The sequence below is a fragment of the Eleutherodactylus coqui genome, chromosome 7 (genome assembly GCF_035609145.1).
Source record: "Eleutherodactylus coqui strain aEleCoq1 chromosome 7, aEleCoq1.hap1, whole genome shotgun sequence".
Classification (NCBI taxonomy): domain Eukaryota; kingdom Metazoa; phylum Chordata; class Amphibia; order Anura; family Eleutherodactylidae; genus Eleutherodactylus; species Eleutherodactylus coqui.
The window spans coordinates 25,449,900-25,521,988 of NC_089843.1; the positions used below are offsets into that span (position 1 = coordinate 25,449,900).

Sequence of the window (72,089 nt, forward strand, 5' to 3'; positions counted from 1 at the left end):
GAGGTGGTGCTGCGTGCCATCCGAGCCCTGTATTCTACGCCATCAGCCAGGACGTTGGTAGACGGAACATTATCTGAGCCCTTTAGGATAACTAACGGCACAAGACAGGGCTGTCCGCTGTCCCCCATTTTATACGTCCTTTCGATAGAACCACTGGCTGAAGCTATTAGGTCAGCGCTTGAAATAAAAGGGATCCCCCTAAATCTCCGCCAGCACAAAATTGGACTCTTTGCGGACGATGTAATTCTCACCTTGACACATCAGCTAAGTTCCTTAAGGGCAGCTCAACAAATCTTGCAAACTTTTAGTGGTGTCTCACAATATAAGCTCAACATAAACAAATCGATGATTCTGAGTTAAAGGGGTTGTCTCACGCCGAAACGGGTTTTTTTTTTTTTTCAATAGGCCCCCCGTTCGGTGCGAGACAAACTCAAGGGATGGGTTAAATATATATATATATATATATATATATATATATATATATATATATATATATATATATTACTTACCCGAATCCCCGCTCTGCGGTGACTTCTTTCTTCCCTTACCAAGATGGCTGCCGGGATCTTCACCCACAATGCACCGCGGGTCTTTTCCCATGGTGCACCGTGGGCTCTGTGCGGTCTATTGCCGATTCCAGTCTCCTTATGGGCTGGAATCGGCACACGTGACGGGGCGGAGCTACGATGACGACGCTGGACCAGCTCTCCGGCACGAGCAGCCCCATTCACCACGGAGAAGACCGCACAGCGCAAGCGCGTCTAAAAACGCCAGAAGACAGCGAAATTAGACGGATCCATGGCGACGGGGATGCTGGCAACAGAGCAGGTAAGTGAATAACTTCTGTATGGCTCATAATTAATGCACGATGTATATTACAAAGTGCATTAATATGACCATATAGAAGTGCTGAACCCCACTTGATTTCACGAGACAACCCCTTTAATGTCACTAATGACTTAAAAGAAGCAATAAAGAAAGAGTTCCCATTCGAATGGAGGGAAAGAGATCTACCATACCTAGGAATCCATATATCCCCTAGTACAAGTGACAGTGAGAGAATTAATTATTCCTTGTTGCTAGACACCACACAGAAAGAGATAGACCGATTGGTTGAGCTTAATCTTACATGGTACGGCAGAATCATGACTTATAAAATGAAACTCCTACCCAAAGTTCTGTATTTTTTTAGAGTCCTGCCAATTGACATTTCAAAAGCCACGTTGTCCAAATTGCAAAAAATACTATAGAACTATGTCTGGGGAGGTAAAAAACCACGCCTGGCACTGTCCATCTTAGCAATGCGCCAATCTAGAGGGGGTGCGGATATCCCTAACTTAGAGAAATACTATAAGGGTTCTCTCCTGAACCAAACCAGGAACTGGATCCTACAAAATGACAAGACGGGTTGGGTGGGCATGGGAGCAGTTTTGCGAAACTTTCCTCGTGTAGACCCCTCCTTCTCACGGCGTCCCTGGAAGCTGTGTCGTGTTGTTCAAACCTGAAAACAAATCTAAAAGTCGATACGAAGCTTCTCCCCCCTACTATGATTGCTTTACTCAGAGTCTGGAGAGACCTAACTGTAAAGGTGACCTTGGGCGACACTCTGGGGACCCCGCATATACCTCTTGAAACTGTGTTCTTTTGTACCAGATCTGGATTTGAGAGACTGGAAAAGAAAAGGAGTACTGAATGTGTCCGACTTGATGCTGGGTAATACTACTAAAACCTTTAACGAACTCAGCTCCTTATATAACTTACAACAACAAGATCTTTACAAATATTCTAGGATAAAACATTTTTTATCCAAATCCCAAGTCCACAAAATAAAGATACCACTTAGTATTATAGATAAGATCTACTCGAGTCCCTCCCTGGATAAATCCGAAACGAGGGCCTTCTACGATATATTGACAGGCAATAACAACCTAACTAAAAAAAGCCCATATGTTATATTGGGAAAAAGAATTGAGGTCAGATATCCCGATTGAATCCTGGAATAGCGCATTTAGATTGGCGGGAAAGGCTACCAAGGGGTTGGGAATTCTGGAGGTACAGGTAAAAATAAACATGAGATGTACTACACCCCTGCATTGCTATGTAATAGATTCCGGAGGGGGGATGGATCTTGCTGGAGGGAGTGTGGATGTAAAGGCTCTGTCACATATTTTGGTCTTGCCCAAAATTAAACAACTATTGGCACGAAATATTAAATCTTTTTGACAAAACTCTACACATCCACATACAAAGAGAAGCAAAGCCTTATCTTATTGCTGGCGGATCTAGAGGGCTCCCCCCCCAACTAGATACCTGGTAGGTCATGCTCTGATGACCGCAAAATCTTTAATTGCAAAGCATTGGAGGGGGCTTGAACTCCCACTCTTCCGAGAGTTTATAGATCGGATGGCTGAGCAGAAGGTGTTTGAGAGATGGCTGGCATTCAGGGATAATGCTATGGCAAAACATGAGGAGATGTGGAGCGCGTGGAGGGAACCTACATAACCTCGCAGCAGTTATGTGCTTTAAGAGGCCTAGTTCTTCTTTTACTGTTTCTTAGTTACCTGTTTAACCCGCGTAATCTATGTTGTCATTTCATAGTATAATCTCAAAAAAAAGGGACAATATAACAAGGAGATTGTGTACAATCCTTAACAATAAGAACAACAGACAAGTCCCCCTTTTGTTGTTGCAAAGATTTATTGAAAAAGAAATACGGAAAATACAGAGGAAGAAATTGTATTGTTTGCCATCTTCACTTCCAATTTGTTATGATCATGCGTTTTGTATTGCTCTCCACATTTGACTATGTAACAATTTCTCTTTTTCCTCAATAAAAAGACTCTATGATTTAAAAAAAAAACTCTCTTCTTGCCCGTTATAGTCAAGTTTCCTCCCTATACACTTGACAGAAACTACCCTAACAAAAGTGTCAAATGACCTCCTAATGGCTAAATCAAGGGGTGACTACTTTCTACTGATCCTCCTTGACCTCTCTACAGCATTTGACACTGTTCACCACAAACTCCTCCTCAAAATGCTTCACTCCATTGGTCTAAAGGACACTGCTCTTTCCTGGTTCTCCTCTTGCCTTTCTGACCACTCATTTAGCATATCCTTTGCAGGCTCTTTTCCCGTCCTTTTTCCCTTGCTGTTTGGGTCCCCCAGGACTTGGTCCTTGGCCCCCTCCTCTTCTCTATCTATACAACCAATATTGAACAAACCGTCAGGAGATTTGGCTATCAGTACCATCTCTATGCTGACCACACCCAGGTATACACCTCTTCCCATGACATCACAGCATCATTCCTTCAGAATGCTACTGACTGTCTGCCCACTGTCTCTAACACTATATCCTCTCTCTACTTTAAAACTGACCTACTAATGTTTCCACCCTCTGCTAACTGACCTAATCTTGACATCTTTATCTCAGTGTGTGACGCCATCAAAACTCCCAGACAGCATGCCCACTGTCTTGGGGTTATGTTCAACTCTGATCTCTCCTTTATTTCCTACAACCAATCTCTTGCCAGAACAGGTCACCTGCACCTCAAGAACATTGCAGGAATCTGCCCTTTTCTCACCGCGAGCACGATAAAAATACTCACTGATGACCTCATCCACTCTCGTCTCAATTATTGCAACTCGCTGCTGATTGGCCTCCCCCATGCCAAACTTTCCCCTCTCTAATCCATCCTGAATGCGGCAGCAGGTTAATTTTCCTGTCCAGCGGCTACACGGATGCCTCTGCCCTGTGCCAGTCACTGCACTGGCTGCCCTTCAAATACAGAATGCAATTCAATCTCACAACACTCATCTACAAAAATCTCCACAGCATTGTGCCGCCCTATACTGCAAAAAAAAAAAAGGGGGGTTGGTACAATGTTACCCAGTAGAGCAAAGCGTGATTGCCGTTAGTGAGAGAAACCAAGAAATCATGTATTTTTGTTATCCAATATAAGGTATCATATCTAGAAGAATACTTGGTTTCTCTCACTGAAAACAATCATACTTTGTCCTATATTGCTTCACTCATCTCAATCCAGCACCCAGCTTGCACCCTCTGCTATCTAACAAAATCAGATTAAGCACCCCTCTAACTTAAACCTCTCAATCCCACTCCAAGACTTCTCCAGAGCAGCACCAGTCCTCTGGAGCGCACTGCCCCAATCTATCCGGGCAATCCTTGACACACAAAACTTCAGGCATGATCTTAAAATGTACCTCTTCAGGAAGGCATACCATATCTCCTAAACCAAAACCCTCTTGATGCCACATGATAATATGCTCTCTGTCCTACTGATTGCAATCCCTGCCAGCCGCAATCAACTGCCCCCTGCAGTCATACTGATTCGGCCACTATGCGACTCAATTTGACCATTGTCTGTGTGTATAGCATCCCACACTCTCAACCTCACCATATCTTGCCCATTTCCAGCCTCTTTACCATCTGTATCACCACATTATTTGTAGTATGTAAGCTCATTGGAGCAAAACCCTCACTCCTACTGTTTCCATCAATTGATTACTAAATGTAACCGTGGTTTTGTTTCTGATCCCCCTGTTTTGTAAGCGCTGCGAAATATGTTGGTGTTATATAAATAAAGATTATCTTAGGCAGATATGCTAATGATTATAGTTCTGGCACAATTAGATAAACAGTCTTGCCAATTTAGGCTTTAAAAGTTTTACCTTTAGTCCGTAAAAAAGCTCTCAGAGGTACTTGTGTGCATTGGACCTCTTTTTCCACTCGTGGGCAGGGCACATCCACAGTTTTATACCAGATGGCATCACACAGAGTCCTCTATGCAACATCATGCTTAACCAGCAGTAATCTAGAAAGGGTGAAAAGGGATGACAGCATCCAAGGATATGGATAACACATTATGGGGATGAAATCAGTTTTGCTTTACAGTTTATCAACTTACCACACGGTTTCAAAAAACAGACTGCTGCAGAGCAGAAATATTACAATGTGGAATGATTAAAACAGATTTATTTACAAGGACGCTGTTATTCCCAGATGTAACATGCTGCACTTGGTACATAATACAACTCAAAGCCACAGTTAGGCCAAAAAAATATATGAATATTACATGATGTTTGCCTATAAATTATTGCCACTGAATCGCTCAAAGGAAAACATGTCTTATCATGCGTAGTTTCACGGGCTTCATATGCCTTTTGTATATAAAGCCCTGTATTGTTCAATAAAGACTTTAAAAAGTTTTTAATAGTGTTCTGTGTGAATTTTCATACTGCAGCTACTATAATAACAATTGAGGGTGGTGGAGAATATAGGGAAGGCTCCAGTGTGGGAAATGTATAAAGTGCCATTTAGACACAAGGATTATCACTCAAAATTCGCTCAAAAGCCATCTTTTGAGCGATAATCGTTGTATCTAGAGATGAGCGAGCGTACTCAGTAAGGACAGATGCTCGAGCGAGTATCGTTTTTACCGAGTACCTGCCTGCTCGCCCGCAAAGAATCCGGTACCGGCAGGGGTGAGCGCTGTGTTGCTGGAGTGAGCAGGAGGGAGCAGGGGGGGGGGGGGAGGGAGGTCTCCCTCCTGTTATTCCCCACCGGCACCAGAATCTTTGTGAGCGAGCAGGCAAGTACTCGGTAAGGGCGATACTCTCTGGAGTATCTGTCCTTACCAAGTACGCTCACTCATCTCTAGTTGTGTCTAAACACGCGGCAATCATGCAGTTTTTATTAACAATTCACTAATTGTTGTCTTTCAGCTAGCTAAAAGACAACGATGAGTCTTATCAAGACCGCGTGCCGAGTTCTCAGCGGGATACCGCTGTTACTATTGTTTCAGCTGGTATTCCGCTTGAAGAACACAGCAGGAGTATGCAGAAGACAGCACTCCAGCTGTCTTCTGCATATTCCGCTGTATACCAGCTGAAAGCTCCGAGAACACAGCAGGAGTATGCAGAAGACAGCACTCCAACTGTGTTCTGCAAATCCCGCTCAGAGCGCTCAGCGGTATACCAGCTGAGCGCTCTGAGAACACAGCAGCTGTATACAGAAGACAGCACTCCAGCTGTCTTCTGTATACTGAGGGAGCCTTCATTTACACAATAATAAGCTCATAAGTAGCTAATTAGCTACTTAAGAGCCTATGCAAAGTGAATGCTCAAGACTGTCAGGCAAACTGTCCTTTGAGAGAATTTTGAGCGATAATCATTGTGTCTAAATGAGCCTTAACTCCTCTGCCAGGAGAATCTTGATAAGTCAAGAGATGGGGGTGGATTGATGAGCTGTACTTAAGGGTGGGACCACCTGCACTACTACAGGGAAGGGGGAAGGTTGACAAGATATGATAAGTGGGTGGGCACCTGTTACTTTTCCAGAAGTGAGCAGTTTGAAGAGACATGTACATGCTGTATTACTATCTATTATCAGGGAGTACAATTTTGGAGTCATTCCTGCCTTTTCCCCAGCAGATCAGTTCTTCTATTCTTTTCAGATTTGAACAAAATGATAAAACATTTTGGGAGAAACACACAACCTAAAAGTCCAGCATTGGACACCATTACTGCAAATATCTCCACCACCACCATAGATTTCCCTCTGGTGCTCAGATAAGCCGGGATCATGGAGATCCAGACACTGCAGAACAGCAGCATGCTGAAGGTGATGTACTTGGCTTCATTAAAACTGTCCGGTAATGTCCTCACCATGAAAGCCAGAACAAAGCTCACCGCTGCCAGGAGCCCCATATAACCCAACATGGAGTAAAAGCAGATATCCGAGCCTTCATTACACTGAATGATGATTTTCCCAGGATAAGACTGAGTGTCCAGGTCCTGAAATGGGGGAGAAATAGACAACCAGATAATACAGATGACAACTTGCATAGATGAACACAACAGCACTATGGTATAGGGCAACTTCACATTCAACCATTTTCTCCAGGGACTTCCAGGCTTGGTGGACTTAAAAGCAACACAAACCATAACAGTCTTGGCGAGAAGTGAAGATACGGCAACTGAAAAAAAAATCCCAAAACTCGTTTCCCGTAATCTACAAGTTACGTTCTTGGGGCAACCAAGAAACAAGAAGACAGAGAGAAAGCTGAGGATGATGGAGACCAGGAGGAGATAACTCAGGTTTCGATTATTAGCTTTAACAATAGGAGTGTCCCGGTAGAAGATAAATATTCCAAATATGAAGCCAGTCAAAAGACATCCAAAGACTGAGACACTGGAAAATACAGAAGCCATTGTGTCATTCTGGTAAGAGATGAATTCCAGGACTTTGGGCAGGCATCGGTCTCTTTTCTCATTTGGCCATTCATCACTTTGGCATTTAATACAGTTCTCAGCATCTGTAGGAATATTTCATAACATATTTAATGTTACATCTATCTATCTATCTATCTATCTATCTATCTATCTACTGTATTGATCCATCTAACAGTGCTGGAACTACTACTGGGCAGGAGTACCACAGTTTTGGGGTGCTGACTCCTTTGGTGAGGGTCTGGACCCCATTAATACACTCAGAACTTGTTTCTGCCATTAGATGCCTGTCCTTGAGTAGAAGCAGGCAGCTGATCAGCAGTGACAAGGGGCACCGAGATATTCATGATACATACCAGGGGCATAGCTAAATACAGAGAGGGACAGATGACAAATTTCAGCTCAGGCCCCCTATCCTCCTGTACCCATACCTACCTGTTGCATATCGCTGCACAATAAATTTAAATGCATGATCTAATCCTTTGGCATAAGCTTTCCCTACATACTCATTTCCTGGGCAACGTGAAGAGTTATTTGTACCCCTTGAGGCTGTTTTCATGGTTTTTGTTGCATTTTTGAACCATAATTATAAAAACAAGTAAAAAAAACTGCATGCAGTATTCAAATACGACTTGCATTTTTATGCATCTTTTATGTGTTTTTTTTTAAATTGTATATAAAGGGTGACATCATATACAGGAGATACACGGGTTATACTAGCATGATCCATGATCCACTATATACAGGGAAATGCATAACTTATACCAACTGTGCATATATAATTATATACAGGAAATATCCAGGTTATACCATGGCCATCAATGAGTAATGACGGGGGCAGGACTGTGGAATCTGGAAGCCCCGAGCCACAGACTGGCACATGGGCAGTGGATATGGATTCAGTCATTCTATCTCAGGGACTGGGGCATCTAAGCAGTTTCCAGCTGTATCTACAACTGAGCAGCCTTATTTAGGACCCACTCTTCTCACCCCACATGGAGAGGGAGCTAGAAAAGGTGCCCTCAGCAAAATCTATCTCTTTTTTCCCTGACAGAACTACTGCATCCAGAGGGGTTACCAACTTGCAGTCAAAAAATAAAAGTGAACGATAGGGGGTCATGTCATGGATGGCCATGGGAGCAAAAGCAGAGGACTGGGCTCTGCTGAAAGAGACCTCAGCAAGCAACAAACAAGCAAAGAGAAAAGAAGAATTTGGACATACCAGAGAGAAGAGGAGAAGGTGCCAAGGAAGAGAGCGATGAAGAAGGGACCGCGGAGTCTAACTGAGTTCTTCCTGGCGCAAGATGCAGGAGGAGAGATGCAGGTTCCGGCCCCAGGTACAGAGCAGCTGGAGATCGCAGAAGCGGCGGGTTCGGGGAATTCCCAGTGGTAAGAGCAAGGTAAGCGGGCTTCCCCAATCCCTTGCCTCCTGCACAAGCATGAAGCTGGGGAAGTGAAGAAAAGAAGAGGGACAGGGAGCCTCAGGCCCAGATCCCCATAAAGAAAATGGCGCCTGCAGCACTGCAATGGGGAGGGGCAATAGCTGGCAGCCACAAAGAGGGAGAAGAGTGAGGAAATAAAAAAGCAGCAACACAAGGCCCCTCACATGAAGGTGTGCATAACATACAGAGAGAGGAGGAACAGAGAAAAGATGGGAGAATAAAAGGCAAGATAGAGAGAGAGGTGCAGCCACTCACACACAAAGCCCCTCTGAGGATATTACACCAAGAACACTACAAAGAGGGAGAGAGGAAGCTAGCAACAGTGAGAGCAATAACATGGGGAGAGGCAGAGATGATACTACAGTCTCCCAGGCCCGGATAGATGAAAAGGTGTCCACTGCATAAAAAGAAGGAGGGGACACAGCTCTCCATAGAGAACTGCACAGAAGAGAAAATTATTCAGATGGCCCCCACAATGAGGAGGATGGAAGAGCAAGGGAGATAGAAAGAGATAGAGATCCAATATTGAATATCAACTGCTTAACTAAGGCCGCATCAGAATGTTTTATAAGAGTGATGATCCTAGCATTAAAAGGATCCCTAGAAAAAGAACTGAGAGCTATGCATGCACCCATTAACACATCAATAGAAGAAATGAGAGGAAGAGTAAATTCTCTGGAAAACAAAATGAGTGAAATAACCAACTCACATAATGACCTGATAGATGACCACTCTAGGCTAGTGGAGGGACTCAAGGTAGTAAATATTAAATCGCAGATTTAGAGGATTGTAACCACCGCAATAAAATTAAAAAAAAGGAATAGCAGAGATGGTGGAACTAGCAGCAGTTGGAGATTATTACTACAAGACCTAATTAAAACTTTACTCCCTGAAACTTCGCAGGGAGAATGTGTTGTGGATAGAGAGTATAGGCTCCCATTCCCAAAGATGATTGCTGAAAACCGGCCCAGAGACATGATTGTATGCGTCCACTTTTACCACATAGAGGACAAATAAATGTATACAGCCAGGAAATTAAAAGCCCTCCTGTATCCTTATGAAAACATGAAACTCTTTGCTGAATTGCCTCAAGTCCACGAGAACAACATATTGTACAAGTGGGGGTTCACGATCAAATTGATTATCTCTAAAGCTGGGGAAAACCATGCAATCACTAAGCCAGAAGAAGGGTTGAAAATAGTCCAAAATTGGCTTACAGAACCATAGACGACTAAGTCCATCTCAAATCAGTCAGGGTTGGCAAAGCAGATCCAAGCCAGCTCCGGAAGCAGCTAACAACAAAGTCCCCCTCGCTAAAGCACCAAATAACGTTTGAAAATATGAAGTAAAAGTCCAAATTCTTGAGCTACAAAGGAAGAGGTCATCATTAGAGATGAGTGAGCACCAAAATGCTCGGGTGCACGTTGCTCGAGTCAAACTTTCCGCGATGCTCGAGGGTTCGCTTTGAGTAACGAACCCCATTGAAGTCAATGGGCGACTCGAGCATTTGGAAATGACACAGAAACGGATAGGGCAGGCGAGGGGCAACATGCTGGGCTGCATTTCAGGTTCCCAGGTCCCACTATTCAGCCACAATAGCGGCAAGAGTGCCCCCCCCCCTACCAATTTTTACTTCGGAATAACCCTCATTAGCAAGGCACACCTTAGCTAAGCACCACACTACCTCCAACAAAGCACAAGCACTGCCTGCGGGACACACCCCTGCCCCTTCTCCTGGGTTACATGCTGCCCAACCCACCGCCCCCCCCCCCCCCCGCACGACCCAGTGTCCACAGCGCACACCAAAGTGTCCCTGCGCAGCCTTCAGCTGCCCTCATGCCACATGCTGGCCTCACAGCCACACCACCCTCATGTCTATTTCTAAGTGCGTCAGGCATGAGGAGGAACCGAAGGCACACACTGCAGAGGGTTGGCAGGGCCAGGCAGCGACCCTCTTTAAAAGGGGCAGGGCGATAGCCCACAATGCTGTACAGAAGCAATGAGACATCCAATCCTGTGCCACCTCCATCAGGAGCTGCAAACATGGGCATAGCAATGGGGAATCCGTGTGCCACACAGTATTCATTCTGTCAAGGTGTCACATAGCTCAATCCACACTGCAAGAGGAAAGCCGTCAGCGCTCTGCCCTCTACCCAAGACAGTCAGTGTCTTTGTGCCAAACAGGTCAAACACCGCGATGGGAACTAAGTTCTCACCAACAGCATAGGGGGGTCCTAGGAAGCCCAAGACATGAACAAAAAATTTATCTGAGCGGCCAAACATGGCAGACTTGCACCGCGCCCACGACATAGCCTCGGCCCACAGCTTCAGCAATCCTAGGCAGGAAGCGGACTTTCACTGCACCAAGGACATAGGCCTCTGCACAAACCCTCAGCAATCGTGGGTCTACAGCGGGCTCCTATGCTAGCATAGCTGTGCACGTCTCATTAGCGCTGTATTGCTCCTGTAGTTTGTCCCAATGCAGTGCCCCGGATAGTAGAGCTAACGTCAGATTAAATACAGGTGGGCTTCGGCCCACACTGCATGCCCCAGTCAGACCGGGGATTTTTATAAATAGTCACAGGCAGGTACAACTCCGCAATGGGAATTCCGTGTGCACCCACAGCATGGGTGGCTCCCTGGAACCCACCAGCGGTTCATAAATATATCCCATTGCAGTGCCCTGGACAGCAGAGCTAACGTCAGATTAAATGCAGGTGGGCTTCGGCCCACACTGCATGCCCCAGTCAGACTGTTTTTTTTTTTTATAAGTAGACACAAGCAGATACAACTCCCTATTGTGAAGTCCGTGTGAACCGACAGCATGGGAGGGTCCCAGGAAGCCACCGGCGGTACATAAATAAATCCCATTGCATTGCCCAGCACAGCTGAGGTAACGTCAGATTAAATGCAGGCGGGCTTCGGCCCACACTGCATACCCAACCTGACCGGGGTTCCTAATATGTAGACACAGGCAGGTACAAATCCCCTATGAGAAGTCCCTGTGGACCGACAGCATGGGTGGCTCCCTGGAACCCACCGGCGGTACATAAAGATATACCATTGCAGTGCCCAGCACAGCTGAGGTAACGTCAGATTTAATACAGGTGGGCTTCGGCCCACACTGCATTCCCCAGTCAGACCGGGGTTTTTAATATATAGACACAGGCAGGTACAACTCACTAATGTGAAGTCTGTGTGGACCGACAGCATGGGTGGCTCCCTGGAACCCACCAGCAGTACATAAATATATCCCATTGCAGTGCCCAGCACAGCTGAGGCAACCTCAGATTTAATGCAGGTGGGCTTCGGCCCACACTGCATGCCCCAGTCAGACTGGGGTTCTTTATAAGTAGACACATGCAGTTACAACTCCGTGTGGACCGACAGCATGGGTGGGTCCCAGGAAGCCACGGGCGGTACATAAATATATCCTATTGCAGTGCCCTGGACAGCAGAGCTAACGTCAGATTAAATGTAGGGGGTAGAGATGAGCGAACGTACTCGTCCGAGCTTGATATTCGTGCGAATATTAGGGTGTTCGGGATGCTCGTTACTCGTAAAGAGTACCACGCGGTGTTCCGGTTACTTTCAGTTTCCTCTCTGAGACGTTAGCGCGCTTTTCTGGCCAATTGAAAGACAGGGAAGGCATTACAACTTCCCCCTGTGACGTTCAAGCCCTATACCACCCCCCTGCTGTGAGTGGCTGGGGCGATCAGATGTCACCCGAGTATAAAAATCGGCCCCTCCCGCGGCTCGGCTCAGATGCCTTGTGAGTTAGCTGAGGGACAGTGGTATCGTGCTGGAGCTGCTGTAGGGAGAGCGTTAGGAGTTAGTGTAGGCTTCAAGAACCCCAACGGTCCTTCTCAGGGCCACATCTAATAGTGTGCAGTACTGTGTTAGCACTGTATTTTTTATTTTTTTTTTCAAAATTGGATCTGCAGAGCATTGCGCCCTGCAATAGGGACAGAAGTGGTGGTTAGGCAGGGAGAGTGTTAGCAGTGAGTGTAGGCTTCAAGAACCCCAACGGTCCTTTCTAGGGCCACATCTATCCGTGTGCAGTACTGTCCAGGCTGCTGTTAGCAGTGTTGCATATTTTTTTTTTTCTCAAAATCGGCTGTGCAGACCATTGCACCCGGCATTAATACTACAGGGATAGAATTGTGTAGGCAGGGCCAGAAGACATACATTATTCATTGAATAGACGCAGTGTGGCTTGTCCTTTGAAAAACAAGGGAAAAAATTCTATTTCGCCTGCCTCTGACAGTCCTCAGGGCTCTGGGTACGTGTGTGCTGCGTGCAGAACGTTAAAAAAAATCAGACGCAGCCAGCTACGTTTTACTGCAGGCTTGCGCCAATTTTTTTCCTGCATGGGAAATCCCTGATCTGCTGGAGCCAATAACTTTGCATCACTGCAGTTCTCTGACACATTTGCAGGGCCACAACACAGTTATTAAACTTAGTAGTATTCATTCAATACACGCAGTGTGGCTTGTCCTTTGAAAAACAAGGGAAAAAATTCTATTTCGCCTGCCTCTGACAGTCCTCAGGGCTCTGGGTACGTGTGTGCTGCGTGCAGAACGTTAAAAAAAAAATCAGACGCAGCCAGCTACGTTTTACTGCAGGCTTGCGCCAATTTTTTTCCTGCATGGGAAATCCCTGATCTGCTGTAGCCAATAACTTTGCATCACTGCAGTTCTCTGACACATTTGCAGGGCCACAACACAGTTATTAAACTTAGTAGTATTCATTGAATACACGCAGTGTGGCTTGTCCTTTGAAAAACAAGGGAAAAAATTCTATTTCGCCTGCCTCTGACAGTCCTCAGGGCTCTGGGTACGTGTGTGCTGCGTGCAGAACGTTAAAAAAAATCAGACGCAGCCAGCTACGTTTTACTGCAGGCTTGCGCCAATTTTTTTCCTGCATGGGAAATCCCTGATCTGCTGGAGCCAATAACTTTGCATCACTGCAGTTTTCTGACACATTTGCAGGGCCACAACACAGTTATTAAACTTAGTAGTATTCATTGAATACACGCAGTGTGGCTTGTCCTTTGAAAAACTAGGGAAAAAATTCTATTTTGGCTGCAGGCTTGCGCCAATTTCTTTCCTGGCTTGGAAATCACTGGTAATACAGCATGCTGAGGGGTAGGGGTAGGCCGAGAGGACGTGGACACGGGCGAGGACGCGGAGGCCCAAGTCAGGGTGTGGGCACAGGCCGAGCTCCTGATCCAGGTGTGTCGCAGCCGACTGCTGCGCGATTAGGAGAGAGGCACGTTTCTGGCGTCTCCACATTCATCGCCCAATTAATGGGTCCACGCGGGAGACCTTTATTAGAAAATGAGCAGTGTGAGCAGGTCCTGTCGTGGATGGCAGAAAGTGCTTCGAGCAAGCTATCATCCACCCAGAGTTCTGCGCCGTCCAGTGCTGCAAATCCGAATCCTCTGTCTGCTGCTCCTCCTTCCTCCCAGCCTCCTCACTCCACTACAATGACACATGCTCAGTAGCGGGAAGACTCCCAGGAACTGTTCTCGGGCCCCTGCTCAGATTGGGCAGCAGTGGTTCCTCTCCCACCAGATGAGTTTATCGTCACTGATGCACAACCATTGGAAAGTTCCCGGGGTCCGGGGGATGAGGCTGGGAACTTCCGGCAACTGTCTCAAGACCTTTCAGTGGGTGAGGAGGACGATGACGATGAGACACAGTTGTCTTGCAGTGAGGTAGTAGTAAGGGCAGTAAGTCTGAGGGAGGAGCGCACAGAGGATTCGGAGGAAGAGCAGCAGGACGATGAGGTGACTGACCCCACCTGGTGTGCAACGCCTACACAGGACAGGTCTTCAGAGGGGGAGGCACGGGCAGCAGCAGGGCAGGTTGCAAGAGGCAGTGTGGTGTCCAGGGGTAGAGGCAGGGCCAGACCGAATAATCCACCAACTGTTTCCCAAAGCGCCCCCTCGCGCCATGCCACCCTGCAGAGGCCGAGGTGCTCTAAGGTCTGGCAGTTTTTCACAGAGACGCCTGACGACCTTTGTCGCGCCAAGATCAGCCGGGGAGCCACCACCAACAGCCTCACCACCACCAGCATGCGCAGACATATGATGGCCAAGCACCCCACAAGGTGGGACGAAGGCCGTTCACCGCCTCCGGTTTGCACCGCTGCCTCTCCCCCTGTGCCCCAACCTGCCACTGAGATCCAACCCCCCTCTCAGGACACAGGCACTACCGTCTCATGGCCTGCACCCACACCCTCACCTCGGCTGTCCTCGGCCCCATCCACCAATGTCTCGCACCGCACAGTCCAGCCGTCGCTAGCGCAAGTGTTGGAGCGCAAGCGCAAGTACGCCGCCATGCACCCGCACGCTCAATCGTTAACCGTCCACATAGCCAAATTTATCAGCCTTGAGATCCTGCCGTATAGGGTTGTGGAAACGGAGGCTTTCAAAGCTATGATGGCGGCGGCGGCCCCGCGCTACTCAGTTCCCAGTCGCCACTACTTTTCCCGACGTGCCGTCCCAGCCCTGCACAACCACGTCTCCCGCAACATTGTACGCGCCCTCACCAATGCGGTTAGTGGCAAGGTCCACTTAACTACGGACACGTGGACAAGCACAGGCGGGCAGGGCCACTACATCTCCCTGACGGCACATTGGGTGAATTTAGTGGAGGCTGGGACAGAGTCAGAGCCTGGGACCGCTCACGTCCTACCCACCCCCAGAATTGCGGGCCCCAGCTCGGTGGTGGTATGTTCGGTGGTGTATGCTTCCTCCACTAAAGCACCCTCCTCCTCCTCCTCCTCCTCCGCAACCTCTGTCTCGCAATCTAGATGTGTCAGCAGCAGCAGGACGTCGCCAGCAGTCGGTGTCGCGCGGCGTGGCAGCACAGCGGTGGGCAAGCGTCAGCAGGCCGTGCTGAAACTACTCAGCTTAGGAGATAGGAGGCACACGGCCCACGAACTGCTGCAGGGTCTGACAGAGCAGACCGACCGTTGGCTTGCGCCGCTGAGCCTCCAACCGGGCATGGTCGTGTGTGACAACGGCCGTAACCTGGTGGCGGCTCTGCAGCTCGGCAGCCTCACGCACGTGCCATGCCTGGCCCACGTCTTTAATTTGGTGGTTCAGCGCTTTCTGAATAGCTACCCACGCTTGTCAGACCTGCTCGTAAAGGTGCGCCGGCTCTGCGCACATTTCCGCAAGTCCCACACGGACGCTGCCACCCTGCGCACCCTGCAACATCGGTTTAATCTGCCAGTGCACCGACTGCTGTGCGACGTGCCCACACGGTGGAACTCTACGCTCCACATGTTGGCTAGGCTCTATGAGCAGCGTAGAGCTATAGTGGAATACCAACTCCAACATGGGCGGCGCAGTGGGAGTCAGCCTCCTCAATTCTTTCTAGAAGAGTGGGCCTGGTTGGCAGACATCTGCCAGGTCCTTCGAAACTTTGAGCAGTCTACCCAGGTGGTGAGCGGCGATGCTGCAATCATTAGCGTCACCATTCCTCTGCTATGCATCTTGAGAAGTTCCCTGCAAACCATAAAGGCAGCCGCTTTGCGCTCGGAAACAGAGCCGGGGGAAGACAGTATGTCGCTGAATAGTCAGAGCACCCTCCTGTCTATATCTCAGCGCGTTCAGGAGGAGGAGGAGGAGGAGCATGAGGAGGATGAGGAGGAGGGGGAAGAGACAGCTTGGCCCACTGCTGACGGTACCCATGCTGCTTGCCTGTCATCATTTCAGCGTGTATGGCCTGAGGAGGAGGAGGAGAAGAAGGAGGTGGAGGAGGAGGAGGAGGATCCTGAAAGTGATCTTCCTAGTGCGGACAGCCATGTGTTGCGTACAGGTACCCTGGCACACATGGCTGACTTCATGTTAGGATGCCTTTCTCGTGACCCTCGCGTTACACGCATTCTAGCCACTACGGATTACTAGGTGTACACACTGCTCGACCCACGCTATAAGGAGAACCTTCCCACTCTCATTCCCGAAGAGGAAAGGGGTTCGAGAGTGTTGCTATACCACAGGACCCTGGCGGACAAGCTGATGGTAAAATTCCCATCCGACAGCGCTAGTGGCAGAAGGCTCAGTTCCGAGGGCCAGGTAGCAGGGGAGGTGCGTAGATCGAGCAGCATGTACAGCCCAGGCAGTGCAACAGTCTTTAAGGGCCTGGACAGCTTTATGGCTCCCCAGCAAGACTGTGTCACCGCTCCCCAGTCAAGGCTGAGTCGGCGGGAGCACTGTAAAAGGATGGTGAGGGAGTACGTAGCCGATCGCACGACCGTCCTCCGTGACGCCTCTGCCACCTACAACTACTGGGTGTCGAAGCTGGACACGTGGCCTGAACTAGCGCTGTATGCCCTGGAGGTGCTTGCTTGTCCTGCGGCTAGCGTCTTGTCGGAAAGGGTGTTTAGTGCGGCTGGGGGAATCATCACGGATAAGCGTACCCGCCTGTCAACCGACAGTGCCGACAGGCTAACACTCATCAAGATGAACAAAGCCTGGATTTCCCCAGACTTCTCTTCTCCACCAGCGGACAGCAGCGATACGTAAGCAATACGTAGGCTGCACCCGCGGATGGAAGCTACGTTCTCTCTCACCATTCAAAACGGGGACATTTCTGCTTCATCAATCTGTGTCTAATATTCCTCCTCCTCCTCCTGCTCCTCCTCCTGAAACCTCACGTAATCACGCTGAACGGGCAATTTTTCTTAGGGCCACAAGGCTCACTCATATAATTTTTCTAAAAATTTTTTATACGTTTCAATGCTCTTAAAAGTGTTGGAACTTTAACTTGAACCAATTTTTCGTTAAACTGGGCTGCCTCCAGGCCTAGTTACCACTTAAGCCACATTAACCAAAGCGATTAATGGGTTTCACCTGCCATCTTGGTTGGGCATGGCCAATTTTTACTGAGGTACATTAGTACTGTTGGTACACCAATGTTTTGGGGCCCTTACCTACAGTGTAATCATAGCAATTTGTATGTTCTTCGCCTGCACTCATGGTGCAGAAGTGTGTGTGGGGTTGGCCTACACTTTAGCTACATAAATGTAACTTGGGCCTTTGCTATACTGCAGCTACTGAAATGGAACTAAGACTGCGCTCCCACTATACTACTGCTTCGGAATTGTTCCTGGGCCCTGTGTAGGCTGCTACAATGACTTAAATGGAACTAAGACTATGCTCCTCCTATACTGCTGCTTCGGAATTGTTCCTGGGGCCTGTGTAGGCTGCTACAATGACTTAAATGGAACTAAGACTATCCTCCTATTATACTGCTGCTTCGGAATTGTTCCTGGGGCCTGTGTAGGCTGCTAATATTACTGAAATGGAACGAAGACTGCGCTCCCACTATACTGCTGCTTCGGAATTGTTACTGGGGCCTGTGTAGGCTGCTACTATTACTGAAATGGAACTAACACTGTGCTCCCCCTATAATGCTGCTAGTGATATGTTAGTGGGGCCTGTCGCTAATGCTACGGCTGAAATGTTACTAATTCTGGGCTCTGCCTATACCGCTGCTAATGGTATGTCTCTGGGGTGTGGAAACAGAGGCTTCCCAAAGACATGATGGCGGCGAGGCCATTTCCCACCAACGCTGTTACTGTTAAGGTGCATATAACCACGGACACGTGGAGAGGACACGTAGTGCCTCCAAAACATCCCCCGCCACGGCCCACTTAATCCTGGCCACATTCCAAAAACCAACAAAATAAAACCACGCTACTAGGTCCGCAGTCACCACCACATTACCACCATCGCGGTTACTGTTAAGGTACATATTACCAGTCTGACTGGGGCATGCAGTGTTGGCCTGAGCCCACCTGCATTAAGCACGACATTACTACCTCAGCTGTGTTGGGCAATGCAATGGGATATTTCTATGTACCGCCGGTGGCTTCCTGGCACCCACCCATGCTGTGGGTCCACAGGGAATTATAAATGCATCTGTTTCCACTTGTAAAGAACCCCAGTCAGACTGGGGCATGCAGTGTGGGCCGAAGCCCACCTGCATTAAGCACGACATTACTACCTCAGCTGTGTTGGGCAATGCAATGGGATATTTTTGTGTATCACCGGTGGGTTCCAGGGAGCCACCCATGCTGTAGGTGCACACGGAGTTTAACCTACATGTGTCCACTTGTAAAGAACCCCAGTCTGACTGGGGCATGCAGTGTGGGCCGAAGCCCACCTGCATTAAGCACGACATTACTACCTCAGCTGTGTTGGGCAATGCAATGGGATATTTCTATGTACCGCCGGTGGCTTCCTGGCACCCACCCATGCTGTGGGTCCACAGGGAATTATAAATGCATCTGTTTCCACTTGTAAAGAACCCCAGTCTGATTGGGGCATGCAGTGTGGGCCGAAGCCCACCTGCATTAAGCACGACATTACTACCTCAGCTGTGCTGGGCAATGAAATGGGATATTTTTGTGTATCGCCGGTGGGTTCCAGAGAGCCACCCATGCTGTCGGTCGACAGGGACTTCACAATAGGGAGTTGTACCTGCCTGTGTCTATGAATTAAAAAGCCCGGTCTGACTGGGGCATGCAGAGACACCTTGACAGAATGAATAGTGTGTGGCACATAGGTTCCCCATTGCTATGCCCACGTGTGCAGCTCCTGATGGCGGTGGCACAGGATTCTATTTTTCATTGCTTCTGTACAGCATTGTGGGCTATCGCCCCGCCCCTTTTAAAGAGGGTCGCTGCCTAGCCGTGCCAACCCTCTGCAGTGTGTGCCTGCGGTTCCTCCTCATGGCAGACGCACTTATAAATAGACATGAGTGTCTTACTGTCCCTGCGCTGAGCCAATCAGAGGCAGCCCTCACTCACCCATTCATGAATTCATGAATGGGTGTGAGTGAGGGATGCCTCTGATTGGTCAGGCTGTGACCAATCAGAGGCATCTCATTCAGCAGGCGGGGATTTTAAATCCCCGGCTGCTGAATACTACTCACAGCTGTTCAGAGCAGTTCAGGAGAACTGCAGCCTGCCGCGCTGAACTCCGTCTGCCGTGACCAGGTAAGTATATATATATTTTTTATTTTTACACATTTCTGGATGAATTGCAGGGAAGGGCTTATATATTTAACCCCTTCCCGACAATTCATCCCGCGATCGCCGGCAGCCCATTGCTTTCAATGGAGTCGGCTGTATTGCCGGCTCCATTGAATTCAATGGGCTAACATCGTTCTGCCGGGACCAGGTAAGTATATATATATTTTTTATTTTTACACATTTCTGGATGAATTGTAGGGAAGGGCTTACATATTTAAGCCCTTCCCGACAATTCATCCCGCGTATGCCGGCAACCCATTGCTTTCAATAGAGCCGGCTGTATTGCCGGCTCCATTGAATTCAATGGGCTAACATCGTTCTTCTCTGCCACAGCTGTTACAGCTGTGGCAGAGGAGAACGATCTTTACGCTGACAGTGGGGGGGGGGGTCTCACTCTTGCCGCTATTGTGGCTTAATAGTGGGACCTGGGAACTTGAGATGCAGCCCAAAATGTAGCTCCTCGCCTGCCCTATTCGTTTCTGTGTCGTTTCCATCACTTTCTTGTGTTTTGCAGATTTTCACAAATGAAAACCTTAGCGAGCATCGGCGATATACAAAAATGCTCGAGTCACCCATTGACTTCAATGGGGTTCGTTACTCGTAACGAACTCTCGAGCATCACTGAAAGTTTGACTCGAGTAACGAGCACCCGAGCATTTTGGTGCTCGCTCATCTCTAATTTCTATGTTACATGTTGTGCAAATATAACAATGAAAATTATTGAACGATAAAAAAAACTAAGGCCGCCTGCAGACGGCCGGGTCGGATCCGGCTGCGAGAATTCATGCTGCGGGACCCGACCCAAGCCCCTGCAGAGAGCAGCGCGTACTCACCCGCAGCTCCGGCTCTTTCATGTGCCGGCTGCCGGGCAGCCGGTGCATGCACAGAGCGGAGCCGGCGGCCGGTGAGTGACGTTTCAGAATTAGAACATGCCGCTGTTTGTTTGCTGCGCGAGATTTTGCGCGGACAAACCGCGGCCGTCTGCCTAGGATTGCGTTTGCTAATGCAATCCTATGGCAGCTTCCAAGGGCGGAAATTCCACGGGAAATCCAGCCGCAGAATTTCCACCCGTCTGCAGGCAGCCTAAAGCTGATAATAAATTGAGGTTTGCAACATAGGAAAAAAGAATAAAAAAAGGTTTGTTCAATAGTTTTCTATAAGCTGGAGGAGGGAATTGATGGGAAAGTGATCAAATTTGCCGATGACACAAAGCTAGGATGGATAGCTAATACTAGGAAAGAGAGGGAAAGTATTCAAAAAGATCTAGAAAAACTTGAACAATGGGTGGCGACTAACAGAATAGTATTTAACAAGGAGAAATGCCAAGTCCTACATCTGGGCAAGAAAAATGAAAAAAAAAAACACATACAGAATGGGAGGAATTGGGCTAAACAGCAGCACATGTGAAAAAGACGAGTATATTAATAAATCATTAGAGCTGAACATGAGTCAATAGATGTGAACATGAGTCAACAATGTGTTGCAGCAGCCAAAAAGGGAAACACAATTCTAGGATCTAGATCACATGAGTTAATTATTCCCCTTTACTCTTCCTTAGTCAGACCTCATCTGGAATACTTTGTCTAGTTCTGGGCACCTCACCTTAAAAAAAACAGACAAACTGGAGCAAGTTCAGAGAAGAGTTACCAAGATGATGAGCGGTCTGCAAATTTTGTCCTATGAGGAGAGACAAATCGGTTCTTCTAGGGGAACTAGTCACTGTAGAGAACCTACCAAAATAGATAGTATGAAATATATGAACAGTGAACAGTCTGCAAATCATGTCCTATGAGGAACGTTTAAAGGATCTAGGTATGTTTAGCTTGCAAAAAAAAGGGCTGAGAGGAGACTTAATAGCTGTCTACAAATATCTGAAGGGTTGTCGCACTGCAGAGGGATCAGCCCTATTCTCATCTGCACAAGGAAAGACTAGAAGCAAGGGGATCAAACTGTAAGGGAGGAGACACAGATTATATATTGGAAAAACTTTCTGACAGTGAGGGTGATCAATGAGTGGAACAGGTTACCACGGGAGGCGGTGAGTTCTCCTTCAATGTAAGTGTTCACAGAAAGGCTGGACAAATATCTGTCCGGGAGGATTTAGTGAATCCTGCACTGAGCAGGGGGTTGGACCCCATGACCCTGAAGGCCCTTTTCAAACTCTACCGTAATATGATTCTATGAACCTGTCCTCTAGTGTCTGATTGAGTCCTATGCTGCTAAAGTTGGGAGATGTAAACAGGAGGATGCTGTCCTTACTTATCATCCCCTTAGCATATGGGAAATAGCAGCAGTAGTATGTCCAAGATTGAACTTTTAACAATCTATGACATTTAGCGATGGTATTATAATATGCCAAGTTTGTAATTTCCCAAGAACTATACATGAGAAAATTATATTTTGGCCAAATTGTTATCAAATCTTTGCTTTATCACTTTGTTTGTGATGTACCAGATGTCTAAATTAATTTAGGTCAATAATACAAGGAAAGAGGATGACCCAGTTTAGACTCAACAAGATCAAAAGGTGGTTTCTGTTTTCTTTAAGAGAAGTTGAAGCCAAAGCTATTTTGATTTACCTGGTTTTAAATTTCTTTAACTGGAGAAAAATCAAAAGTTGTTGGCGCTCCACCTAGGAGTGAGCGTCCTGTTATGATGACTCTAAAAGTGCATCAGGCAATCTTGAAAGAGGTGAGAAACAACTTGTAATGTGCTGTGAAATATGCTGGTGCTATATAAATAAAGATTATAAATACCTACAGGAGGATCTTCAAGCTTCAGTAACCCCTGTCTATGTGCCATGTGTTAGAGGCACACTGAGGAAGAATGGTGTTCGTGGAAGGATACCACGAAGGAAGCCACTGCTGTCCAAAAGAACATTGCAGTAGGTCTCAAGTTTGCCTGAGACCACCTGGATGCTTCACAATGCTTCTAGGAAAATGTTCTTTTCCCAACGTTGTTTGAGGGAAACCAACACCAAAGCCTTACCCAAAGCCCGGTGGAGGCAGCATCATGGTTTGTGGCTGCTCTGCTCCTCAGGGAATGGAGACCTTGTAATCATTAAGGGAACAATGAATTCTAGGGCAGATCAGAACATCTTACAGGAGCATATAAGGATCGCCACCCATGACCTACAGCTGAAGAGATGCTGGGTGATGTAACAAGACCATGAAATAAAGGACACAAGTAAAACACCTTAAGAATGCTAATTAATAAGATTTATGTTATGGAATTGCCAAGTCTGAGTCATGATGTTAACCCCTTGTAGATAATGCGGCATCACCTGGAGAGAGCTGTGCATGCCAGACATCTCAGAAATAGTAATGAATTGAAATACATTTACAGTATGGAATGATCCAAAGTTCCAGCTCAGTGATGTGCAAATCTTATTAGTGGCTCCGGGATATGTTTAGCGGTGATTGCTGCTATAGGAGGATCTATATGTTATTAAAGGGAACCTGTCACCTCCCTACAAGACCATGTACTAAGTTATGGTGCTGTTAGGGAATGTGACAGGGAGCCGGTTGAAGTATTGTTATACACACCCACTGCCTGGTTTCTGCCACTGACGTCCATGCGGTACACAGAAATCTGACTCTCTTCGGATTGCTGTCCGTGCGCTCTCATAGACATCTATAGGAGAGCGCACACATGGCAGTCTGAAAAGAGATTTCAGGTCACTGTGTGACTTCAGTGGCGAGCAACGCAGGAACCCGGGAGCAGGTGAGTTTAAAAATACATCACCCAGCTCCCTGTCACCTTCCCAACAGGAGCAGGACTTACTTTATGGTGTTGTAGGGTGCTGACAGGTTTGATTTAAATTTGTTGGTTCACATACTTTTTCTCCATATATTCTGGATGATTATTTCATGTGTTCAATACAATATATTAGTGATGGCGAACCTTTTAGAGACTGAGTGCCCAAACTGCAACCTAAAACCCACTTATTTATCGCAAAGTGCCAACACGTCAGCGGGCGGGGCTTATCACGACGTATGATTTTACCCCCATCATTCTAAAAAGAACAGGGCCGCTTCAAAATAGACAGGGTGCAGATTTAAACTGCTTTCTGGATTGGGAAATGCTGCAAAATGTCCTCAGCGGGAATTTCTCTGAAAAATTCTGCAGCATTTCCGCATCCAAAAAGCAGTCAAAATCTGTGCACGTTCTATTTTAAAATAGCCCTGCCATCTCACAGTGGCCCCCAGAATAATAGTGACATCCCACGGCGGCCCCAGCGGTAACAGTGACATCCCACGGCGGCCCCAGCAGTAACAGTGACATCCCACGGCAGCCCCACTGTAACAGTGATATCCCACGACGGCCTAAGCGGTAAAAGTGAGATACCACGGCGGCCCTAGCGATAATAGTGACATCTGACGATGACCCCAGTGGTATAGTGACATCCCACGGCGGCCCCAGCGGTAATACTGACATCCCACCGCAGCCCCCCGTGTAACAGTGACATCCCACGGCGGCCCCCCGTGTAACAGTGACATCCTTCCGCGGCCCCCTGTGTAACAGTGACCTCCCACGGCGGCCCCCTGTGTAACAGTGACATCCCACGGCGGCTCCAGCGGTGATAGCGATGTCGCATGGCGGCCCCAGTGGTAACAGTGACATCCCACAGCGGCCCCAGCGGTAATAGTGACATCCCACGGCGGCCACAACGGTAACAGTGACATCCCACGGTGGCCCCAGTGGTGATAGGGATATCCCACGGTGGCCACAGCGGTAATAGTGACATCCTACAGCGGCCCCAGCATTAATAGTGACATCCCACAGTGGCCCCAGCGGTAATAGTGATATCCCACGGCACCCCCCAACCCCTCTGTGTAACAGTGACATCCCATGGCGGCCCCCGTGTATAGTGACATCCGATGGCGGCCCCCGTGTAATAGTGACATCCGATGGCGGCCTCAGCGGTAATAGTGACATCCCGCAGCGGCGCCAGCGGTAATAGTGATATCCCATGGCAGCCCCTTATGTAATAGTGACATCCCACGGCGAACCCAGCGGTTACAATGACATCGCATGGCGGCCCCACTGGTAATAGTGACATCCCATGGCGGCCCCTCATGTAACAGTGACATCCCACGCGGCCCCAGCGGTAATAGTGACATCCCACAGCGGACCCAGCGGTAACAGTGACATCCCACGGCAGCCCCAGTGGTAACAGTGACATCCCACAGCGGCCCCAGTGGTAATAGTGACATCCCACGGCAGCCCCAGCGGTAATAGTGACATCCCACGGGGCCTCAGCAGTAATAGTGACATCGCACGGCGGCCTCAGCAGTAATAGTGACATCCCTCGGCGGCCCCCTGAATAATAGTGACATCCCACGGCGGCCCCAGTGTAATAGTGACATCCCACGGCGGCCCCAGCGGTAATAGTGACATCCCACGGCAGCGCAAGTGGTAATAGTGACATCCCACGCTGGCCCCCCTTGTAATAGTGACATCCCATGGCGGCCCCAGCGGTAACAGTGACATCCCACGGCAGCCCCAGCAGTAATAGTGACATCCCACGGCGGCCCCCTGAATAACAGTGACATCCCATGGCGGCCCCAGTGTAATAGTGACATCCCACGGTGGACAGAGCGGTAATAGTGACATCCCACGGTGGCTCCAGCGGTAATAGTGACATCCCACGGTGGCCCCAGCAGTAACAGCAATTCCCACGGCGGCCCCAGCGGTAACAGTGACATCCTACGGCAGCCCCAGCGGTAATAGTGACATCGCATGGCAGCCTCAGCGGTAATAGTGACATCCCACTGTGGCTCCAGCTTTAATAGTAACATCCCACGGCGGCCCCTCGTGTAATAGTGACATGCCATGGCGGCCCCTCGTGTAACAGTGACATCCCACGGCGGCCCCAGTGGTAATAGTGACATCCCACGGCAGTCCCAGCGGTAATAGTGACATCCCGCGATGGCCCCCAGTGCTAATAGTGACATCCCACGGCGACCCCCAGTGGTAATAGTGACATCCCACGGCGGCCCCCAGTAGTAATGGTGACATATGACAGCGGCCCCCTGTAGTAATAGTGACATCCCACGGCGGCCCCAGTGATAATATTGACATCCCACGGCTGCCCCAGCAGTAATAGTGACATCCCACAGCGTGTAATAGTGACATCCGATGGCGGCCTCAGCGGTAATAGTGACATCCCGCAGCGGCGCCAGCGGTAATAGTGATATCCCATGGCAGCCCCTTATGTAATAGTGACATCCCACGGCGAACCCAGCGGTTACAATGACATCGCATGGCGGCCCCACTGGTAATAGTGACATCCCATGGCGGCCCCTCATGTAACAGTGACATCCCACGCGGCCCCAGCGGTAATAGTGACATCCCACAGCGGACCCAGCGGTAACAGTGACATCCCACGGCAGCCCCAGTGGTAACAGTGACATCCCACAGCGGCCCCAGTGGTAATAGTGACATCCCACGGCAGCCCCAGCGGTAATAGTGACATCCCACGGGGCCTCAGCAGTAATAGTGACATCGCACGGCGGCCTCAGCAGTAATAGTGACATCCCTCGGCGGCCCCCTGAATAATAGTGACATCCCACGGCGGCCCCAGTGTAATAGTGACATCCCACGGCGGCCCCAGCGGTAATAGTGACATCCCACGGCAGCGCAAGTGGTAATAGTGACATCCCACGCTGGCCCCCCTTGTAATAGTGACATCCCATGGCGGCCCCAGCGGTAACAGTGACATCCCACGGCAGCCCCAGCAGTAATAGTGACATCCCACGGCGGCCCCCTGAATAACAGTGACATCCCATGGCGGCCCCAGTGTAATAGTGACATCCCACGGTGGACAGAGCGGTAATAGTGACATCCCACGGTGGCTCCAGCGGTAATAGTGACATCCCACGGTGGCCCCAGCAGTAACAGCAATTCCCACGGCGGCCCCAGCGGTAACAGTGACATCCTACGGCAGCCCCAGCGGTAATAGTGACATCGCATGGCAGCCTCAGCGGTAATAGTGACATCCCACTGTGGCTCCAGCTTTAATAGTAACATCCCACGGCGGCCCCTCGTGTAATAGTGACATGCCATGGCGGCCCCTCGTGTAACAGTGACATCCCACGGCGGCCCCAGTGGTAATAGTGACATCCCACGGCAGTCCCAGCGGTAATAGTGACATCCCGCGATGGCCCCCAGTGGTAATAGTGACATCCCACGGCGACCCCCAGTGGTAATAGTGACATCCCACGGCGGCCCCCAGTAGTAATGGTGACATATGACAGCGGCCCCCTGTAGTAATAGTGACATCCCACGGCGGCCCCAGTGATAATATTGACATCCCACGGCTGCCCCAGCAGTAATAGTGACATCCCACAGCGGCCCCCCGTGTAATAGTGACATCCCATGGTGGCCCAACGGGTAACAGTCACATCCCGTGTAATAGTGACATCCCATGGCGGCCCCCCGTGTAACAGTAACATCCCACAGTGGCCCCAGTGGTGACAGTGACATCCGACGGCAGCCCAAGCGGTAATGTGACATTCCAAGGCCGTCCCAGTGGTAATAATGACATCCCACGGCCGCCCCAGCTGTAATAGCGATATCCCATGGCCGCATGAGCCAAAATAGTGATAACCCCACCTCCTCCCACACTCACAGTTGTGGTGTGCTCTCCTCCTGTGCCTCAGCCTCTGTCATCACAGCTCCCAGGGTCTGCGCACATATTAACTTTTTCCATAACACTACTGCCCTATTCAGCAATTCCAGCAACCTGATTGGTTGTTTGAGTTGGCTGATTCACCAAACAACCAATCAGGTTGCTGGAATCGCTGAATAGGGCAGAAGTGTTGTGGAAAAAGTTAATATGTCCCCCCTCCCTTCCCCGCGTGAAGACGCTGGGGGAGGAGGATCCTGGCTGCACACTGGCGTCACACTGTGCGCCAGGATAGGCACTTCTAGCAGCGAGACTGAGTGAATGCCAACCCCTGCCGGTAATCACAAGTGGTGAGTGGCCGATAGTGACGCGTGCCAGTAGGGAGGGCTCTGCGTGCCACCATTGGCCGCGTGTAATAGGTTTGCCACTACTGCAATATACGAATCGTAGAACATCTTAGTTTAGTTTGATTGTTTGTCTCTAACTGTGATGGAGCTGACACACTTTATTATTAATGATTGCAGAAATCCAGGTAATTCCAAAGGGTTCACTTATTTTTTCTTTCATATGTACATCCCTTTGGTACATCACTGTCATCATCACCTACTGCTCATACTACCATATACCGGTTATATTGGATATCTCCCCTTCTGCACACGGGACGCAGTCATAGCAGCAGGCATGGATTGTTTCTCTTGTCTTTTTCCTGCTTCCAGGTGAACATTGGTCGGAGCAGCGGGATACTGGGATCTGTAGGAAAAGACAAGAACCTTTACTATAAAGATAAAACACATGTATGATAAGAGGATGTAAACTATATGATGATGTTATAGAGCGGACAAGATTTACATAATCACCTACATAATATAACTCTTCTCACCCCCTTTGTGTGTTTCCATGTTATAGACTGCCGATTTATGTGAAGCTTTTCCCCACTGATGGCCCACGGAGTATAATTTCCTACTTCAACCTCATGTAAGCCGTCTTTTGTATGTAACAAGTTTATAATCGTATATGGACGTATGGCCTCTCCCTGCTCATTAAAGTAATATGAAGGTCTCATTGGATCCGGTGAGGACTCCATCATTTGTATGTAGCGCTGTAACTTCCGTCTGTAGTGTAAAAATCCAGTTATTGAGTTTTCTCCATATTCATCTTTTATAAATAAGAACATTTCATGTAGAGCTTTTGCCAGAACTTCTACTGCAGAATAGAGTCTTGGGACGACCCCCGATGAGAGGACTTCCCTCAGATTATCTGCAGTATTGTTCAGAGTATAGTAGGACTCTTTATTGATGTCATAGTATGATATGAACAAATCTAAATCATCTCTCTTGTCTAGATCATCTATCAATTTCCAGTAAGACGGGTTTATGTGCAGATCAGCATAATTCCAGAATATTTTTACAAAATTCTCCAGACCTGGAAAAGGTGAAGAAAACTTCACTGTGAGACTTCCATTATAAATCAAATGCCCTTCATTTAACCCTTTAGGAGCAGTAGAGATCCAGGATGGTGAAAGGATGAAGCTGTGGTCTGAAAATATAAATTCGTACTCTTGTATTAAGCGAGCCATATGAACAGAGAAGGGCCCGCACATTATAATGATGGGGACTTGTGGATTCTTTAGAGCTTGTACAATCCTATTATAATTTTCCTCTCTTAGTTTTTCGGTGAAGGCGGCACAGATCCCGCACTCCCTCATGTACTTTGTTAGTATCTGCAGCTCATTCTCTCCAGTTTCATTATCCGATACTATAATCCCAACCCAGGTCCAGCCAAAGTGCTCCAACAGTTCGGCGATCGCCATATTGTGGATGTGGTAATTTTGGACCATTCTGAAAACATGAGGATAGAGGAGTCTATCAGATAATGAGGGGTCAGAGGCTCCATAGCTGATCTGCAAAACACAGAAGAAAACTAAGATCATTTTGTACAGACTGTTCTCAGTCAGTTAGTTAGTAGGACGTCCTCATAATCCAAAACTCCACATACAAAACCCATTCTGTTAGGTTGTATTTAGATGGCTACAGAAGGTTGTGCCCGAGAGTCTTGGATGCAGATCACATCACACAACACATGGACACTCCGTCTGTATGCTGTGCGAGGTGCCGGAAACCAAACATTACATGCCCAGTGTCTAGCGAGATTCACACATAAATAGGAGCAGCAGCGATTTTCCAATTGTGGCTCTTAGGGTGGACACCCACTTGCATTTTTCTTGCACATTTTTTTTCATGCGATGTCACTGCATTTTTTTTCACGCAATTGTCAATGGGACTTTCTAATGTTAAAAACGCATCGCACAAAAGTCGCAAAGCCCAAACTTGCAATGCGTTTTTACCATTAGAAAGTCCTATTGACAATTGCATAAAAAAAACATGTGAAAAAAACGCAAGAGAAAAACGCAAGTGGGTGTCCACCCTTAGGGCGCATTCAGACGACTGTATATCGGCCAGGTATTCATGCCGGCCGATATATGGCGTCTCTCTCTGCAGGGGGAGGAGGCTGGAAGAGCCAGGAGCAGTGCTCTGAGCTACCGCCCCCTCTCTGCCTCCTCTCCGCCCCTCTGCACTATTTGCAATGAGAGGAGGCGGTACGGAGGTGGGGCTAAGTTCTGTGAATTAGCTCCACCCCGCCCCACCTCTCCTCATTGAAAATAGTGCAGAGGGGTGGAGAGGGGGCGGGAGATCAGAGCACTGCTCCCGACTCTTCCATACTCCTCCCCCTGCAGAGAGAGATGCCGTATATCGGCCGGTGTGAATACCCGGCCAATATAGGGTCGTCTGAATGCGCCCTTAGGGTGGACACCCACTTGCAATTTTTTTCCCCTGCGATGCAATAGCGATGATTATGAAACAAATGATTTGGTTTCCCTGCGGGGATGAAGAAAACTCCTGCCACAGCTGTCACAGCGGTGGCAGAAGTCCGCGATATTCTCCTTATGTTTTCAATGGGGCTATCGCTGCTGGCCACAATGAAAGCACCGGCGATATCACAGAGTTTTTCTTGCACTGCGAGGTAAGTGTTTTCACTCACTCTCGCAGCGCAAGAAATAAAAACGCCAGTGGGTTTGAGCCCTTAGTCTGAGGAAAAAAATGCTCATGTGAATGAGCTCAGTCAAAGGAATGGGTTCATTTTCCGTGTGAGTTCTGTCCGTGTTGTACAGGGGCAGAATTTGTGTGAGAATATGTTGCTAGGGCGGCCGCACACGTGCATACTTGTGTAGGAAGTTTTTGCACATGCAATATACAGCAAATAGATGATATCAATGGGCTCATTCTCATGGTTCCTTTTTTGCAAATGCATTTTGTGCATGCAAAACAACATGACTTGCTCCGTATTGGTGCCCATTTGTGCTCGAAAGGTCCCCATAGGAGCCTGTGGTAGTGCGCAAATGTGCACATACTTACACTCAGATATGCGTAAAACACTGTGCATACCTGCAAACACAGGCACTTCATTAGCCTCATTAGCCTTTTATATCAGGGCGAGGGAGATTCCTCCGCCTATGTGAATGAGTGATGCCTGCACAAATCTGCGCAGTGCTTGTGCAGGCATGGACACAAAGAGACTCTTCACTACACAAGTACATTGTGCAGGAGCGAGCGGCTTTGCTCTTACGCTCGTCTGTAGAAGCCCTTACTCAGGATATCAGGGGACAAGAAGAGACGATGGAGACAGATTTTCGTTTTGATATTCTTGACCCAGGTGTAACGGAGTCGTCTTTACTGTGACATACTCCCTCTACCCCCATTTTACCTTAAATAACCACAGACACCGTACTTTGGATTCAATGTGGCCAAAGCAGCCATATTTATTACCAAACATAACATTAAACATGAATAACATTTTTTACCCCGTAGAAAAAACCTGGGGAGAGATCCTTGGAGCCCCGCCAACTACTGTCGCCTCACCACCAAAACGGGAAATAGTTGTACCTATCACCTGTCACATATTAACTGACACAGGCAACACTATTTCCCTACCCTTGCCTCCAGCTGCAAGCCGACAGACTCAGGGGTCCACCACTCACCACTTAGCCTCTAGTCGTCACCTCCCGAGGCCGGCTAGCCATAACCTGGCTAACCACTCCCACCATCTTTGCAAGGCACCGCCCTGCAAAGCCCAGATGTGACAGTCCTCGTATTAAACAATTAAAGGGGGAAGATAATTATCCAGCCCGTTTCCCCCCCTCTACCCATTTCTGCTGACTCCAAGGACACCTCCATGACGAATCTCACTAGCAATCACCCCCCCCCCCACCCCTTCTTTCCTTGGGCAGGTGGGTTGGACTCTTCATCAGCTCCTCTTTCTCTTCCTGCTTCTCCTCCTCGTGTTCCCTGTAACTTCTCCCCCCTCCTTTGCGCTGTTACTCTTTCCTACACTCACCCCCTTTCTCCTACCAGCATTCCCCTCACCTACTAGCCCCTTCCCTCCCTGTTAACCTGTCATGCCTGCCTCTTTTGGTCCCCAGCTCCAGCAGTTCTGATCTTCAACAAGACCTTCACTAAACTGGAATATCAATGTGAGCGACAGAACATGTGCCCCTTCTTGTTCTATCTTATAATTGGTCCGCTGTAAGGGGGTCTCACATATAGTGGATTCACTGCGGGATTCCACAGCAGAAAAGCAAATATGTCAAAAATCCGCAGTCGGCAAATCTGCAGCTAAGGCCGGATTCACACAAGAGAATTTACGTGCATATTTGCACATTCAAAAAGTACAGTTAAAACGTGCACGCGTGTAAATACGCAACTCCCATTTTGCAGAAACACAGTGTAATTACACGTACACTCATGGTGCAGTTTTTGTAGTGGTCTTTCTTTCGGATCCGCCGTGCGTTGTAACTCTTATATTTCAAGGGTTGAAATCTACAACATAAACAGACATGCGGAAGGTTTACAATCCACAATGTTTTTCAAAAATGCTGCAGAAGAGATGCATAAATTCTCCGCTCCATGTGAAGGAGATTTTAAAAATGTCTTCCACATGGGTTGTACTGTGAGGCCGGGTCACACGGGGGTGATTCGCAGCAGAATGTCCACAGCAGGCGTTTCGCTGCAGATCAGCCACGGAAACAAACTCACCCCATTTGGTGCATGTTTGTGAAGCGGCTTTATCCCATATTGCTGTGCGGGCTTCACCACCTCATTGAGGAGAAGTGGATCCCACAGTGGAAACAGTGATAAAATTGACAAGCTGCGGAAGTGGTTTTGCGCAGTTATTTCGGCAGCTTGTGGATGAGATTTTCAGAATCTCATCCACTTTCCTGCTGCTGTAAATGCCGTGGAATGTCCGTGCGGAGGGTCAGAATGGAAATTCAGCTGCAAATCCGTCCAGTTTGAAAGCCATCTAAATGCTGCAGAAAATCCGCAGCCAAAGCCGCTCTGAAAATTCTGCAACATTTACAGCCGATAATCCAGCTTCACACAAGCGTAAGCATATTTGTGTGTGCATGAGCACCGTGCATGGCCACCTGCAGACAGCAGGGTCGGATCCCACTGCGAGAACTCTCGCAGCGGGACCCGACCCGAGTCCCTGCAGGGACCAGTGCGTCGCTCACCTCTCCAACGGCTCCGGCTCTCTGATGTGCCGGCTGCTGGCCAGCCGGCGCATGTGCGGAGCGTAGCCGGGGCATTGGGAGAGACCTTTCTGTGCGGGCCTCTGCGAGACCTGCACAGAAATAGAGCATGCCGCGATTTGTTTTCCGCGTGTATTTTTACGCGGACAAATCGCAGCCGTCTGCATAGGATTGCGTTTTGCAATGCAATCCTATGTAGGCGTCCAGGGGCGGAAATTCTGCAAGAAATCCTGCAACAGAATGCTTTTTTGCACGTGCATCAGTGTACATTTTGCTTTTTTTTTCCACATGCAAGGCATGTACACTTGTGCACGCAAAAAAAACAACAATGCTCGCAGTCATTAAAATACCTAATTGGTCTAATGAGTTCAAGGTGTTTTCTTTTTCTGAGCAATTTCACAGTGTTTCATGCCTCTCCTAGTGTGTTGCACATGCATTTGTGCATCTCCTTTGACTTCTATGGAGACTTTTGGTGTGAAAATATGCAAAATATAGAAAAGCTGCGTTTTTTGGGGGGTTTTTTTGCACCACTAAAATGCACATGAAAAATATGCCTATGGGTTTGCTCACATACTTGAGACTTGTTGTAAGACAGGATGCAGATGAACATCTCTCCCATCTGGCGAGATGGAATTGCTTCTAGATGAGCGTGCCACACCCAAAATAGAGCATATTTGCAGTGGGTTTTTGTGTGCGCGAAACGTGATCATCTTTTGCAACTGCTTACAGCTTATTTTTGGATTGGCTGCAATGTATTTATTTTGGTTGATAATTTTAATTATGTCTTCTTTCCAACTTAGGATTTTAGTGTTTTTAAACCCCTTCCTAATGTGCAGCGTACATGTATGATGTAGCAGGTCAGTAGTTCCTGTATTTTGCCACACATGTATAATGCTGGGTACTGAGGGGCCCAGAAGCTCCGCCCCCAGTAACCGAAGCGGGATCGTGGCTGTATATGATGGCTGCAATTTCACTGCATATACCAGAATAGTGCTTAGCTCCGATCTAGGCGATTTAAACCTTTAGATTTTGCTGTAAATACAGATAGTGACATCTACAGGGCTTGGAGAGGAAGGAGACGACTTCACCGCAGCGGCATCTTACTCTGCCTGTGGCCAAGGACACTTTTTTTTTTTTTTTTTTAAACAATAATTTTTTATTGATTTATGCAGGGGTATGTTACAGAGCAAAGATACGTATAGTTTGTATAAAAGAGTTTCTTAACATCATGAACATATAGTTCTTATTCTAGACATAGAAATCTAGCATGTTTAGAGAATATCACCCAGCATATAAATATATGCAAGAAAAGAAAATGATCAATATAATCATCAGAGATTTGGATAGGTAGATGGGGGTAAGGAAAAGAGAGAGGGGGTGGGGGTGAGGAGGGAAATCAAGAAGGATAGGCCATTAAATTTGAAAAAACAGAGAACCTTAAAAACTATAGATTTCTGAATTAACAAGGAAATAGAGTAGTCCAAGGTTTCCGCATCTTGTCGTATCTCAATAAACCATTGTTTCTGAGGGCTAGAATCTTTTCATATAAACTATGTTCCGACACTAGGCAGGTGAGTTCTTGTATGGGTGGGATTATTTTGGTTTTCCATTTTCTGGCTATCTGGGTCTTGGCCATCAGTAATATATAGCCTATCAATAGCTTCAAGGGAGGGTGGATTTTTTCCGTGGTCAGAAATAGTAAGGCTACATCAGGGGTGAAAGGGAGGTTGAAGTCCGAGACCCTATGAACAAGATTATAAACATCCCTCCAGCAGGGGACCAGGAGGGGACTCGACCAAAAAACATGAAGAAGGGAGCCTTGTCTTTTACAGTTTCTACAGCATCTGTCGCTATCGATCAAGCCCCTTCTAGCCATCACGGAGGGTGTATAGTACCAGCGGCTTAGAATTTTTAAAATGGGTTTTAATCAAGTTAGCTCCATGTGAAGATTTCCCAGCCCACCTGAAGGCCCTAAGCTATTGGTCAGTGGATATATTTTGCCCAATGTCCCTACCCCAATTTATGAGGTGACATTTCCCCGATGGTCTCAAATTGTCTGAAAAAAGGTCATAAAATAGCCAAGTGTATATTTTAGCATGGGGAATGAGTGGATTATCACTGGGACCTTGAGATCATCCAGATGATAACAATGCAAAAAGGAGGATATTTGAATATATTTGTAGATATCTGAGTTTGTAAGATCAAATCTAGTTGTCAGGGTCCGAAAAAAAAGAAGTCCGGTCAATGAGAAAAGGTCTGGTATATATCTTAGGCCCAGTTTAAGCCAGAGCTTCAAATTTAGGTTGGGAATAAAAAATTCTAAGGTTTCAATAGGGATTTTTAAGGAAAAGCTAGTTGTGTTTTTATCAGTATTACGAACCAGGTCCATGCTGGGCCACCAGTAGAATTGGGAACATAGTTCAAGAGTCCCCTGGACCCCCGGATGCCCTGCAAAAACGGAGGAATGAGACCAACAACCGCAAAGACATAGGTACAAATAACTTCCCTGTCAGAACCCCCTCCAGGGCTTCTTGTTGATATTTCTGAAGCTGAGCCGGAAGGTTCCGTGTCAGGGCTGCCACCACGACAATGGGCGGGAGGATGCCTTCCGGAGAATAGTCCTTAACCTCCGGAGACCCGAAACAGCGGGAGAGGGCGTCAGCTTTCACACTTTTATCTCCCGGCAGGTACATGACTGTAAAATTGAATCTCGAGAAGAAAAGCGCCCACCTGGCATATATATGTCCAGAGTTAGCTCATGATGCTCTCCCAATGGGATGCTGTTTAAACAGGTGGATCTCTATTAAGAGTACCCTGCTGTACTATTGCCATTCCCAGCCGTTTGGCTCCTTACAGTGCCTACTTGGATTGGATGATGAACTGGGATCTACCTTAATGGCAGTCCGGTTATGTCAGGGTGATTTCTAAATACCTTATATATTAATTATATCTCTATTTCTACTCTTTCCATTGGAGCACTGCGTCTTTAATTATATATTTAAAAAGGGGAAGAAGGTAGATCATGGAAACTACAGGCCTGTGAGCCTGACTTCAATACCGGAAAAGATCTTTGAACAAATTATTACACAGTATGTATGCAAGTACTTGGTTGAAAATGGAGTAATTAACAATAGCCAGCATGGGTTTGTAGCAAACAAGTCATGCCAGACAAATCTAATTTCCTTCTATGACAGAATCACCAACTGGGTTGATAAGGGAACTGCAGTGGATATAGAATATCTTGACTTTAGTAAGGCATTTGACAAAGTGTTGAATACCATACTTATTTAAAAAATGACCAAATATGGGAATGACAAGGCAACAGTTGGGTGGATTCACAACTGGCTGAGAGATTGAACTCAAATAGTGGTCATAAATGGCTGCACATCCAAGTGGAAGAATGTATCAAGTGGGGGACCACATGGCTCTGTCCTAGGCCCAGTGTTCAACATTTTTATAAATGATCTGGAGGAGGGAAGTGATAGGAAAGTGATCAAATTTGCCGATGAGACACAGCTAGAAGTAATAGCTAACACTAAGGAAGAGAGAGTATTCAAAGGTATCTAGAAAAGCTTGCACAGTGGGCAGCAGCTAACAGAATGGTATTTAGCAAGGAGAAATGCAAAGTCCTTCATCTGGGCAACAAAAATGAAGAAAAGCACATACAGAATGGGAGGAATTGGGCTAAGCAGCAGCACATGTGAAAGACTTTGGTATATTAATATATCATAGACTGAACATGGGTCAACAATGTGATCCAGAAGACAAAAAGGCAAACACAAATCTGGGATGTATTAAGAGAAGCATAGAGTCTAGATCATGTGAGATAATTATTCTACTCTACTCTACCTTAGTCAGACCTAATCTGGAATACTGTGACCAGTTCTGGGACCCCACTTAAAAAAAAAAAAAACAGACGGGGGCGTGGCCTGGACAGCTCTGATGGCGGACAAAACCCTTTGAGCTCCGCACAGAGAAACTCACCCTCAGCAACTCCCAGCGACATAGAAGGTCAGTGATCAGCTGAAACAGCTAACCGAGTGCAGCAGGCACCAGGAGATGTCACGGAGGAGGCAGACTAAGAATGGACCAAAGCGCCTCACAGACTTTTCTCAGCGCGCAGAGGGGAGGAAGAGCAGGAAATGGAGGACGGAGGAGACAGCAGTCGCGCTGAAGGGGAGCCGAGGGCGACAAGCAGGAGAGACCCAGCGCTCAACAGAGGAGGTAAGCGAGCATCCTCCTGTCCATCATTCCCTACACAAGCACATAGTGCCCAGCAACAGCGTTCCTCTCCCCAGGAGCCTGCAGCTACAGGGAAGAAAACAGTGGGGAAAGGAAAGATGGCCACAGTCACAGCATGGGAGAGGGAGGAGGAGCCTACTGTCTCAGCACCATCTTATAATCAAACACAAGAGCTGGGTGAAGTGTATGTGGATTCCCCTAGCAATAGCCCTGAGAAGAGGAAACAAAGACTAGAGGAACATAACTCTGACCCCATCATACAAATTAATAAAGCAACTCAAGACAATACAGATCCCATCCTTGATATAGAATGCACTAACAAAACCGCATCAGAATTCTTCATAAGAGATATGGTGCTAGCTGTCAGAGGCTCTCTAAAAAGAGACTTAACAGAAATTAATACAAGAGTCAGCGCAGCAATAACAAACCTAGGTGACAGGGTGGATCATCTAGAGAACAAAATGGGTGAAATTACAAGTTCTCATAATGAATTGGTAGATGCACACTACAAATTAGAAGAGGAAGTAGAAGCGCTTAAACATAAAATGGCAGATATAGAAGATCGCAACAGCCGCAATAACATAAAACTGAGAGGGATCCCAGAATCAATAAGACCAGATGAACTTAATAAATTCGCCCAAGGCCTAATCAAAACCCTCATCACCAACTCCAAACCTCAGGAACAAATTATCGATCGCATCCATAGGCTCCCTAAGCCTAAAAATATTCCAGACAACATTCCAAGAGATGTCATTGCGAGAGTACATTTTTACCACATCAAGGATGAACTAATATAGTTCGTAAAGCTGAATGAAGACAATGTCCATCTAGTCCAGCCTGTCTAGCCTCCTGTTTTGTTGATCCAGAGGAAGGCAAAAAACCCCAAGAGCACAAGCCAATAGCCCTTTTGGGGAAAAAATTCCTTCCCGACTCCCTAATGGCAATCAGACTGTTCCCTGGATCAACCCCTAATAGTTCCTACCTGTCTGTATACCCGGATTAACAAATAATCTTTGATTTATAGCTTATAATATCCTTCCTCTCCAGAAAGACATCTAGTCCCCTTTTAAACTCCTCTAAGGATTTTGCGATCACTACGTCCTCAGGCAGAGAGTTCCACAGTCTAGCTGCTCTAACAGTAAAGAATCCCTTTCTATGTTGGTGATGAAACCTGCTTTCCTCTAAACGTAGCGGATGCCCTTTTGTTATCGTTGCAGTCCTGGGTATAAACAGATCCTGGGAGAGATCCTTGTATCGTCCCCTCATGTACTTATACATGGTTATTTGGTCGCCTCTTAACCTTCTTTTTTCTAGAGTAAATAGTCCCAATTTGGATAGCCTCTCTGGGTATGCCAGTCCCGTCAGTCCATGTATTAGTTTAGTTGCCCTTCTTTGAACCCCCTCCAATACCGTAGCATCTTTCCTGAGCACCGTTGACCAGAACTGTACTCAGTATTCCATGTGAGGCCTGACAAGTGCCTTATATAATGGAAGGATAATGTTCTCATCCTTCGCCCCTATACCTCTTTTAATGCATCCCAAAACTTTATTTGGCTTTGCAGCAGCTGATTGGCATTGGTTACTCCAGTTTAGTCTATAGTCCACTAGTACCCCCAGGTCTTTTTCCATATCACTTTTCCCTAGCGGTACCCCATTAAGTGAATATTGGTAACATCCATTCTTGCTGCCCATGTGCATAACCTTACATTTATCAACATTGAACTTCATTTGCCATTTTTCTGCCCAAGCCCCCAGCTTATTCAGGTCCGTTTGTAGCCGCACATTGTCCTCCATTGCATTAATTATTTTGTATAATTTTGTGTCATCTGCACATATTGAAATTTTGCTGTGCAGTCCCTCTATCAGGTCGTAGATAAATATATTGAACAGAATGGGGCCCAATACTGAACCTTGTGGCACCCCACTAGTGACTGTGGCCCAATCAAAGTATGAGCCATTTATTTCCACCCTCTGCTTTCTATCATTGAGCCAATTTTTAACCCAATTACACACGTTTTCACCCAATCCAAGCTGTCTCATTTTGTATATTAGCCTATTATGTGGCACAGTGTCAAAGGCTTTAGAGAAGTCCAGATATACGAGATCCATAGACTCTCCCAGGTCCAGCTTAGAGCTTACTTCATCGTAGAAACTGATCAGATTTGTCTGACATGAGCGACCCTTCATGAATCCATGCTGGTGAGGAGTTATTCCCTTGTTCTCCTTGAGGTGCTCATCGATGGCGTCTCTCAGAATCCCCTCAAAAATGTTTCCCGTTACTGAAGTGAGACTTACCGGCCTGTAGTTGCCAGGCTCACTTTTGGTCCCCTTTTTATAAATTGGAACCACGTTGGCAATGCGCCAATCCAATGGTACAACACCGGTCTTGATAGTGTCTAGAAATATTAGGTATAGCGGCCTAGCTAACTCATCACTTAGTTCCCTTAGTATCCTTGGGTGTATTCCATCTGGGCCTGGCAATTTATCGATTTTAATCTTCTTTAACCTTTTCAGCACTTCCTCTTGCGTTAGGTATGACATATTTTGCGAGGGGTTTATTTTATTCCCCTGTATCTCGTGTGGCATTTCCTTTTCGTTTGGGAATATGCTTGAAAAGAAACTATTTAGTACATTTGCCTTCCCTCCATCATCTTCAATGATTTCCCCTGCATTATTTGTTAAAGGGCCAGTGTTCTCCCTGCAAATCCTTTTGCTGTTAATATAGTTGAAAAATAGTTTTGGGTTGTTTTTGCTCTCTTTGGCGATCAGTTTTTCTGCCTCCTCCTTGGCAATTTTGATCGTATCTTTGCACATTTTATTTTTTTCCCTGTACGATTTTAGTGCTTCTTCGCTGCCTTCTTGCTTTAGTAGTTTGAACGCTTTCTTTTTTTCGTTTATTGACCCTCTTACCGTCTTGTCGAGCCACATTAGTTTCCTTTTAGTTGAGATTCTTTTATTTTGAAAGGGAATGAACTGTTCACATGAAGTGATTAGGATCCTTTTGAACTTCTCCCATTTGTCCTCCATACTGGCATTTTTGAGGATGTTGTCCCATTTAATGTTACCGATAGTAGTTCTAAGCTCATCAAATTTTGCTTTACTAAAGTTGAGTTTGTTTGTCGCTCCCTGATAAGGCTTCTTATTGAATGACAGCTGGAAGTTGATTATATTGTGGTCACTGTTCCCCAAGTGCCCCTCAACCTGTACCCCCTTTATTCGGTCCGGTTTGTTAGTTAGTACTAGGTCCAGAATGGCCGTCCCTCTTGTTGGTTCCTGCACCAGTTGGTTCAGATAATTATCTTTAATTACTCTCAAGAACTTATCACCCCTGTACGATTTGCAGGTCTCATTTTCCCATATTATATCTGGATAATTAAAGTCCCCCATTATAATTACTTCATTGCGGTTTGACACTTCTTCTATCTGCCTTAATAGTAAGTTTTTAGTTTCTTCTGTTGCATTTGGTGGTCTATAGAAAACCCCTATCAGGATTTAGTTATTTTTTCTTCCCTGTATTTCTACCCAGAGATTCCACCTGTTCTTCTCCTACCCCTATGTCCTCCCGTAGTCTCAGATTTAAGTTCGATTTGATGTACAAACATACCCCTCCCCCTTTCTGGTTCCTTCGGTCTCTTCTGAAGAGATTGTACCCCTGTAAATTCGCCGCCCAATCACACTTATCATCAAGCCATGTTTCCGTTATTCCAACTATATCATAACTCTCATCAGTCATTCTTGCTTCAAGCTCACCCACTTTACCAATCAGACTTCGTGCATTTGTGGTCATACAATTGATATCGTTATTTTTGTTTTTTAAATTCGTTTTGTTGCTATTCGTACTAATGGCTGACCTCACATTTCTAACTGTACTAACCCCCCCCCCCCTCTCGACCCCCATTCCCATTTCTTTGACCCAGGTCTCTGTCTACGCTGGCTACCCCACTATTTCTTATTTTGCCCTCCCCCCCAGTCCCTAGTTTAAACAATCCTCCAGCCTTCTAGCCATCTTTTTCCCCCAGCACAGCTGCACCCTCCCCATTGAGATGCAGCCCATCCCTACAGTAGAGCCTGTAGCCGACAACAAAGTCAGCCCAGTTCTCCAGGAACCCAAATCCCTCCTTCTTACACCAACTCCGGAGCCACTTGTTTACCTCCCTAAGATCCTGCTGCCTTTCTAGTGTGGCTTTAGGTGCAGGTAGTATTTCTGAGAAAACTACCCTGAAGGACCGCGCCCTAAGCTTGGACCCTAGGTCCCTGAAATCATTTTTGAGGGCCCTCCATTGACCTCTAATTTGTTCATTGGTGCCAACGTGCACCATGACCGCTGGATTCTCGCCAGCCCCTCCCAGTAATCTGTCAATCCGATCCGCGATGTGTCGAACTTGAGCGCCAGGAAGACAACACACCATTCGACGATCCCGGTCTTTATGGCAGATTGCCCTCTCTGTCCCCCTAATAATTGAGTCCCCCACCACTAGGACCTGTCTAGCCTGCTCTACGCTCCCCGTTCCCTTCTCACTGGAGCAGTCATCCCCCTGGCGTTCAGAGGGCGTGCCGTGCTGCAGCGGTGCTGGCTCTGTAATGGCATCCCCCTCATCTGCCAATCTTGCAAACTTGTTGGGTTGTGCCAGTTCAGGACTAGCCTCCATGGTTCTCTTCCCTCTATCCTACCTTCTTCCTGTCACCCAGCTTCTTGCCTGCTCCCCCTGCTCTTCCGTACTACCATCCGCCCCTGCCTCTACCCCAGCGAGTGCCTGCTCAGTGAGCACCAAACTCCTTTCCATGATGTCAATGGCTCTCAGTGTTGCCAGTTGCCCATTTAGATCCAGGATTTGGGCTTCTAAATGTACGACGTGCATGCATCTTGCGCAACAGTATGAGACTCTCGAGGGCACAAAAAGATCTTCCTCAGCCATACAAAGATATTAAACTTTATTCAGATTTCTCACAGCTGACCATGCTAGCAAGAAGGAAATTCTCGCTGACAACGGCTATACTAAGAGAACACAAAACTCTCTATAGATGGGGATTTCCCACAAAGCTTATCATAAACAAAGATGGCAAAACCCACATTATCTCTAAACAAGAAGATTCCTACCATCTCCTAAGAAAATGGTATCTCCCAGTCCCACGGGAAGCTGCTCCTTCCCCTGTAGCTAGAGACTGGACCCAGAAACAGGACCAAAGAAATAACAAACGCACATCCCCACATCGTTAGCAGACGAACTATGTCAATCTCCTAAACTACTTACAAACCCTCAAGACAAGTTAAAGGGTGACATCTTTTAAAGGCTGAGCTTTAAACCCCCCAAATTATGGCCTTCAACAAAGGGGTCGCGGCTGCCACTGCACCCCGAAAAGGCTTGTTTTTTGTCAAAAAATATGGATACCCAGAGTTTGAATAGCACTGGATTTGTTTTAAACCCATTAGTTCTACTTTCCCCCTCTCAAAACAGGATCCTACTTCAAAACATCACCTTCCAATCTTCAGAACTCCACCAAGACGCCCAACTTCTACTGGAGCAGAATACCAATAGCGACATCTCTCCATACTAGCTTTCTCCTCAAAATAAAAATGGAGTTAACTTTATTATCCCTAAATGCTAGAGGTCTTAATGCCCCACATAAAAGATCATCCATGTGGAAAGAAGCTACCATCACCAAAGCAGACATAATATGCATCCAAGAGACACACTTCGTCCGTGACAAAGCACCAAAAATAACGCACCCTAGTTACCCTAAGATTTTCCAAGCTAACGCCAAGAAAAGAAAGTAGGAGTTATGATGGCTATCAAAGACTCAGTCGACTTTCTTCTGATTGATCAAATAATAGACACTGAAGGAAGATTTATTATCCTAATATGCAAGATCGAAGGCATCCTAACCACACTTGTAAACCTATACGCTTCCAATTCGAAACAAATCAGCTTCCTAAATAAAATTAGGAGAATGATAAAAAAAAGTTCAACAGGGTAACCTTCTCATCTGCGGAGACTTCAATTCAATAATAGATGACTCTATGGACTCTAGCTCCTCCGGCAGAGGAAGAAATACGAACCTATCCACCTGGATCCACGGTGCAGACGTATTTAATGTATTCAGATGCTTAAATGCTAACTCTAAAGAATACACGTTCTACTCTTCTTGACATAGATCCTTTTCCAGAATCGACATGTTCCTGGTGGACTTCCCTCTGTTAAACAGAGCATATGAGGCAAAAATAGGTACAACCACATGGTCGGACCACACTTCCATTACCCTAAAGCTAAAACTAGGTCCCAATACTCCGCCATGTGGAAGTTGGAGAAACAACACTTTTCTAATCAAAGAACCAAATTATCAAAGGAAAATAGCAGATGCTATAATAGAATATTTCAAGATTAATGACTCCCCAGGGACATGTCGATTTAATCTATGGAATGCGCATAAAGCTGTGATCCGAGGGATAATGATACAGCAAGGCTCAATATATAAAAGAAATAAAGATCAACTCTTAAAGGAAACCATCTCACGCTTAGCAGACATAGAAAAAGATATACAGAACAAGCCATCAGATATATTACACAAAACACTCATGGAACTAAGATTAAAAATACGCAACATATTAATAGAGGACCACGAAAAAAACCTAAAAGCATCATTCTACATAAGCAACAACAAATTTACCCGAATGATGGCAAACAGAGTAAAACAAAAAAGAAACAAGGCAAAAATTCCTTTCATAATCGACCCGAGATCTCAAAAGGGAATATCTAACCCAACCGAGATAGCAGAAACTTTTAGAGATTTTTACGAGGCCTTGTACAACTTAAACAAAGACCCCTCAACTCCTCAGCCTTCAGCAGAAGAAATCAATAAATTATTATCTAAAATCCAATTACCTAAATTAAACAAATCCCAACTAGACAAACTAAACAACCCAATATCGCTACAAGAAACGTTAAAAGTTATCAACAAATCCAAAAGGGATAAGGCACCAGGCCCAGATGGTTTCACCAACGAATATTTTAAGACCTTCAAGACTTACTTAGCTCCGCAATTAACAAACGCATTTAATCAGGCCATAATAACAGGTTACCTCCCCACTGAAATCTTACAGGCAAACATTGCCACAATACCCAAACCAGATAAAGATACACTACCGTTCAAAAGTTTGGGGTCACCCAAACAATTTTGTGTTTTCCATGAAAAGTCACACTTATTCACCACCATGCGTTGTGAAATGAATAGAAAATAGAGTCAAGACATTGACAAGGTTAGAAATAATGATTTGTATTTGAAATAACATTGTTTTTACATCAAACTTTGCTTTCGTCAAAGAATCCTCCTTTTGCAGCAATTACAGCATTGCACACCTTTGACATTCTAGCTGTTAATTTGTTGAGGTAAGCTTGAGAAATTGCACCCCACGCTTCTAGAAGCATCTCCCACAAGTTGGATTGGTTGGATGGGCACTTCTGGCGTACCATACGGTCAAGCTGCTCCCACAATAGCTCAATGGGGTTCAGATCTGGTGACTGCGCTGGCCACTCCATTACCGATAGAATACCAGCTGCCTGCTTCTGCTGTAAATAGTTCTTGCACAATTTGGAGGTGTGTTTAGGGTCATTGTCCTGTTGTAGGATGAAATTGGTTCCAATCAAGCGCTGTCCACTGGGTATGGCATGGCGTTGCAAAATGGAGTGATAGCCTTTCTTATTCAGAATCCCTTTTACCCTGTACAAATCTCCCACCTTACCAGCACCAAAGCAACCCCAGACCATCACATTACCTCCACCATGCTTAACAGATGGCGTCAGGCATTCTTCCAGCATCTTTTCATTTGTTCTGCGTCTCACAAACGTTCTTCTTTGTGATCCAAACACCTCAAACTTGGATTCATCCGTCCACAACACTTTTTTCCAGTCTTCCTTCGTCCAATGTCTGTGTTCTTTTGCCCATCTTAATCTTTTTCTTTTATTGGCCAGTCTCAGATATGGCTTTTTCTTTGCCACTCTGCCCTGAAGCCCAAAATCCCGCAGCCACCTCTTCACTGTAGATGTTGACACTGGTGTTTTGCGGGTACTATTTAATGAAGATGCCAGTTGGGTACCTGTGAGGCGTCTGTTTCTCAAACTAGAGACTCTAATGTGCTTATCTTCTTGCTTAGTTGTGCAACGCGGCCTCCCACTTCTTTTTCTACTCTGGTTAGAGCCTGTTTGTGCTGTCCTCTGAAGGGAGTAGTACACACCGTTGTAGGAAATCTTCAATTTCTTAGCAATTTCTCGCATGGAATAGCCTTCATTTCTAAGAACAAGAATAGACTGTCGAGTTTCAGATGAAAGTTCTCTTTTTCTGGCCATTTTGAGCGTTTAATTGACCCCACAAATGTGATGCTCCAGAAACTCAATCTGCTCACAGGAAGGTCAGTTTTGTAGCTTCTGTAACGAGCTAGACTGTTTTCAGATGTGTGAACATGATTGCACAAGGGTTTTCTAATCATCAATTAGCCTTCTGAGCCAATGAGCAAACACATTGTACCATTAGAACACTGGAGTGATAGTTGCTGGAAATGGGCCTCTATTCACCTTTGTAGATATTGCACAAAAAAACAGGCATTTGCAGCTAGAATAGTCATTTACCACATTAGCAATGTATAGAGTGCATTTGTTTAAAGTTAGGACTAGTTTAAAGTTATCTTCATTGAAAAGTACAGTGCTTTTCCTTCAAAAATAAGGACATTTCAATGTGACCCCAAACTTTTGAACGCTAGTGTATATCTAGAGATGAGCCAGCGTACTCGTCCGAGCTTGATACTCGTTCGAGTATTAGGGTGTTCGAGATGCTCGTTACTCGAGACGAGCACCACGCGGTGCTCCACTCCATTACATTTCCTTCCCTGAGAAATTAGCGCGCTTTTCTGGCCAATAGAAGCACAGGGAAGGCATTACAACTTCCTCCTGTGACGTTCCAGCCCTATCCCACCCCCCTGCAGTGAGTGGCTGGGGAGATCAGATGACACCCGAGTATTAAAATCAGCCCCCCCTCGGCTCGCCACAGATGCGTTCTGACAGAGATCAGGGAAAGTGCTGCTGATGCTGCTATAGGGAGAGTGTTAGGTGTTATATTCGTCTTCAAGAACCCCAACGGTCCTTCTTATGGCCACATCTGACCGTGTGCAGTACTGTTGAGGCTGCTTTTAGCAGTGTTGCACTTTTTTTTTTTTTTTGTATATCGGGCGTGCAGACCATAGCATCCTCAGTCTGAGGTCATTTTACTCAGTATAGGGGCAGTACTGGTGAGGCAGGGACAGTGGTACAGGGAAACAGGTATACTGGCTATATAGGCAGTGGGCTTTTTCAAAAAAAATTGGGGAAAAATACTATATTTTGGGCTGCCTGTGACCGTCTTCAGTCTACTGCGTGTCTGCTGGGGGTAGTAGTTGCTAATTAATACCCAGCTAAGCGTTACAGCAGGCTTGCGCATAATTGTTTCCTGGCTCTGCTGTGCCCGTTACATGACCGCCGTCATCCCGCCAGAGGGAAACAGTATACATAATATACGCTGCATGCGGTGTCTGTTGGGGGTAGTAGTTGCTAATTAATACCCAGCTAAGCGTTACAGCAGGCTTGCGCATAATTGTTTCCTGGCTCTGCTGCGCCCGTTACATGACCGCCGTCATCCCGCCACAGGGAAACAGTACACATTATATCCGCTGCATGCGGTGTCTCTGGTTTTTCACCTCACCATTTTAAAAAATGAGGCAAAATACGTAAGTCCTACCACTGGGCTTTGTCCACTTCACTGGTTCTGCGCTGTGAATTGCAGCAGCTCAGTCATTCGCACCTAGGTCTCACTAAAGGCTTGCACATAATTTTTTCCTGGCTCTGCTGCCCCTGTGACATGACCGCCGTCATCCCGCCACAGGGAAACAGGATACATAATATACGCTGCATGCGGTGTCTGCTGGGGGTAGGAGTTGCTAATTAATACCCAGCTAAGCGTTACAGCAGGCTTGCGCATAATTGTTTCCTGGCTCTGCTGCGCCCGTTACATGACCGCCGTCATCCCGCCACAGGGAAACAGTACACATTATATCCGCTGCATGCGGTGTCTCTGGTTTTTCACCTCACCATTTTAAAAAATTGAGGCAAAATACTTAAGGCCTACCACTGGCCTTTGGCCACTTAACTGGTTCTGCGCTGTGAATTACAGCAGCTCAGTCATACGCACCTAGGTCTCACTACAGGCTTGCGCATAATTGTTTCCTGGCTCTGCTGTGCATTCCGTTAGCGAAATCAGCCTCCAACCACAGGCCAATAAGCGGCACATTTAATTACAGTGTTCTGTTTCTGCTCTACTCGTAATACACCATGCTGAGGGGTAGGGGTAGGCCTAGAGGACGTGGACGTGGGCGAGGACGTGGAGGCCCAAGTGAGGGTGTGGGCACAGGCCGAGCTCCTGGTCCAGGTGTATCGCAGCCGACTGCTGCGGGATTAGGAGAGAGGCAAGTTTCTGGGGTCCCCAGATTCATCTCACAATTAATGGGTCCACGCGGTAGACCTTTATTAGAAACTGAGCGGTGTGAGCACGTCCTGTCGTGGATGGCAGAAAGTGCATCCAGCAATCTATCGACCACCCAGTCTTCTACGCCGTCCACAGCTGCGGCTAGCGTCTTGTCAGAGAGGGTGTTTAGTGCAGCTGGGGGAATCATCACGGATAAGCGTAGCCGCCTGTCTACTGCCAGTGCCGACAGGCTTACACTCATAAAGATGAACAAAGCCTGGATTTCCCCAGACTTCTCTTCTCCACCAGCGGACAGCAGCGGTACCTAAACAATACGTAGGCTGCACCCGCGGATGGAAGCATCGTTCTCTATCACCACAAAAAACGGGGACCCTTTTAGCTTCATCAATCTGTGTATTATATTCATCCTCCTCCTCACGCTCCTCCTCCTGAAACCTCACATAATCACGCCGAACGGGCAATTTTTCTTAGGCCCACAAGGCTCAGTCATATGATTTTTGTAAACAATGTTTATACGTTTCAATTCTCATTAAAGCGTTGAAACTTGCACCTGAACCAATTTTTATTTTAACTGGGCTGCCTCCAGGCCTAGTTACAAATTAAGCCACAGTAACCAAAGCGATTAATGGGTTTCACCTGCCCTCTTGGTTGGGCATGGGCAATTTTTCCGAGGTACATTAGTACTGTTGGTACACCAATTTTTTGGGCCCTCGCCTACAGTGTAATCCTAGTAATTTTTATGGGCTTCGCCTGCACTCATGGTACAGCAAGGTTTGTGGGGTTGGCCTACACTTTTGCTACATAAATGTAACTGGGGCCTTGTCTATACTGCAACTACTGAAATGTGAAAGAGACTGTTATCTCCCTAAACTGCTGCAACGGGAATGTTACTGTGGCCTGTCTTGACTGCTACTACTACTGAAATGAAACTAAGACTGTGCTCCCCCTATACTGCTGCTAGTGATATGTTACTGGGGCCTGTCCCTAATGCTACCGCTGAAATGTTACTAATTTTGGGCTCTGACTATACCGCTGCTAATGCTATGTCACTGTGGTGTGGAAACGGAGGCTTCCCAAAGATATGATGGTGGCGAGGCCATTTCCCACCAACGCGGTTACTATTAAGGTACATATTACCAGTCTGACTGGGGCATGCACTGTGGACCGAAGCCCACCTGTATTGTATGTGACATTAGCTCTGCTGAGCAGGGCACTGCAATGGGATAGATTTATGTATCGCCGATGGGTTCCAGGGAGCCACCCATGCTGTGGGTTCACAGGGACTTCACATTAGTGATTTGTACCTGCCAGTGTCTATGTATTAAAAACCCCGGTCAGACGGGGGCATGCAGTGTGGGCCGAAGCCCACCTGCATTTAATCTGACGTTACCTCAGCTGTGCTGGGCAATGCAATGGGATTTATTTATGTAACGCCGGTGGCTTCCTGGGACCCACCCATGCTGTCGGTCCACACGGAGTTGTACCTGCCTGTGTCTACTTATAAAGAACCCCAGTCTGACTGGGGCATGCAGTGTGGGCCGAAGCACACCTGTATTTAATTTGACGTTAGCTCTGCTGTCCAGGGCACTGCAATGGGATTTGTTTATGTACCGCCGGTGGGTTCCAGGGAGCCACCCATGCTTTGGGTCCACACGGACTTCACATTAGGGAGTTGTACCTGCCTGTGTCTATGTTTTAAAAACCCCAGTCTGACTGGGGCATGCAGTGTGGGCCGAAGCCCACCTGCATTTAATGTGACGTTACCTCAGCTGTGCTGGGCACTGCAATGGGATTTGTTTTTGTACCGCCGGTGGGTTCCAGGGAGCCACCCATGCTGTGGGTGCACACGGAATTCCCATTGCGGAGATGTACCTGCCTGTGACTATTTATAAAAAAAACCCGGTCAGACTGGGGCATGCAGTGTGGGCCGAAGCCCACCTGCATTTCATCTGACGTTACCTCAACTGTGCTGGGCAATGCAATGGGAATTATTTATGTACCGCCGGTGGCTTCCTGGGTCCCACCTATGCTGTCGGTCCACACAGAGTTGTAACTGCATGTGTCTACTTATAAAGAACCCCAGTCTGACTGGGGCATGCAGTGTGGGCCGAAGCCCACCTGCATTAAATGTGACGTTACCTCAGCTGTGCTGGGCACTGCAATGGGATTTGTTTTTGTACCGCCGGTGGGTTCCAGGGAGCCACCCATGCTGTCGGGGGCACACGGAATTCCCATTGCGGAGTTGTACCTGCCATTGACTATTTATAAAAATATGAGGCCAGCGTGTGGCATGAGGGCAGCTGAAGGCTGCGCAGGGACACTTTGGTGTGCGCTGTGGACACTGGGTCGTGCGGGGGGGTTGGGCAGCATGTAACCCAGGAGAAGTGGCAGCGGAGTGTCATGCAGGCAGTGATTGTGCTTTGTTGGAGGTAGTGTGGTGCTTAGCTAAGGTATGCCTTGCTAATGAGGGTTTTTCAGAAGTAAAAATTGTTGGGGGGGGGCCCACTTTTGCCGCTATTGTGGCTTAATAGTGGAACCTGTGAACTTGAGATGCAGCCCAACATGTAGCCCCTCGCCTGCCCTATCCGTTTCTGTGTCGTTCCCATCACTTTCTTGAATTTCCCAGATTTTCACAAATGAAAACCTCAGCGAGCATCGGCGATATACAAAAATGCTCGAGTTGCCCATTGACTTCAATGGGGTTTGTTACTCGAAACAAACCATCGAGCATCGCGGAAAGTTCGACTCGAGCAATGAGCACCTGAGCATTTTGGTGCTCGCTCATCTCTAGATATATCCTCCCCAGCTAACTTCAGATCGATATCGCTATTAAATAATGATACCAAATATTATGCAAAAATTCTAGCCCTCCGACTAATAGAGATAATACCTGATATCATCCATAGTGACCAAACAGGTTTTGTTAAAGGGAGACAAACATCCGATGCCACCCGAAGACTAATGGTAGCCCTGGAGGAATTGGAGATCACCGGAACGCCTTCTCTGCTCCTAACTCTGGATGCGGAGAAGGCGTTCGACAGGATCCATTGGGGTTACGCCTTCTTAGTCTTAAGAGAGATGGGATTCGAGGGAGCAATCCTGGGAGCAATACAGGCACTCTACAGCTCCCCATCTGCTAGGGTCTTAATCAATGGAGCTATTTCTAGCCCCTTTAACATCACCAACGGGACCAGACAGGGCTGCCCTTTGTCCCCCACCCTGTTCATCCTGACTATGGAGCCCTTGGCGGAAGCCATACGTCTACATCCAGAGATCAAAGGAGTACCCATGTTGTTTAGACAACATAAAATTGGCCTGTTTGCGGACGATGTCGTACTGATGCTGACCTCTCCCATAAAATCCCTTAGAGCGGCATCAGAACTCCTCTCCAGCTTTAGCAAGATATCATTCTACAAAATCAATCCATCCAAATCAAAAATATTACCCCTAAACATCCCAAATATCCTCCGGGCCCAAATTAAAAGAGAATTCCCATACGCTTGGGAACCACAGGGGATCGAACACTTGGGAATAAATATCACCCATTCCCCCAAAAACACATTGAACACCAACATGAACTCTTTAACAGAGGAAATAGCAAATATCTTAAAAACCTACAACAAAGTCGAGTTCTCTTGGTTAGGTAGAATTGTTATATATAAGATGATGATCCTCCCAAAAATACTTCACAGATTTCGCAATGTGGCAATTCTATGCCCCACCAGAACAATAAGAAAACTCCAAAAACAAATGATGTTATTTATTTGGAGTAATAAAAAGCCAAGAGTCGCCTCCTCAATATGGTGCAGCCCAAGACGATACGGAGGATTGGGAGTCCCAAATCTAGAGGCATACTTTAAAGATAACATAATAAAACAAACAAGAGCCTGGTGCCTCCCACAACCTGGAATTAGCTGGCCCAAAATAGAACAAAACAGTTTGGGGGAAAAATCACTAACCAACCTACTCCTAGCATCTAGTATAAACTCAAAAATAGTATTACCAATAAACTCCACAATTAAGGCTGCAATAACTGTTTGGAAACAATTATTACAAATAACAACCTTACACCAACCTAGAAGGATCATTCCCATTCCCATTGAGATCCTAGAGTTTTGGATTAACAACCTAAACATGCAGACTTGGAAAATAGGTGGTATAAAACTTCTCTCAGATCTAGGAACAGGTAAAGAATAGAGATGAGCGAACGTACTCGTCCGAGCTTGATACTTGTTCGAGTATTAGCGTGTTCGAGATGCTCGTTACTAGAGGCGAGCACCACACGATGTTCGAGTTACTTTCACTTTCATCTCTGAGACGTTAGCGCACTTTTCTGGCCAATAGAAAGACAGGGAAGGCATTACAACTTCCCCCTGCAACGTTCAAGCCCTATACCACCCCCCTGCAGTGAGTGGCGGGCGAGATCAGGTGTCACCCGAGTATATAAATCGGCCCCTCCCGCGGCTCGCCACAGATGCATTCTGACATAGTTCAGGGAAAGTGCTGCTGATGTCGGAGCTGCTATAGAGAGAGTGTTAGGAGTGATTTTAGGCTTAAAGAACCCCAACGGTCCTTCTTAGGGCCACATCTGACCGTCTGCAGTACTGTTGAGGCTGCTTTTTGCAGTGTTGCACTTTTTTTTTTTTTTTGTATATCGGCCGTGCAGAGCATTGCGTCCAGAGCATTTCATCCTGCAGTAATTTTACATAGTCCAGGGCCAGTAGTGGTGGTGAGGCAGGGACAGTGAAAGACATATACAGTCTATATAGGCAGTGGGCTTTTCCTAAAAAATTTGGGAAAAAAAATCTATTTGGGCTGGCTGTGACCATCCTGACTGTACTGCGTCTCTGCTGGGGGTAGTTGTCCTAATTCATACGCAGCCAGCTAAGCGTTACAGCAGGCTTGTGCAAAATTCTTTCCTGGCTCTGCGTTGCCTCTTACATCACTGCTGTCATCCTGTCCAGAGTGAAACAGTCTGCAGTAATTTTACATAGTCCAGGGCCAGTAGTGGTGGTGAGGCAGGGACAGTGAAAGACATATACAGTCTATATAGGCAGTGGGCTTTTCCAAAACAATTTTGGAAAAAAAAACTATTTTGGCTGCCTGTGACCGTCCTCAGTGTACTGGGTCTCTGCTGGGGGTAGTTGTCCTAATTCATACGCAGCCAGCTAAGTGTTACAGCAGGCTTGCGCAAAATTCTTTCCTGCCTCTGTGTTGCCTCTTACATCACCGCTGTCATCCTGTCAAGAGTGAAACAGTCTGCAGTAATTTTACATAGTCCAGGGCCAGTAGTGGTGGTGAGGCAGGGACAGTGAAAGACATATACAGTCTATATAGGCAGTGGGCTTTTCCAAAAAAAATTTGGGAAAAAAAATCTATTTGGGCTGCCTGTGACCATCCTGACTGTACTGCGTCTCTGCTGGGGGTAGTTGTCCTAATTCATACGCAGCCAGCTAAGTGTTATAGCAGGCTTGTGCAAAATTCTTTCCTGGCTCTGCATTGCCTCTTACATCACCGCTGTCATCCTGTCCAGAGTGAAACATTCTGCAGTAACTTTACATAGTCCAGGGCCAGTAGTGGTGGTGAGGCAGGGACAGTGAAAGACATATACAGTCTATATAGGCAGTGGGCTTTTCCAAAAAAAATTTGGGAAAAAAAATCTATTTGGGCTGCCTGTGACCATCCTGACTGTACTGCGTCTCTGCTGGGGGTAGTTGTCCTAATTCATTCGCAGCCAGTTAAGTGTTACAGCAGGCTTGCGCAAAATTCTTTCCTGCCTCTGTGTTGCCTCTTACATCACCGCTGTATTCCTGTCCACAAGTGTACTGCGTCTCTGCTGGGGGTAGTTTTCCTAATTCATACGCAGCCAGCTAAGTGTTACAGCAGGCTTGCGCAAAATTCTTTCCTGGCTCTGCGTTGCCTCTTACATCACCGCTGTCATCCTGTCCAGAGTGAAACAGTCTGCAGTAATTTTACATAGTCCAGGGCCAGTAGTGGTGGTGAGGCAGGGACAGTGAAAGACATATCCAGTCTATATAGGCAGTGGGCTTTTCCAAAAAAATTTGGGAAAAAAAATCTATTTGGGCTGCCTGTGACCGTCCTGACTGTACTGCGTCTCTGCTGGGGGTAGTTGTCCTAATTCATACGGAGCCAGCTAAGTGTTACAGCAGGCTTGCGCAAAATTCTTTCCTGCCTCTGCGTTGCCTCTTACATCACCGCTGTCATCCTGTCCAGAATGAAACAGTCTGCAGTAATTTTACATAGTCCAGGGCCAGTAGTGGTGGTGAGGCAGGGACAGTGAAAGACATATACAGTCTATATAGGCAGTGGGCTTTTCCAAAACAATTAGGGAAAAAAAATCTATTTGGGCTGCCTGTGACCGTCCTCAGTGTACTGGGTCTCTGCTGGGGGTAGTTGTCCAAATTCATACACAGCCAGCTAAGTGTTACAGCAGGCTTGCGCAAAATTCTTTCCTGCCTCTGTGTTGCCTCTTACATCACCGCTGTATTCCTGTCCACAAGTGTACTGGGTCTCTGCTGGGGGTAGTTTTCCTAATTCATACGCAGCCAGCTAAGTGTTACAGCAGGCTTGCGCAAAATTCTTTCCTGCCTCTGTGTTGCCTCTTACATCACCGCTGTATTCCTGTCCACAAGTGTACTGGGTCTCTGCTGGGGGTAGTTTTCCTAATTCATACGCAGCCAGCTAAGTGTTACAGCAGGCTTGCGCAAAATTCTTTCCTGGCTCTGCGCTGCCTCTTACATCACCGCTGTCATCCTGTCCAGAGTGAAACAGTCTGCAGTAATTTTACATAGTCCAGGGCCAGTAGGGGTGGTGAGGCAGGGACAGTGAAAGACATATCCAGTCTATATAGGTAGTGGGCTTTTCCAAACAAATTTGGGAAAAAAAATCTATTTGGGCTGCCTGTGAACGTCCTGACTGTACTTTGTCTCTGCTGGGGGTAGTTGTCCTAATTCATACGCAGCCAGCTAAGTGTTACAGCAGGCTTGCGCAAAATTCTCTCCTGCCTCTGTGTTGCCCGTTACATCACCGCTGTCATCCTGTCCAGAGTGAAACAGTCTGCAGTAATTTTACATAGTCCAGGGCCAGTAGTGGTGGTGAGGCAGGGACAGTGAAAGACATATCCAGTCTATATAGGCAGTGGGCTTTTCCAAAAAAATTTGGGAAAAAAAATCTATTTGGGCTGCCTGTGACCGTCCTGACTGTACTGCGTCTCTGCTGGGGGTAGTTGTCCTAATTCATACGGAGCCAGCTAAGTGTTACAGCAGGCTTGCGCAAAATTCTTTCCTGGCTCTGCGTTGCCTCTTACATCACCGCTGTCATCCTGTCCAGAGTGAAACAGTCTGCAGTAATTTTACATAGTCCAGGGCCAGTAGTGGTGGTGAGGCAGGGACAGTGAAAGACATATCCAGTCTATATAGGCAGTGGGCTTTTCCAAAAAAATTTGGGAAAAAAAATCTATTTGGGCTGCCTGTGACCGTCCTGACTGTACTGCGTCTCTGCTGGGGGTAGTTGTCCTAATTCATACGGAGCCAGCTAAGTGTTACAGCAGGCTTGCGCAAAATTCTTTCCTGGCTCTGCGTTGCCTCTTACATCACCGCTGTCATCCTGTCCAGAGTGAAACAGTCTGCAGTAATTTTACATAGTCCAGGGCCAGTAGTGGTGGTGAGGCAGGGACAGTGAAAGACATATCCAGTCTATATAGGCAGTGGGCTTTTCCAAAAAAATTTGGGAAAAAAAATCTATTTGGGCTGCCTGTGACCGTCCTGACTGTACTGCGTCTCTGCTGGGGGTAGTTGTCCTAATTCATACGGAGCCAGCTAAGTGTTACAGCAGGCTTGCGCAAAATTCTTTCCTGCCTCTGCGTTGCCTCTTACATCACCGCTGTCATCCTGTCCAGAATGAAACAGTCTGCAGTAATTTTACATAGTCCAGGGCCAGTAGTGGTGGTGAGGCAGGGACAGTGAAAGACATATACAGTCTATATAGGCAGTGGGCTTTTCCAAAACAATTAGGGAAAAAAAAATCTATTTGGGCTGCCTGTGACCGTCCTCAGTGTACTGGGTCTCTGCTGGGGGTAGTTGTCCAAATTCATACACAGCCAGCTAAGTGTTACAGCAGGCTTGCGCAAAATTCTTTCCTGCCTCTGTGTTGCCTCTTACATCACCGCTGTATTCCTGTCCACAAGTGTACTGGGTCTCTGCTGGGGGTACTTTTCCTAATTCATACGCAGCCAGCTAAGTGTTACAGCAGGCTTGCGCAAAATTCTTTCCTGCCTCTGTGTTGCCTCTTACATCACCGCTGTATTCCTGTCCACAAGTGTACTGGGTCTCTGCTGGGGGTAGTTTTCCTAATTCATACGCAGCCAGCTAAGTGTTACAGCAGGCTTGCGCAAAATTCTTTCCTGCCTCTGTGTTGCCTCTTACATCACCGCTGTATTCCTGTCCACAAGTGTACTAGGTCTCTGCTGGGGGTAGTTGTCCAAATTCATACGCAGCCAGCTAAGTGTTACAGCAGGCTTGCGCAAAATTCTTTCCTGGCTCTGCGTTGCCTCTTACATCACCGCTGTCATCCTGTCCAGAGTGAAACAGTCTGCAGTAATTTTACATAGTCCAGGGCCAGTAGTGGTGGTGAGGCAGGGACAGTGAAAGACATACCCAGTCTATATAGGCAGTGGGCTTTTCCAAAAAAATTTTGGAAAAAAAATCTATTTGGGCTGCTTGTGACCATCCTGACTGTACTGCGTCTCTGCTGGGGGTAGTTGTCCTAATTCATACGCAGCCAGCTAAGTGTTAAAGCAGGCTTACGCAAAATTCTTTCCTGGCTCTGCGTTGCCTCTTACATCACCGCTGTCATCCTGTCCAAAGTGAAACAGTCTGTAGTAATTTTACATAGTCCAGGGCCAGTAGTGGTGGTGAGGCAGGGACAGTGAAAGACATATACAGTCTATATAGGCAGTGGGCTTTTCCAAAACAATTTGGGAAAAAAAATCTATTTGGGCTGCCTGTGACTGTCCTAACTGTACTGCGTCTCTGCTGGGGGTAGTTGTCCTAATTCATACGCAGCCAGCTAAGTGTTACAGCAGGCTTGCGCAAAATTCTTTCCTGCCTCTGCTGTGCGTTCCGTAAGCGAAGTCAGCCTCCATCCACAGGCCAATAAGCGGCACATTTAATTACAGCGTTCTGTTTCTGCACTACTGGTAATACAGCATGCTGAGGGGTAGGGGTAGGCCTAGAGGACGTGGACGCGGGCGAGGACACGGAGGCCCAAGTCAGAGTGTGGGCACAGGCCGAGCTCCTGATCCAGGTGTATCGCAGCCGACTGCTGCGGGATTGGGAGAGAGGCACGTTAATGGGTCCACGCGGTAGACCTTTATTAGAAAATGAGCAGTGTGAGCAGGTCCTGTCGTGGATGGCAGAAAGTGCATCCAGCAATCTATCGACCACCCAGAGTTCTGCGCCATCCACTGCTGCAACTCTGAATTCTCTGGTTGCTGCTCCTCCTTCCTCCCAGCCTCCTCACTCCATTACAATGACACATTCTGAGGAGCGGGCAGACTCCCAGGAACTGCTCTCGGGCCCCTGCCCAGAATGGGCAGCAATCGTTCTGAATCCTCTCCCAGTGGAGGAGTTTGTCGTGACCGATGCCCAACCTTTGGAAAGTTCCTGGGGTCCGGGGGATGAGGCTGGGGACTTTCGGCAACTGTCTCAAGAGCTTTCAGTGGGTGAGGAGGACGATGACGATGAGACACAGTTGTCTATCACTCAGGTAGTAGTAATTGGAGTAAGTCCGAGGGAGGAGCGCACAGAGGATTCGGAGGAAGAGCAGCAGGACGATGAGGTGACTGACCCCACCTGGTTTGCTACGCCTACTGAGGACAGGTCTTCAGAGGGGGAGGCAAGGGCAGCAGCAGGGCAAATTGGAAGAGGCAGTGCGGTGGCCAGGGGTAGACGCAGGGCCAGACCGAATAATCCACCAACTGTTTCCCAAAGGCCCCCTCGCGCCATGCCACCCTGCAGAGGCTGAGGTGCTCAAAGGTCTGCCAGTTTTTTTTACTGAGAGTGCAGATGACCGACAAACAGTGGTGTGCAACCTTTGTCGCGCCAAGATCAGCCGGGGAGCTACCACCACCAGCCTCACCACCACCAGCATGCGCAGACATATGATGGCCAAGCACCCCACAAGGTGGGATGAAGGCCGTTCACCGCCTCCGGTTTGCACCGCTGCCTCTCCCCCTGTGCCCCAACCTGCCACTGAGATCCAACCCCCCTCTCAGGACACAGGCACTACCGTCTCATGGCCTGCACCCACACCCTCACCTCCGCTGTCCTCGGCCCCATCCACCAATGTCTCTCAGCGCACCGTCCAGCCGTCGCTAGCGCCAGTGTTTGAGCGCAAGCGCAAGTACGCCGCCACACACCCGCACGCTCAAGCGTTAAACGTGCACATAGCCAAATTTATCAGCCTGGAGATACTGACGTATAGGGTTGTGGAAACGGAGGCTTTCAAATGTATGATGGTGGCGGCGGCCCAGCGCTACTCAGTTCCCAGTCGCCACTACTTTTCCTGATGTGCCGTCCCAGCCCTGCACGACCACGTCTCCCGCAACATTGTACACACCCTCACCAACGTGGTTACTGCCAAGGTCCACTTAACAACGGACACGTGGACAAGCACAGGCGGGCAGGGCCACTATATCTCCCTGACGGCACATTGGGTGAATGTAGTGGAGGCTGGGACAGGGTCAAAGCCTGGGACCGCTCACGTCCTACCCACCCCCAGAATTGCGGGCCCCAGCTCGGTGGTGGTATCTGCGGCGGTGTATGCTTCCTCCACTAAACCACCCTCCTCCTCCTCCTACGCAACCTCTGTCTCGCAATCAAGATGTGTCAGCAGCAGCACGTCGCCAGCAGTCGTTGTCGCGCGGCACGGCAGCACAGCGGTGGGCAAGCGTCAGCAGGCCGTGCTGAAACTACTCAGCTTAGGAGAGAAGAGGCACACGTCCCACGAACTGCTGCAGGGTCTGACAGAGCAGACAGACCGCTGGCTTGCGCCGCTGAGCCTCCAACCGGGCATGGTCGTGTGTGACAACGGCCGTAACCTGGTGGCGGCTCTGCAGCTCGGCAGCCTCACGCACGTGCCATGCCTGGCCCACGTCTTTAATTTGGTGGTTCAGCGCTTTCTGAAAAGCTACCCACGCTTGTCAGACCTGCTCGGAAAGGTGCGCCGGCTCTGCGCACATTTCCGCAAGTCCCACACGGACGCTGCCACCCTGCGCACCCTGCAACATCGGTTTCATCTGCCAGTGCACCGACTGCTGTGCAACGTGCCCACACGGTGGAACTCTACGCTCCACATGTTGGCCAGGCTCTATGAGCAGCGTAGAGCTATAGTGGAATACCAACTCCAACATGGGCGGCGCAGTGGGAGTCAGCCTCCTCAATTCTTTACAGAAGAGTGGGCCTGGTTGGCAGCCATCTGCCAGGTCCTTGGAAACTTTGAGGAGTCTACCCAGATGGTGAGCGGCGATGCTGCAATCATTAGCGTCACCATTCCTCTGCTATGCATCTTGAGAAGTTCCCTGCAAAGCATAAAGGCAGGCGCTTTGCGCTCGGAAACAGAGGCGGGGAAGACAGTATGTCGCTGGATAGTCAGAGCACCCTCCTGTCTATATCTCAGCGCGTTGAAGAGGAGGATGAGGAGGAGGGGGAAGAGACAGCTTGGCCCACTGTTGAGGGTACCCATGCTGCTTGCCTGTCATCCTTTCAGCGTGTATGGCCTGAGGAGGAGGAGGAGGAGGAGGAGGATCCTGAAAGTGATCTTCCTAGTGAGGACAGCTATGTGTTGCATACAGGTACCCTGGCACACATGGCTGACTTCATGTTAGGATGCCTTTCTCGTGACCCTCGCGTTACACGCATTCTGGCCGCTATGAATTACTGGGTGTACACACTGCTCGACCCACGGTATAAGGAGAACCTTTCCACTCTCATACCCAAAGAGGAAAGTGGTTCGAGAGTGATGCTATACCACAGGACCCTGGCGGACAAACTGATGGTAAAATTCCCATCCGACAGCGCTAGTGGCCGAAGGCGCAGTTCCGAGGGCTAGGTAGCAGGGGAGGCGCGGAGATCAGGCAGCATGTACAGCACAAGCAGGGGAACACTCTCTAAGGCCTTTGACAGCTTTCTGGCTACCCAGCAAGACTGTGTCACCGCTCCCCAGTCAAGGCTGAGTCGGCGTGAGCACTGTAAAAGGATGGTGAGGGCGTACGTAGGCGATCGCACGACCGTCCTCGGTGACGCCTCTGCCCCCTACAACTACTGGGTGTCGAAGCTGGACACGTGGCCTGAACTCGCGCTGTATGCCCTGGAGGTGCTTGCTTGTCCTGCGGCTAGCGTCTTGTCAGAGAGGGTGTTTAGTGCGGCTGGGGGAATCATCACAGATAAGTGTACCCGCCTGTCAACCGACAGTGCCGACAGGCTTACACTCATCAAGATGAACAAAGCCTGGATTTCCCCAGACTTCTCTACTCCACCAGCGAACAGCAGCGATACCTAAACAATACGTAGGCTGCACCCGCGGATGGAAGCATTGTTCTCTATCACCATCAAAAACGTGGACCTTTTAGCTTCCTCAATCTGTGTATAATATTCATCCTCCTCCTCCTGCTCCTCCTCCGGAAATCTGACGTAATCACGCCAAACTGGCAATTTTTCTTAGGCCCACAAGGCTCAGTCATATAATTTTTCTAAACAATTTTTATACGTTTCAATGCTCATTAAAGCGTTGAAACTTGCACCTGAACCAATTTTTATTTTAACTGGGCTGCCTCCAGGCCTAGATACAAATTAAGCCACATTAACCAAAGCGATTAATGGGTTTCACCTGCCCTCTTGGTTGGGCATGGGCAATTTTTCTGAGGTACATTAGTACTGTTGGTACACCAATTTTTGGGGGCCCTCGCCTACAGTGTAATCCAATTAATTTTTTGCCCACCTGCATTAAAGCTGACGTTACATCAGCTGTGCTGGGCACTGCAATGGGATATATTTATGTACCGCCGGTGGCTTCTTGGCATCCACCCATGCTGTCGGTCCACACGGAGTTGTAACTGCATGTGTCCACTTCTAAAGAACCCCAGTCTGACTGGGGCATGCAGTGTGGGCCGAAGCCCACCTGCATTAAACATGACATTACCTCAGCTGTGATGGGCAATGCAATGGGATATATTTATGTACCGCCGGTGGGTTCCAGGGAGCCACCCATGCTGTCGGTCCACACGGACTTCACAATAGGGAGTTGTACCTGCCTGTGTCTATGAATTAAAAACCCCGGTCAGGTTGGGGCATGCAGTGTGGGCTGAAGCCCACCTGCATTAAACATGACATTACCTCAGCTGTGATGGGCAATGCAATGGGATATATTTATGTACCGCCGGTGGCTTCCTGGCACCCACCCATGCTGTCGGTCCACAGGGACTTCACAATAGGGAGTTGTACCTGCCTGTGTCTATGAATTAAAAACCCCGGTCAGGTTGGGGCATGCAGTGTGGGCTGAAGCCCACCTGCATTTAATCTGACGTTAGCTCTGCTGTCCAGGGCACTGCAATGGGATACATTTATGTACAGCCGGTGGGTTCCAGAGAGCCACCCATGCTGTGGGTGCACACGGAATTCCCATTGCGGAGTTGTACCTGCCTGTGACTATTTATAAAAAAACGCGGTCTGACTGGGGCATGCAGACACCTTGACAGAATGAATAGTGTGTGGCACATAGGTTCCCCATTTCTCATTGCTCCTGTACAGCATTGTGGGCTTTTAAAGAGAGTCACTGCCTTGCCGTGCCAACCCTCTGCAGTGTGTGCCTGCGGTTTCTCCTCATGGCAGAGGCACTTATAAATAGACATGAGGGTGGTGTGGCATGAGGGCAGCTGAAGGCTGCGCAAGGACACTTTGGTGTGCGCTGTGGACACTGGGTCGCGCGGGGGGGGGGGGGGGTTGGGCAGCAGGAGTAGTGGCAGGAGTGTCATGCAGGCAGGGATTCTGCTTTGTTGGAGGTGGTGTGGTGCTTAGCTAAGGTATGCTTTGCTAATGAGGGCTTTTCAGAAGTATAAATTGTTGGGAGGGGGGGCCCACTCTTGCCGCTATTGTGGCTTAATAGTGGGACCTGGGAATTTGCGATGCAGCCCAACATGTAGCCCCTCGCCTGCCCTATCCGTTGCTGTGCCGTTCCCATCACTTTCTTGAATTGCCCAGATTTTCACAAACGGAAACCTTAGCGAGCATCGGCGATATACAAAAATGCTCGGGTCGCCCATTGACTTCAATGGGGTTCGTTACTCGAAACGAACCCTCGAGCATCGTGAAAAGTTCGTCCCGAGTAACGAGCACCCGAGCATTTTGGTGCTCGCTCATCTCTAGTGGTGAGTTCTCCTTCAATGAAAGTGTTCAAATAGAGGCTGGACAAATATCTGTCTGGGATGCTTTAGTGAAGCTTGCACTGAGCAGGGGGTTGGACCAGATGACCCTCGAGGTCCCTTCTAACTCTAACATTCTATGATACTATGAGGAGGATTTCTACTGACCATAGGAGTACCGGTAAGTATACCTGAATGGGAAGGCATGAATGCACCACACGATGGCATTGCGCATGGTCACTGGAGGCACCATAACACGGATCCCAATGCATTGACACCACATGATAAAGTAGTGAGGTGTCAATGGGTTCCAGTGGTATCCGGAAAGCCTGACAAAGGCCTTCTTGTGTGCCATGTTACTCAGCCTATCAGATCCTATAAGTAACATCTTATCACCATGATGTTGTGAGCACTGTGCATTAATAAAGAAGAAAGTTTGCTTTTATGCTAGTCCGAAGCTTCCATATCTGCTAAAGAGGCCAGCTGGATCAAGCGGCAGCGGACGAGAAGCTAAGTTTCCTCTAATATGGAGCGGATTCCACTATACAGGAAAGAAAAAATCCTGCTGGGAGTAGAGGTGAGCGCTTTCAAATATTTTGGTGCTCTAATATGACTTAGGCCACTCTTACTCATGGTTGTGGTAAAGCGCGATTTTGTAAACACAATGTTTACCATGACTTTGATCAGCAGTTTCAAATGCATGTTACATCATCCTACAGTGTTTTTTAATGCACCCCATCATTGTGATGGGTGATGAGGTGCATTAAAAAGCACTAAAATGCCAAAAATAGAGCAGGCAGCACTTGAAAATCACAGTGTTAAAAAGGCTGCATTAAACGCTAGTCTATGAGGCCCCATTGAAATCAACGGGAGTGTTTTGCAGCATTTTGAAATGCAGCAGTAAATGCTGTAAAAAGCATTGTGTGAAAGTAGCCTTAAAATGTGATATGCATTATGTAATGCATTACAGAAATAATGTAGTGCACTATGCTAGCAATCAAACAATCACATCTTCAAGTTTCCTTGAAGGACCAAAAAATAGTGTAAAGAAAAAGATTAATAACATTTAATTAAAAAAAAAAATTCTGCACAAAATGCCACATAAAAAAAACAAACAAACAAAAAAAAAGTACACATCATAGGTTTTGGTATGCTTGTAGTGACCAAGCAAGGAAAACTTTCAGTTGTATGCCCCACATGATAAAAAATGTAAAGAATAATTAAAAATAGAAATGTCAAAATTGATATTTTATGTGGGGCGTGGCCTGGCTGCAAGAGAAGACGGAGGTCTTGAGCTAAACTCCGTTCAGATCCAGCCTTAAAAGCTACTTCAAAGCCCACCAGCAGCGATACTAAAGCAAGAAAACTTGTGAGGAAGGATGCCAAAGCGGAGGGCATTTAAACCACCTCCACAGAGGGTCTCAGATTTCTTCCCAGTGAGGAATGAAGATCGGGAGCAGGACGCAGGCTCCAGGAGACCTCCTTCCCCCACCATTTCCACAGACAGTACAGAGGGAAGCAGGAGTCTCCCCACAGAAGACATCAGCGCTGATGGTCCTGATGCTGACAGCTGCTCACCGCAGGCTGCAATACAGAAGATCCTGCTTCCAGGAGGGGTGAGTGAGGGGAGAGGAGAAGGTGACAGAGCGCAGCTAAGCATTTCCAGCGTTCCACACCAGTGCTCCTCATTCTCCCAGCTCTCCCTGTCTTCCACACTGCCGGCAATGAACACAGCAATTAACCCATTATGTGTGGAGACAAACAATTCCCCAAAACAGAAGATACAAGAGAGGGGATATGTGGAGAATAGAGAGAGGGGGCCACCTAAGGAAAAAGAGGGAACATGGGATCATTCTCAAATCAAGCAGCACAATAAATTGGCTGCATCTCCATGTTCTAGCTCCCCCTCTCAACCCCCATCCCCCTCTATGAGCCCAAAAAAGCAGAAGCCCAGGCTTTCCACACCTCCTACCTCTCAAAACAGATTTGAGGGTGCAGAAGAAGATTTAATTATAAATGTCCAGCATCTAATACTCCAGCTTCAGAGGAATTTATCAAAAATATGATTCTGGCTCTGAGAGGGTCGCTACAGAGCGACATAAAGCACATTACTTCTACATTTCATAACTCACTGCAAGAGCTAGGAGAACACACTGAACATGTTGAATCTAAAATGGCAGAATTCTCTTCTTCACACAATAACTTGATAGATGCTCACTATGCACTAGAAGAGGAGGCAATTTCTATTAAACTCAAGCTAGCAGATTTGGAGGACAGGAACAGGAGAAATAAAATTAAACTCAGAGGAATTCCGGAAAACATTAGTGAATTTCACCTGAAGAACTTCCTCTCTAAATTTATGGCGTGTCTTCTGCCAAATAGCACCGAACAGGATCGCATAGTGGATAGGGTGCATAGACTGCCTAAACCAAAATTCCTCTCTGAAGCCACACCACGCGATGTCATTGCAAGAGTTCATTTTTTCCACATTAAAGAGGCGTTAATGCAGGCGGCAAGAAAATCATCTACACTACCAAGTCCGTATTCTAACATCTATCTTTATGCAGACCTCTCGGCATTTACAATCCAAAATAGGAAAGCCTTTTCTCCCATCACCACGTCATTGAGAGCAGCTAATGTTCCATACAGATGGGGCTTCCCCACAAAATTATTGGTTCACAAGGATAGCGTGCTATACATTATAACAACACCATCAGAGGGAGAAATCCGGATGTTGGAAAAGCAACAAATTGCAAAACCATCACACCGCATAAAGCCACATGGTTCCTGGTCCTCTGTCCCACCCACTTGACATTCCTTAAATTCCAGCTCCACAGTGTGATTAAAACTGTTTGCTGCTGGTGCGTGACCTAAATAGCTTATAGAAAAGGCTGATGGCTCTCAGGCAAACTTTTCTATCCCCCCAAGAAGATGCAGGTTTTACGACCTGTTTTATTATCTGTTTGGTTCTTGTTTTTTGTTTCTCTGTTTTACAAGTGCAGTGTCCGAAAGCGTCCAAGTACAAGGACTTTAAATAAGAGATCTGCTACCTGGTATTTACCTGTTATTGAAATTTATGCATTTGATATTGAGGTCGCTAAGTTAATAATTCAGGTCATAACTGCATTCTTTCCTACATACTATGGCGGTTAAAATCCTATCACAAAATGCTAAGGGGCTGAGCTCCCCATTTAAAAGAGCAATGATTTGGAAAGAAGCCAGGGTGGCGGGTGTGGATGTATTGTGTATACAAGAGACTCATTTTGCAGAGTCATCATGCCCAAAATTTTCCAATAAAGAATTTCCTTAAATATTTAAGGCATGTGCAAAAAAGAAACAAGCAGGGGTCTTAATAGCCTTTAGTGAAAATACCAATTTTGAGCTGCTTGAAAAAGATATTGACCCAAAGGGTAGATACATAATACTAGTAGGTAACTTGAATGGACATATAATTACCCTAGTAAATATTTATGCTCCCAACAGTGCACAGATTTCATTTTTGAACAAAATAATAAGGAAACTGGGGAAAATACAGAAAGGAAAATTGGTAATTTGCAGAGATTTTAACATCATTCCGAATAAAGAAATCGACTCCACAGCTAGTACTAGAATGGCTCCCACAGTAAACCCATGGTTGCACAGGGTAAACTTGTATGATTCATTTAGATGCCTGAATTCCTCATCTAGAGAATACACATACTATTCCCCATGCCACAAAACGTTTTCCCGGATAGACCTCTTTCTGGCAGACAGGTGGACCCTTCCGCTAACTCAAGCGTCTGACATAGGCCTAACCACATGGTCAGATCACTCGCCTATAATATTGAAACTTAAAGGGGTTGTCTTGCGGCAAGCATCAAAATTTAACATTACCCCATTCCCCCTGTCACCCCCTGGCATAAAATAGCAAATTAAAGCGGTTTTTAAACCGCTTGCTACTTACCGATCCGACGAAATAAGGAGTTTAAAAAATTTTCTCCCTAAGATGGCCACCGGTCCTTTCCCAGGGATGCACTGCGGTTTTCTCCCATGGTGCACCGCAGGTCTTCTCCCATGGTGCACCATGGGCTCTGTGCGTTCCATTGCCGATTCCAGCCTCCTGATTGGCTGGAATCGGCACACGTGACGGGGCGGAGCTACGATGACGACACGGTGACCAGCTCTCCGGCACGAGCGGCCCCATTCACCAGGCAGAAGACCGCACAGCGCAAGCGCGTCTAAAAAAGCAAGAAGCCAGCGAAATTAGACGAAGCCATGGAGACGTGGACGCTAGCAACGGAGCAGGTAAGTGAATAACTTCTGTATGGCTCATATTTAATGCACGATGTACATTACAAAGTGCATTAATATGGCCATACAGAAGTGTATAACCCCACTTGCTTTCGCGAGACAACCCCTTTAATTTAGGCATCCCACACACCAATACAAGAATTTGTTGCAATGATCTGGCCTTACTCAAGTCTCCCAAAAATCAAAAGACAATTGTGAAGCTATTAAAGAATACTTTGATATAAACTCAAGCCCAGAAATAGGGAACTACACTCTATGGAACGCACATAAAGCGGTCATCAGAGGAGTAATGATAAAACTTAAAGCACAATATAGGAAAAATAAAACAAAGCATATTGATGAACTCCTGATCAAAATAAAAAGACTGGAACAAGATATTCAAAATCCCTCGTTAATCAACACTCAGGAAGATTTGATGACACTTAGGCGATCCCTAAGGTCAGCACTGATTGAAGACTTCAACAGAAGTTCCATCTACTGTCGGGCCAATTTTTATTCAAACATAGATAAACACTCCAAACTAATGGCTAACCGTGTAAAACCAAAGCAGATGAAAACTAAAATCCCATATATAGTTAAAACAGGGGACCCCTCAACAAAAATATCACACCTCCAAAAAATAGCAGAAGAATTCAAAATTTTCTACACCAAGTTATATAACTTGAAAGACGATCCATCTGTCTCCCAGCCTAACTCTACCATTATTAATGAATTTTTAAATAAAATGACGTTACCTATTTTAGGTAATAAATCACAAGAATTGGACAAACCCATCTCACTCTGAGAAGTAATGAAAGCAATTAATAGATTAAAACATTTTAAGTCCCCAGGGCCAGATGGGTTCTCAAACGAATATTATAAAATATTTTCCCTAAATCTTTCACCTTACCTTGTTACATTATTTAATGATGCAATGACAGGTGGATTTCTACCAGAGGAGATGTTACAAGCGACTATTGTCACCATATCCAAACCGGGTAAGCCCCCTACCAATCCGGCTAACTTTAGACCAATATCCCTTCTTAATTCAGACATAAAAATCTACTCAAAAATTCTGGCTACAAGACTACTAGAGGTCTTACCGGAAATAATCCACAAGGACCAAGTGGGTTTTACCAAAGGGAGACAAGCGGCAGATGGAACGAGAAGAACATTAAACCCGATGTCAGTATTAGAGTCCAGGCAGACGCCTTCTCTCCTCCTTGCATTGGATGCGGAGAAGGCATTTGACAGATTACATTGGGGGTTTGCGTTTGCTGTTCTTGAAAAATTTGGAGTGGGGAGCGCATTCCTACAAGCTGTTCGAGCCCTGTACTCCTTACCATCTGCTAGGGTCCTGGTGGATGGAGTCTTATCCACACCATTTAATATAACGAATGGAACACGCCAGGGATGTCCTCTCTCACCATTATTATTTATAATGATCATGGAACCCTTGGCGGAATTAATCAAAACCACATCAGAGATAAGAGGTGTACCCCTGGGGTTTCGTCAGCATAAAATTGGTCTCTTTGCGGATGACGTTCTATTATTTTTAACTGACCCACTAACGTCCTTGAGAAAAGTATCAGAAAATATATCATTGTTTAGTAAGGCATCCTACTATAATTTAAATATAGATAAATCACAAATTCTGGGAATCAATGTAGATAGGCAATTAAATTTAGACATCCAGAGAGAGTTCTCCTTTAGGTGGCATTCCGAAATTCCATACTTGGGCATAAAACTATGCTTAACTTTATCTAAAATAGTGTCGATAAATCTGGGCCCTTTGCATCTCACTATTCAACAAGAACTGGAACAATTAGAGAAATTGGAGCATTACTGGTTAGGGAAAATTGTCCTATATAAGATGTTGATATTACCGAAAATTCTGTATTTTTTTCGCACCTTAACCTACCCAATTCCACAAGCTACTATATCAGGGTTTCAAAAATTTGGAATAACAAGAAACCAAGAGTTGCAGCCCAGATTTTATACCAACATCGCAAACAGGGTGGAATGGGAGTTCTAAATTTACATTCATATTATCAAGCGACAATTGTCAACCAAACTAGCTCTTGGCTACGAGAATCAGAGGCTACAACATGGAGCCTAATAGAAAAGCATTTAAACAAAAATAGATCTCTGAATTCTCTCCTCAAAGCATTCACAATTGGAACTCTATACCCGAAAATATCTCCTTTACTGAGTGTACAGGACATGTCTCCACCAATGCTTGCAACACTACAGGCGTGGAATGCATATGTATACAAATTTAAAAACTTCAGGGGTGAGCAATCCATTGATCTACCACTGGAGGCTCTTACCTATTTTATCCAAGATTTGAATCTTGGTACATGGGGAAGACAGGGAATTAGAAATGTCTCTGATATTCTAGAGGCGGAAGAATTAATCTCATTCAATAAACTTGGAGAAAGATTTGGGTTGGGAACCACTTAATACTTTACGTGCTACAAAATCTAATCCTTCTTAAAAAAAAAAAAATACACTCGCTCGCGCTTCCTGATGGTTTGAATCCACTCTTTACAGATAACAACTCTAAGCAGGAGTCTAAAACAAGAAAATTCTATAATGTATTATCGGGAGACATGGGCGTTTCAAAAACAGTACACCTGGTGAATTGGGAAACAGACTTGAGACGGAAGTTCTCCCAACTTCAGTGGTTGAAATCTTTTGAGTGGGCTAACAAATCCACCCTAGCAGCGAGCTTATTGCAAACTCACTATAAAATATTAACAAGATGGTATTTTACCCCTACTAAATTGGCGAGAGGCTTCCCCCTGTTAAGCAAGGAATGTTGGAGAAATTGTGGACACGAAGGAACATTGCAACATATTTTTTGGGAATGCCCGTTGGTCTTAACCTACTGGAGAGAGATATTTGCTCTCATTCCAAAAATAACGGGCATTCAGGTGAAAAGCAGTCCACAAACAGCGCTTCTGCTTTTGGAATGTGACCTTATACCCAGAGTACATTGGAAATGGATATGCCACTTTTTGCTGACAGCGAAACATATAATAGCTAGAAGATGGAGATCGTGTGTCCCCCCCCCCCCCCCCCCCGTGTATTAAAGATCTACTAGACACCTTAGCAGACCACTATCTGTATGAAAAAATGTATGCTAAATCTAACAACAACCTGAATTCCTTCAACTCTATGTGGAAACCCTGGCGACAATATAAGTTATCAGTTTGACATGGTTATATACTGTTTTCATCAGTTTCATACCTTAATAGATGATACAAAAAATTTTATGTATGTGATGCAAATGTGAAATTTGCTTATTTTATGGCAAGTGAAAAGAAAAACATGTAAATGTGTTGCATACATGTATGTTTGAAAAACTCAAATAAAAATTATTTGGGAAAAAAAATTGATATTTTATGTACATTTGCCTTTCAAGAATGCTATTAAAAGTGATCGAAATTTCATATACCCCAAAATGGTATCAATAAAAAGTAGACCTCACATAGTTCCATTAGTGAAAAGATAATAAAAAGGAGTCTTGAAATGTTTTCTTAGTTAAAAGGTCAAATAAGCCACATATTGAACACCGTAAAAAAAAAAGTCATTCTAGATTAAATTATTGTTTTTTGCTACTCCTAATTTTCAAAATGTGGACTAAAAAGCAATCAATCAAAATGTCATTTGTAGACTAAAACAGCACCAATAAAAATGACAGGATGTCCTGCAAAAATCAATATCTCTGTTGATGAAAAAATTAAAATATTATGGGCCTTGTAGTGCAGTGACAGAAAGTATTTTATTTAATTATTAAGTGTTTTTACTGTGCAAAAGTAATGGCATAAAAACAACATAAACTCGGTATCATCGTAATTGTGCTGATACAGAGAATAATGTCATGTTTCATTTCAATGAATGGTGAATGCCAATAACACACAAAAAAAATGTCATTCCGCCCCCAAAAAATTAATAAATGCTTTACAAAACATTATATGTACCCCAAAGTAATGCCATTAAAAGAACAACTTTCCCCACAAAAAGCAAGCTGTCAACCGGCAGTGTCAACAACAAAATAGAGAAGTTAAGAATTAGAGATGAGCGAGCATACTCGTCCGAGCTTGATGCTCGTTCGAGTATTAGGGTGCTCGAGATGCTCATTACTCGAGACGAGCACCACGCGGTACTCGTCTAGATTAAACGAGCACTGACCATTGAATTCAATGGAGCCGGCAATACAGCCGGCTCCATTGAAAGCAATGGGCTGCCGGCGAGCGCGGGATGAATTGTCGGGAAGGGCTTAAATATATAAGCCCTTCCCTGCAATTCATCCAGAAATGTGTAAAAATAAAAAATATATATATATACTCACCTTGCCCCGGCAGACGGAGTTCAGCGCGGCCGGCGGCAGTCCTCCAGAACTGCTCTGAATAGCTGTGAGTAGTATTCAGCAGCCGGGGATTTAAAATCCCCGCCTGCTGAATGAGCTGCCTCTAATTGGTCACAGCCTGACCAATCAGAGGCAGATCTCACTCACACACCCATTCATGAATTCATGAATGGGAGAGTGACTGCTGCCTCTGATTGGCTCAGCACAGGGACCAATCTGATTGAATTCAATAGGCTAACATCGTTCTTCTCTGCCACAGCTGTTACAGCTGTGGCAGAGGAGAACGATCTTTATGCTGACAGTGCAGGGGGGGGGGTCTCACTCTTGCCACTATTGTGGCTTAATACTGGGACCTGGGAACTTGAGATGCAGCCCAACATGTAGCCCCTCGCCTGCCCTATCCGTTTCTGTGTCGTTCCCATCACTTTCTTGAATTTCCCAGGTTTTCACAAATGAAAACCTTAGCGAGCGCATCGGCGATATACAAAAATGCTCGAGTCGCCCATTGACTTCAATGGGGTTCGTTACTCGAAACGAACTCTCGAGCATCACTGAAAGTTCGACTCGAGTAACGAGCACTCGAGCATTTTGGTGTACACAGTACAACAATGAAAAAAAACTAAGAAAATATTGTGGTCATTAAGGTGCAAAATAGGTTGGTCACTAAAGGGTTAACAAAGAACTTACAAATACATAATGTGCTTTAGAGATCCATAAATGTCTCTTTTCTCACACCCATATAACATACCATAGTGTGTGTGTACACATATATCCCCATATGGTTCTTCCCCTACAGCTCTACAGGCTGGGCTCACATGTGTGTCCAATGGAATCTGAGATCTACGCCCGCTGTGAACTGGCATATAGTTCAGCTAGAGTTTACACCAGCCTCTTGCTTATTGTAATAAGTATGACAGATCGTGAGCCGTGACGACCTTTAGCGCTAAGCCCTGTCCGCTGTTGGAAAAAATACAGCTTTAAAAATAAATCACAATTTTTGGCATTAAAGTGCAACTTATTGACATCACAATTCTACACAATCCAGATGGTAAATGTGTCCCAATGCCCAGAGTATATAATACCTGAGGATATCCATAGAGGCCAAGGACTTGTGCTGCTGCAATAGTGGTAGATGAGTGGCGATCTCCGATGACACCGGCCAGCTGGCCACGACTTGTATACGAGTAATTAGGTATCATCTTATATGGGCCAGACAGAAGTTGTAATACATAGCGTATTGCCAAGTGTCCATCCGAGCATGTGTCATAAAAATGGTATCCCAGTGTAATATTGGGTAAGATGTCA

The 72,089-nt window shown here is 46.8% G+C and overlaps 1 protein-coding gene across 1 annotated transcript; it reads right to left on the bottom strand.

Annotated features, from left to right (window-relative positions):
- Positions 1-6,426: 6,426 nt before the first annotated feature.
- Positions 6,427-33,574, bottom strand: LOC136573446 (vomeronasal type-2 receptor 26-like). The gene is made up of 6 exons (XM_066574736.1): positions 33,530-33,574; positions 32,938-33,047; positions 32,167-32,245; positions 28,336-29,271; positions 27,998-28,121; positions 6,427-7,334 (listed from the first exon to the last, which is right to left on the bottom strand). The coding sequence occupies exons 1-6, from the start codon at positions 33,572-33,574 to the stop codon at positions 6,427-6,429; spliced, it is 2,202 nt and encodes a 733-aa protein (XP_066430833.1).
- Positions 33,575-72,089: the final 38,515 nt, after the last annotated feature.

Bases quoted from the DNA above. Each gene is read 5' to 3' on its own strand.
- LOC136573446 (XM_066574736.1), bottom strand. From the start codon at position 33,574: ATGGGAGAGATGTTCATCTGCATCCTGTCTTACAACAAGTCTCAA. The intron at 29,272-32,166 runs GTACGTGTAATT...TGTGTTTTGCAG, and splicing joins ACAAAAACTGCACCATGAGT to ATCAGCTATGGAGCCTCTGA. The intron at 7,335-27,997 runs GTATATGGTAGT...ATATTCCTACAG, and splicing joins GGAGATATCCAATATAACCG to ATGCTGAGAACTGTATTAAA.